This window comes from Capsicum annuum, chromosome 1 (assembly GCF_002878395.1).
Source record: "Capsicum annuum cultivar UCD-10X-F1 chromosome 1, UCD10Xv1.1, whole genome shotgun sequence".
Classification (NCBI taxonomy): domain Eukaryota; kingdom Viridiplantae; phylum Streptophyta; class Magnoliopsida; order Solanales; family Solanaceae; genus Capsicum; species Capsicum annuum.
In genome coordinates this window covers 157,983,939-158,056,027 of record NC_061111.1, presented here as the reverse complement: position 1 = coordinate 158,056,027, position 72,089 = coordinate 157,983,939, and the positions used below count along the sequence as shown (strand labels likewise).

The following is a 72,089-nucleotide window of genomic DNA, read 5'->3' as shown; positions in this document are numbered from 1 at the left end:
ATAAAAATAGAAAGCCCATTGGTGTTATGTGTCATCCATCTGATGGAGAAGCTTGGAAGCATTTTGATGCAACTTATCCAGATTTGGCAGCTGAGCCACGAAATATTTATTTGAAATTATGTACGGATGACTTCTCTCTTTTTTCAGTTGGTGCTGCGCCATATTCATATTGGCTTGTATTTATCACCCCTTCTTATCTTCCTCCTGAAATACTGATGACTATTCCCTATATATTTTTGAATTGTGTTGTTCCTAGCCCGCGTAATCCAAAAAGCGGAATAGATGTCTACTTGCAACCTTTGATCGATGAACTTCAAATTTTATGGCATGAGGGGGTTGAAACTTGAGACATCTCACTTAAACAGAATTTCAATCTGCGTGCATATCTAATGTGGATTGTTAATGATTTTTCTGCTTATGAAATGCTGTCTGGGTGGATAACAGCTGGAAAACTGGCTTGTCCATACTGCATGAAAAAAACAAAATCTTTCACATTGAAATATGGTAGAAAAATTCATGGTTTGATTGTCATCGTTGTTTCTTGCCACCTAATCATGAATTTAAGAGACTCAAGAATGCATTTAGAAGGAATAGAAGGGAACATGATGGTCCACCTCCTAGGCTGTCTGATCATGACGTCTGGGAAATAGTTCAGGATTTGCCTAAAGTCACTGAGGAACGATTGTACAGGTTTGATGGATATGATATTTTGCATAACTGGACTAAGCAAAGTATATTCTGGGAGTTAGAATATTGTCCAGATAATTTACTTAGAAATAATGTTGATGTCATGCATATTGAGAAGAACTATTTTGACAACTTGTTCAACACAGTTATGGATGTCACCGGCAAAACAAAGGATAATTCTAAGGCCAGACTTGACTTACCAGAATATTGCAACCGTAGAGAATTACACTTACAGTAGGGGCCCAACGACAATGTTCTTAAGCCCAAGGCTAGTTTTACATTTAAGTTGGACCAAAAGCGTCAAATATGTGAGTGGGTTCAAAGTTTGAAGATGCCCGATGGATATGCCCCAAATTTGAGAAAGAGGATTGATATGGCACAAGGAATCTTACATGGAATGAAAATCCATGATTGTCATATTTTCATGGAACAATTACTTCCAATTGCTTTTATTAGTTTACCTGAAAACATATGAAAATCAATAGCAGAGATCAGTTTGTTCTTCAAAGACTTATGTGCCACCACATTAAAAGAAGAAAATCTGGCGCGAATGGAAAGTAATATTGTTATCACCAACAAACTGGAGAAGTTTTTCCTGCCAGCGTTCTTCGATGTGATGGGACATCTTCCCATTCACCTTGTGCACGAAGCTCGGCTAGGCGGTCCAGTTCAAACTAGGTGGATGTATCCATTGGAGCGTTAAGCATTTGCAACATATTTAAATTCATACATATCTTTTTTAAATATAGTAAACATCTAACCTTAAGATTGTACTGGGCAATTGGAAAATTGAAAAGGGGTCCCAAAAACAAACATAAGGTGGAAGTCTCTACAGTTGAGGCATATCTTTCAAGAGAAACTTCTCAATTTTGTTCATACTACTTTCGTGATAAAGTTGCTTATTAAAGAAACTGATCGAATCGTCATCAGGACGATGTGAATGAGCTTCATTTGCAACCGATATTAATTTTCAATCAATCTGGTTGTAAACATAAAAAGACCATACCTCATCGGTTTACTCCCACAGAGTGTAAATCAGCAACTTTATATGTCTTGCTGAATTGCCTAAAAATTGAGTCTTTTCTGAAGTAAGAAGATTAAAATTTTAACATATCTTATTTGTTTACTCATTCCCTTAAAGAAACTAATTGTGTTTCGCATGTTGGATGTTCAGTTCATTTAAGACTCAATTCCACAAAAATCAAGTGTATGTATCCTTTGTAACATGGTTTAAAAGTGAGGTTCGTAAGTGTATTAGTATTTCTACAATGTTTAAACATTTATACATTCCTCAATTAAAATATATATATAAGTATAATATTTTTAGGTACATCATTCACCAAATGTAGCCGCATACGATCAGCTCTTGAGAGATATTTCTTTGGGTCCAGTTGAAGCACTGTCCCAATACAAAGTAAATGAGTTTAAATTTTCCACTGAACAACACTCCAGAACAAGGAAAACAAACAATAGTGGTGTTTGAGTTAAGGGTGATGATGATGTTGATTACTTTGGCATCATACACGAGATCTTAGAACTGGAGTATGCTGATTTTCCAATAAAAAAATTATCCTCTTTCGATGTAAGTGGTTTGATCCAAGCACAAGAGTACATAAGGAGCATAACATCATTAAAGTAAAGCACAATCGGTCGTATCCTATTTACGATCCATTTGTTCTAGCACAAAATGCTAAACAAGTGTATTATGCTCCTTATCCATTGCCCAATGACAAGTCTGATTAGTGGCTGTAATCAAAACAGAGCCTATAGGCCAGGTGGAAGTTGAGAATGTGCTGGAGACTGCGTATAAAAATGAAATGCAGATTGATCACCAGTCAGTGGATGTTGAATTAGTGGACGGTTTGAATCACCCGAAAAATATATTTGAAAAAGTTAATATTGCGGAAGAAGAGGCTGAGTGGGTAGGAGATGAGAAAACCTTCGAAGATGGTGAATGGTTTAGTGGAGAGTCTTCAGCAGAGGAGGATTAGTTGTGTAGTTTGTATTTATTATGTATTGATGTCTTTGTTCTTTGTACTATATATTTACCTTTATGTTTCTCGTTTAAGATTGATATGTAATATACTGTTTAAGATTGTTGTTTTCACTTTTTCATGATTTATATAGTAATAACAATATTTTTGTTTATATCTCGTGTTGTTGGAGCGATTTGAAATGTGAATTAGTAACTTGAAATTAGTTACTTAGAATGTTTTCTTATACATTCATTTTGAAGGAACTAACTACTTGATAACTTAGCATAATTTAGATGTCAGGCAGATGTGATAAGGGTAAGGAAAAAGTTGATACTACAAAACCAAAAAAGAAAAGACAACCTCCATCTTATAGACGACCGACTGGTATTCATATATCTGAGGGTCGGTTTGCTGACACAACAACACGACCCTCATATTCTAGGTCGTCCAAGGATTCGATACCTACTCCTACGCATGTGCGGCCACTTCATGTGTCTACACCGACTCATTCTGCTCCTATGATCGTGCCACCACCATAACAGTACTATCGGACGGCCACTGGCTCATCCAGACATCTACCATCATCAATACCCTCCTGCAACAGTCACACATCTTTGCACAGTGATTCTACTAGATCTATTGGGTTGTTGGATCTTCAACTTGGAGGAACTCCATCTGGTGCTTCAGATCCATCCACGCCAGTGCATCCACCATCACTTACTAGGCAGCCAGGAGACAGAGATGATTTTGGGATGATTTATCTTGTTCTATTTGCGAGAGGGTAAGATTTTTAAATATAATAACGTTATTTAATTTTTCATTACTATATTATTATGCTCTATGAAATTACTGTTTGATTTTGTGTTGTAGGTTTAGGCCGGATACTGGAGTTGAAAAAAATGGCGTGAATATGTATTTCTCAGCACTTCAATGGTTACTGGACCAGCTGGAAAAAGGTTTTAGAAATTGACAGGGAAAGAATGTTTAAAGAATTTAAGGTAAAGATTTAACTTATCGACTACTTATTAACACTTTGTTAGAACAAAAGATTGAATATTATATTTTTGTTGTAGAAATTTTACTGGTGGGATGATACAAATAAATTTCTTATAAAGAGGAACTTTTTCATAAGATGTAGAGCCAGATTTAACGGTCTCTTGGATTATGCCTGAACCAAATTGGTAAAACCTAAGTGGATTCCTGTAATACCCCGCATGTTTCTAAGCTAGGAAGTGAATAAGTATTCCTACGTGTGAAATCTCCTATCCTGTGATTCATACTTGAGTACTTGACTTACAATGAATATCCTAGTGATAGGATAGCTTATGATGAATTAAGCATGTTCATATGAGTCACTTAAGGTAATACAAGCTAAGAGTTTTTGAATCTATCAAGTTTTAGTGTTTGATTTTGCAAGTTTCATCTTTGAACGAGTATAACTCAATGTTAATATGGTATTTTGGTTGATTTATACCCATCAAATTTTAGAGAATCGAATTAGCTTTCCAACGATACCAATTTCGCCTTAATCAAATACCCGAGAGAAAAGTTATGCCCATTTTCGAGAGAGAAAGTAAGCATAGGTGATTGGTTAGGCGCCGCCCAACCCAAGCATAGGCGATTACTTGGGCGCCACCTAAGTCAATTCCAGGTGTCAAAAACACTCCGTTTTAAGTTATTTTAAAGGTAATTAAGTCTTTAAATACTCCTTACACGTCCCTAAACTCAACCCTACGAAATATATATCTTCTACACATATTGCAACCCTATTTTCATCTCAAAGCTCATCATCCAAGAGCACTAAAATAGAAAAATAACTAGGGTTGCATAATTAAGCTTGAAGATCCGATTTCAAGGAAATTCCTCCGTCAATCATCAAGAATCTTCCTTCTAAGGTATGCGTGAGTTGATTTATGGATCCCTTTCATCCATAAAGCTCAAAAACCCTCTTTTTCATTATAAAGTATGATTTCTATATTGTTGGGTTTTGATGATCATGTTGTTGATATTGGGTGATTCCTAAGATGAGATCTTTATATGTTTTTATGAATTATGATATCATATGAGTTGGAAACATGTAAATTTGGTTGTTCATGATGTATAATTTGATGATTTCACCTATGCTTAAGATGTGCATGTAAGGTGTTTGATAAAATGCCTAAGAAACTAGAAATCATGCAATATAGCTAAATTGTGACTAAGTGAAGGATTCATAATATGCCCTTACGTTCCAATGACTTCTATGTTGATAATGTGCCTTGTAGATGTTGTTGGAATACTCATGAACTATTCTTATGAGATTATGCTATGTTTACTTGCAAATCCTATTTATGAAAAAGATGTATGATAACCATGCAATCCACATGAACTTCCATGCTATTGGCATGTGTTGCCAATATGATTATGCAATGAACATGATATTAAGATTGTGCAAGTACTTCCATGTGATATGAAATCCTTTCCATGCAATACATTGTTGATAACCATGCTTAGTATGAGATCCCTACTTATGATATTATAAATTATGGACTCTACTCTTATGATCAAGTTAGTCATGTGTGTCAGTTTTCTTCCATCGAGTCCTGGGGGTACTTGTACCCGAAAACTATAGCTGTGTGCCTAGAGCCATGTCATGTTTCACGATATTCGAACTCAAGCTATGATTCGATAGACTTCAGTCAGTCATGTGACTCAGGAAAACCTCATGATCTTAGTCAGTTGTCAGATATCAGTAATATTTTGCCAGTCAACGGAATTCAGTAAGATTAAGTCATGTACAGTCAGTTATTCATGTCCAGTTCCTCCAGATGGGAATAGAGGTTAGCACCGAGTGAACCCAAGGATGGGAACTCATCCGCTAGTTCAGGGTATGATTCTTAGTAGTCATCCTTGTGTTTCAGAACTATGTAGCCAGCGTAGGTTGAGACATCTTAACCCATCAGATTAGGGTTGATGAGGTGGCTTAACCTGTTAGTTTAGGGTTCCCACCATTCTCATTGAGTACCTACCAGATAAGGGTCACTCACAGGCTGTCCTTACCCGTGGCACAATATTGACACCCCTCCAGTCAGGGCAGAGATTGGACCCCAGCTTAGCCATAACGGCATACATGGGGCATGTCGGTTAAACACTACTTCCCACAATTTCAGTATCAGTCTCAGTAAAAGAACTCAGGGCGTTCTTCAGATTTCAGTATATACAGGACTGTCAGATATAGTCTTTCATGTTATCAGTTTCAGTATCAGTCATGACAGTTATCAGTAAACCATGTATTAGCTTACAGCTCATGCTATCACGTATTCACGGTCCCAGTTTTTATATATATGTGTGTTTGCACTCCCACATTTATATTAGTCAGTCAGTGTTGTTCATACATGAAACCCTTTATGTTCAGCCTACCTTCCTCGTATACTCAGTACTCCAGTTGTACTGACGCATTTGCGCTATGGTGCTTTCTTTTCATGTTACACCATAGGTTTCGAGATACGAGCTCTAGGCCAGCAGTAGCGGTAGCATTCCAGTCGCAGAGACACAGTGAGTCCTCATTGATTCGAGGACAATATGATTTGATACATTTATTTATTTCTTCAGTTTAGTTTTATGGAGTTAGTTGGAGACATATTCCTTCAACTCCTTATTCAGACAGTTTAGAAGCTTTAAGATTTATGTTCAGATTGATTTGTTTTGGGTATTTTCATCCACAGGGTTTTATTCAGTTGAACCTTATGGCCTTACAGTTCTATGTATTCCGTATTTTTATATCATGATTTGCAGTATACAGGTACAAATATTAGTCATGGGTTAGCTTGTGGTTCCTCGGGGTTATGAGCACCGTGTAGCATTTCGGTTCAGCGAATCGGGGTGTTACAATTCCTGAAGTCGCATGACAACTGTATCTTCGCCATTGGAGTAGCCAAGAATACCAATTGTTGAGAGAAAAAGAAAAGAAAGCCCAGGCATCATCCAAGGGTGGCTCCTTACATACTGCGGGTGCCAAAGTACTCTTGCTGTGCTGGAAAGAATGGTATGTAACTTTTACAGTTTTAATTGTTTGTTTCTAGTTAAATGTTTTTATTATTTGAACATTGATAATTTTTTCATATGCAGGAAAAATAAAAGAGTAGGAAAAATACCAACTGATCAGCTATTTGAAGAAACTTATCTGAGAAAGAAAAAGAACCCGACTGATGAAGATGTCTGGGTTGAAACAAATTTTGAATTTATGAATCTTTTTCTCAAAGTTAATATTATTCAATTATAACTACGTTAATATTTTTTGACTTTTAGTATTTTTACTTTGAATATATGACGAATATACGCGTCTTTTTGGTGAGTATCGTAGTAGTCAGCCTCCTAAAAGTCAGAGTGACTCAATACCCCAACATGTAGAGGAGGAGTTATGGGAAAAAGTTGTGGGTCCTGCAAATAGAGGCCATTTCTACGGATACCACAAAATTTTTTTTGGCGATAATATTATGTATTCGTCCGGCGCTGCATACTCTAGCTCTTCAGTTGATAGAGAAACCATTAAAAGACTAGAAAATACGGTTTCTAAACTCACTGAAGAGCTTGCTGCACACACAGAGAGGTTTGTTGAACAGAGAGAGAGGCAGAAGAAGACGAAGGAGGCAACAACATCACAAATCAGGATGCTACAGCAACAGTTCAGCTCTTTCATTCAGACTGCGGGAGTTATTCCTCCGTGTCCTGGTGATGCAGTTCGGGCTATAAAAGATCTAGGCCCCCTGAATGATTTCAGTGCGGACGAGGATATGGAAGATGAGGATGAATTCGATGATGATGACTTTTAATTTTTTGATTTTTGTATGTTTTTTACTTTGAATTTAGACATTTTGTTGTTTGAAACTATTGTTGTAGTTTTTTGACACTCACTTTTGTTGGACATTTTGTATGTGTTGTACACTTTTGAAAGTATTTACATTTGATTTTTTGTTGTTGTTGCTGCTGTATTTACATTTGTTTACTACTTTATTGCATTGTTGTTGTTGCATGCTGTATTTGGCTTTTGATTATTTTTTAATTCCCAGAAAACCGACAACAAGTGGTCGGTTTTTGAATTTTTTTTTGCAGAAAACCGACCATAAGTGGTTGATTTTATATTAAATTTAATTAATTAATTTATTAGTAAACCGACTACTTGTGGTCGGTTTAATATTAAAATTTATTATTTAATTTAATAAAAAATCGACCACTTGTGGTCGTTTTTTTCCTTATTTTTTTATTTTTAATAAAATAATAATGAATTTTAAAAATATATAAATTTTTTTAAAAAAACCGACCATTTGTGGTCGGTTTTTAAAAAACTACCACTACTTTACCGACCACACACTTTGGTCGATTTTGTGGTCGAAAATTGGGGAAATCGATCAGTTGTGATCGATTTTCTCCTTTTTTTTTGTAGTGTTTGACACATACAAATATTAGGGTAGAATTATACAAACTTTTTAATTTCTTTAAATGCCACAAGTTTTAACATTAAACATAAAACAATGGCCATAACAAGGGGCTATTTTGTTTTTCATCAACATTAGATCCAATCCTCTACCATCTGTTTGTTTCCTTCTTCCTAATCGTATTGTTCATGGTAAAATCAAAGAAGAAGGCTAACAATTTTGTTTCCTTATTTCCTGTCGTCCATGGTAAAATCAAGGAAGAAAGTTCTGTAATTATTAGGGACTTTCTCTCTTGAGATCCCGTTGCCTCTCTCCATTCTAAAATTTGTTCTCTGATTGTAATTGTGCAAACTACAACTATTATTCATAATTATGGTCCAAATTATAATAATTTATGAAAAATTCTCTTTAATAGTTGCCCTTGATGGCTGATTCTATAATTTGTGCGCCAAAATATCCTTAATGACCTAATATTGCAAGGCAAACTTTTTTAGAATATATTTGCCCTAAGGCATATCATGTTCAATACAATCTAATTCACAAGACAAATTGTTTAGAAAACTTTGCCTAGGCATAAGTTTAATTAGAATAACTTGTGTGCTTTGGCCATAAACTTAGTAGGCATAACTTATGTCTTGGGACATAATTAATAAATCGGAAAAGGGACATAATTCATGGCTTTATTGGGTCGGTTGAGTCAGGTAGTGGTTTGAGTTAATTATTTGGGATAAAAAAAATTTAAAAAGGATAAATGTGTACGACTACAACACGTGTCCATTTGTTAGTATGAGGGACATATATGTACCATTTCATTAACGGTAGGGGCATATGTGTACACTATGTATGACGAAGGACATATATGTATCATTTATCATAATTTGGGGGTATATTTATCCCTTTTTCGTCCATATATATAGTAGTATGAACTTCTTAAGATATAAAGTTCTAAAGCTGAATTTATGTCTTGACAAACATAAATTGTCTCGGAGTATAAGTTCAGTAGTATGAACTTCAGTTCTTACGATAGTTCTAAAATTGAACTTATGACTTGTAAGACATAAGATCATCCGCGACCCAACCCCAAATTTTACACCATTTTGGAGTGTGAATAGTGTCACACCAAATTTGGTGTGAGACTATTCATCAACACCATTACTATTCATGAATATTTTTTTTATTATTATTTAAAACTTTTAACTTAAAATATTATAATTTTTTTTTTCATTTAAGTCCCTAATATACCTAATTAGTTTCGTATGTAATATCTTTATAATGTTAATTTTACATCTTGTATTATTTTTATAAACTAATATTTGTGTATATTATTTTTATAAAATGTTAGTTATTTTACCATAAGTGTTATAATTGTATAAAAAAAAAATATAATCAGCACTAAAATAAAAGGTGCAATTACAGTATATGATTAATAAATAACAACGTTCATTAAATAACATATGAATAACATTCAATAAAATAGTGTTTGATATTAAATGATCATATAAGAAAAGAATATGAATTATATGGGAGGAATCTGTAAAATAAAAAAGGACGAAAAAATTTGTTTTATAAAATAAAATATAAAATTGAAATAAAAATAATAATATAATATAGAAGAAAGATGGAAAAGGACACTTAGTGACCATTTTAAAAATGAATGACCAATATGTCTATTTTGTCAAATTATGATCAGTCGGTCAAATAATTTTCAATTAATAGCTAATTAGAGATAGGCGGCAAGAGAGGTGGATCGCCCACCTCAAATAGAAATAAATAAAAATAGTAATATTTGACAACTAAGGTTTTTTTTCTAAATTTTGCTACCTTCTTTCTTTTTCAATTCTTATTTATTCACTACATTACTGTAGATTTCTCTCTCTTCATTTCCTGAGTGTATTCACACACGCATGTTGCTGGATTTCTTATAATTGATTTGACAAATTTTCTTTTTTTTTTTTAGATTTACATTATTATGCAATTGGAGATCTGAATTTTGTCTTTTTGAATTCGTTTTTTTTAATAAAATATTTTTATTTTTTTTTGATTGATTTCTTTAGATTTACATGTTTATGCAATTGGAGATTTTAATTTTTCTTTCTGAACTTAGTTTTTTTTAAAAAATAAATTTTTAAAAAGGGTTTCTTCCCCATTCTATCAACTTTGATTTGCTATTGTATAGACAACCTGAATTTTTTTATTTTTCTGTTCTTTTAAACAATTAAATATCATTGTATAGAAATTGTATAGTTATTGCATAGAATATGTATCTGTACAAGATATATACAGAAATAGTATAAGATATGTATAGAGACTGTATAATTATTGTATAACATATATTTTTTTATATGATGTGTATAGATATCATAATATTTTTATATAAAATGTGTATATGTATAGGACATTTATAAAAATTATATAATTATAGTATAGAATGTGTATAGAAACTGTATACTGAATAGGATGTGAGTAGAAATTGCATAGTTGTTGTATAAAATATGAATCTATCTATCTATCTATCTATCTATATATATATATATATATATATATATATATAGAGAGAGAGAGAGAGAGAGAGAGACAGAGAGACAGAGAGACAGAGAGAGAGAGGGAGAGAAAGAGAGAGAGAGACAGAAGGAGAGAGAGAAATTGTATAGAATGTGTATAAAAAGTGTATAGTAATTATATAAAATATGTATTTGAACAATAATTGTAGCTAAAGGTTGTATAGAAACTGTATAATTATCGTATAGAAAGTGTATATTTATCGTGTTGAATATGTTTTTGTATATGATGTTTATAGAAACTGTATAAATATTGTATAGAATATGTACTTAAATATAGTATAGGATGCATATAAATATAGTAGAATTATTTTTTTGATATGTATATAAATTGTATCATTATTTGTATAGAATATATATATATATATATATATATATATATATATATATATATATGTATGTATGTATGTATGTATGTATGTATAGGATATCTATAATAACTGTATAACTATTTTATTATTAAAAATAATGCATCAGCTAAAAGAATAGATTTATTACTTTAAAAAAAAAAGAGTTGCAGAAAAGAACATAACACGAAACAGCAAAAAAAATTGAACAATGAGTTTTTATTTTTAGGAAAGTGTAGTAGTGCATTTAGGAAAAATAAAAATGTTAGTTCCAGTAATGCAACTTTCTTTGGTGCTGTATTTATTTTGTTGCAAGGGTTTTATTAGAAAAATCCTTGCAATATTGGGACTTCAATCAAATTACCTGCAAATTAGAAATAATTAATCTAGAATATACTATAAAAACAGTATCTATAGAAGCTACAAATGAAGACCTTAAAAACTTTGAAATACAAATAAAAATACTACTAGAATTAGGGATAATTAGAAGATCTAAATCAACAGCTTTCATAGTAAAAAATCATAGTGAAATAGTAAGAGGAAAAGCTAGAATGGTAATAAATTATAAAAGACTAAATGATAATACTGTAATGGATGAGTATAAGTTACCAGATAAAACAGAATTAATAAACAAAATACAAGGAAGAAAAATATTTAGTAAATTTGATTGTAAATTTGAATATTGGCAGATTAAGATGCATGAAGAGAGTATAGAATGGACAACCTTTACATGTTCAGAAGGACATTTTGAGTGGCTGATTATACCGTTCGGATCAAAGACAGCTCCTCCAATTTTTCAAAGAAAAATGGATAGTATTTTTGGAGACTATAAAAATTTTGTATTGGTATATGTAGATGATATTCTAGTCTTTAGTAATAACATGAGAGAACATTTAGGACATTTACAATAAGTTTTTAAATTATTTGTAGATAATGGAATAATAATAAGTAGAAAGAAAATGAAATTATGTAAAAATAGTATTAATTTTTTAGGAGTAGTTATTGGAGATGGACGAATAAAACTACAACCGCACATAGCTAAAAAAAGTCTTAGAAATGCCAGATAGATTAGACAAGACTAAAGATTTACAAAAAAATTTAGGACTATTAAATTATGCTAAAACTTTTATTAAAGACTTAGGAAAAGTAGTAGGACCGTTATATTCTAAAACAGGATCAACAGGCCAAAAAACCTTTAATACTGAAGACATAAAATTAGTCCAACAACTTAAGCTCATGATTCAAGATATCCCAGACTTAACGCTACCCTTAGAAATAAATTATCTAATAGTAGAGACAGATGAAATCCTTCGCGGATGGGGAGCAATATTAAAGGCAAAACTCGATAAATATAGAGACAAAAAGGATGAAAAAATTTGTGCTCATTCAAGTGAAAAATATAAAGAAAAGGGCAACTTAAATAGCATAGACGCAGAAACTCTAGCAGTAATTTACGGTTTAAATAGTTTTAAATTTTATATATTAAATAAGCCTGAAATATTAGTAAGAACAGACTGCGAGTTTATAGTAAAATTTTATCAAAAAATAAAAGAGAAGAATAGTAGTAAAAGGAGGTGGTTAAATTTTCTTGATGCCACTTCCAATCACAATATTGTTTTAGAACATATTAAAGGAAAAGATAATAATCTAGCAGATCAACTAAGTAGATTAATACAAGAGGACAACTAACAATTTTTGTTTCAGTAGTATACAGGCAAAGCCAAAGGAAAGGCAGAAGCCTCATCCTCTCAAGACTACTTAAAAAAACTACTAAACAACACTCATTACAGGCCACTAACAATGTTGGAACATCCGAAATTAGAAAGACTGATCTTCGAAGCGCACAATCTCATCAGTTATGAGCTATCCAATTTGACTTTTAAACTTAGATCAGATGTAAGGATGGACAACCCACAGATCTGCCTGATCGACAATTTATGAATTTTCTACAACAAGACACCTAGAGACCCTAGATATTTTATTTCAGTTCTAAATGCTTTAAGCTATTATTTTATTGAGAAAAACAACACTAACAAATTTAAATTTTATATTGTTCTTAGGGGAAATACTCAGGAAGTATTTCAGACATGGATAGAGGTAATGGATTCTGTAAAGAACTATACAACCCCTCTCTATAAAGGTTTTAATGATTTAACAGAGGCATTAGATTATGCCCACAAAAATTTAGGGCCAAATTATTACATTACTCCAGCTCTAAGACCAAACATAAAAGAAGTTTTCCAATATAATATTAAAAAAGACACAGACAAAATTATATTTTGTGATCATTGTTTCTCCATGACTGAAGCTTTTAAAAGACTAAATCACGCCAATGAAATTTTAAGATAAGACAATGAAAACCTTATAAATGAAAAAGGACAAATGTCGAAACATATAAGTATTTTACAAGATCGTATAAAAATTCTTCATTATGAACTATCACAACAGACTTAACAAATTTTTGAGACTCAACTAATCCCAAAAAGTTCTCTATCTTATTCAAAGATGGAAAGACCTACTGTATCGGGTAAACATACAGCTAGTCCAGCTCAAACGATAGTTGGTAAAGATTCCTCAAATCCATTAATGGGTGTACATTCCTCAATGAATATAGAAAGACCTATTGTTTTGGGTAATGATACAGTTAGTTCAGCTCAAACGGTAGCTGGTAAAGACTCATCAAATCCGTTGACGGCTGATACTTTGTCAAAAAGTGTAGGGAGAATACTCCCAGTCAATTTCAAGATCACAGGTACCCAGACAACAGACGAAGGAAGATCTTCCAAGACTAGGAAAGGTTTTTTCTTAGGGAAAAATAAAAATAAAAATAAAATATAGAGAAAATAGTAGTAGATTCAATAAAAAAATTGCTAGCAGAACAACTGCCCAAAGAAATAGCAATGAATCCAAAACCGCCGGAGCCAAGATCCAGAATTCCAAGAGAAGAAAAAGATCACCCAGAATGAAAATAAGACTGGGACTATCAGACGGAGACAGTGACGAGTATCATCGAGACTACAATTCGGCCATGGATCAATTTGCCCAAGGCCCAAATGCAGACGATGATTCAGGAATGAATTTCGACTCAGAAGTGTTACACAATTTGGATACGTAAGCAGTGATGATATCTAAAAAAGACAAAATAAGAGACTATGCAATGATGAATAAATGAGAAACAAATGGACGGAGGAGAGTTAAAGTGAAAACATAGCCATGTGACCGTGGGGCCCACTCAACTTGCCAAAGTTTTTATCAAGCACATTGAAGTAAAGATTTGAAGTCCACAAATGCCTATAATATCACCTTATGGATGACGTAAAGACATATACCTAGAGAGAAGTAAGAGAAAAAAAATCAGAAGTGAGAAAAATAGTCTTCTAAAGTTTTTTCATAAAGTTTCTTAGTTTGTTCAAAAAAAAAAAAAAAAAGAGTGTAGTGCATATTAGTCCTTTATTCCTTCATTCCGGTAGCTGTTAAGCTTCCAGGGGACTCCCGAAAGGAAAACCTCACTTCTTCCTTAAGACATGTAAGTAGTCGTTACATAAGATCATTGTATTTTTCTCTCTAGTTTGTAAATTATGTTGAATTATATCAAGTTCATATTTTCTTTCAGATGTGTTTTAAATATTATAAATCTGATAGCCATGTAGATTACCGCCTGCTTTTCGATCTTATAAAAGTAATGTGTTTTTTATTATAGATCTGGATAGCCGTGCGGATTACCGTCAATTTTCTGATCTTGTAAAAATGTGTAATTTATTTATTTAATTTTTTTACTCATTTTGTAAAGTTGTAATTTACTTATAAATATACCCCTAGTATATGGTTATTCTCTCAATGTTTAGCAAGAATGATGGATTAATCTGTAAATTCTTAGGGAATTAAAAAAGTTCGATAATGATTTGAAAGGACTGTTGTATCATCCCGAGGTGTGATTAAAGAAGCCATTGCTAAATACCTAAAACTAAAGAGAAAGACATGAATAGTGTATAAATTAAAAAAAAAACATATCAAAAAATGCAAAAAATAATTATTTATTTTGTTGGGAGAAAATATACTTTGATCTTTATAACTTGTCCACTTACACTAGACTAAGAACAACGAAGGAGGGAGTACTGAGTAGGATTTACACCATTCTATAAAACATCCGCTAAACCTACTTATCTGTGTTAATTACTTATTTCTTGTTTATTTGTCTACTCATTATTACTATCTGTTATCTATCTGTTTATTATTGATATCAAAGCCCTAAGATTCTAAGAGACATTAAAATATATAGTGTCCGATTATATCTCTAGAATTCAGAAAAGAAGGTCGAGACCCTATGAAAAAAAATAATATCAGATTTAGAGTATTATTGGGATACTCGTATATTATTTAAAGACTATAAAAACCTATATAAGATTTTGGTAGAAAAACGACAGTTATACCTTCAACTTCTTGAACACTCTCCGGAACTAAGCGAACAGATCCATCAAGAAATAGAAAGAATAGATACTAGATTACCAGAAATACAAGTGCAAATAGAATATTATAACCATGAGTTGAATACCAAAGAAAGTTGGAAGAGGATAAACGATATTTATCTAGCTTAATGAGAATACCTTATAGAAATATAAAATCGTTAGAAGAAATCGAGAATAGTTTGTATAGTTTATTCTTAGAATATAAAAGACTAAATAGTACAAAAAAAGATCTGAGAAGACTAGACAATTTAATCACCATAATATTCAGTCTAGAGTACTAATTGATAAAGCACCTTAAATCTAGAAATAATATTTAATAAAAAGACATCCTTTTGCTAACAATTTACGAATAAGATATTGATATTTAAATGAAGAAATAAAAAGCAGGGCAGGTAAAGTAGAACTAGAAATAGTCTTGAGTAACTATTTGAAATTATTAGCAACTCTAGAAACATCACAATCAAAATCATTCAAAGAATATTTAAGTGAAATAAGATGGGAATTACATGAAATTAGAAGCAACATAGAATATTATAATAGAAGGATAAGTTATCTAAAGAAACGGTGTAACATAGTAAATATTCCTTTAGGATAAAAATAAGTAAATGAAAACACATCTGATTGCTAGACAAGTTCAAACACCATACAATTACTTATATAAAAACTTAAAACATTTTAACAGAATTCTAAAAAAGGAACAAAATTTAATAGAAGAAATAAGAATAGTGGAATCAATAGATTTGGCAGAAGCAATAATATTTTCAGACCACGAATTTTTTTTTAGAACAGATTGAATATTGTATAAATTATTGGAATATTAGAATAAATTCAATTAGAGAAGAATGCAATAGAGAGACTTTTTGGCTAGGGTAAGAACATTACAATAGATTCCTTCGAGAAAATAGAATATCTAGATTTGCAATTAAAAGCAGAAAAGAGACACAGACGAATAAAAAATGATTCATTAATTAAATGTAATTTCAGTAAAGGAGAACATATTTTGCATGGAGAAGATTCTCAACTAAATACTATTACAGATCTCATAATAAATCTAGGAGAAGCAGTACAAAGAGAAGACAGTAAAATACTAAAGACTCTAGAAGTATTGAAAAACTTGCAAATTAAACAAAAGAAACCAGTGTTGTTTCTGGAAATGATTTCCAAGTAAAAATAAAAGGGCAAAATGTAGAAAATGCTACAAGGAAGGATGCATAAAATGTATAGAAAAAAACTCAGAAATTTCAAAATCAACAAATAATTTAAATAACTTTTACACGAAGGAACCAATAACCAGAACAACAGAAGACAAAATAATGGAATTAGAAGAAAGACTAAAAAGATTAGAGATAAGAGTATACAGTAAATAGATAATCAGAGAAGAAGATTTAGTAGAGGTAGAATTATTAAATACATCTATTGAAAATAATAAAGTTAAACAGAAAAAATTGGACTATTTTTCTTCTATCTTTCTTCCTAGAGCCCCTGGTAATTTTTTAAATAATCTAGCTACTAGAGTGTATATATATATATATATATATATATATATGTATGTATGTATATTGTATTGTATCAATATGACATGATTTAAAAATTAAACTTTTTTTTTAAAAAAAGATATATTATTTAAAGGTCGTAAAGAAAAGTTATAAGAAAATATTATAAAAGAAAGGGATAATACTCACGAAAATACCTGAACTTTGAGCGAATTTCCAGTTGAACATACTAAATTTTGTGGGGGTCCTATTACCCCCTTAGACTTTTTTAAAGTAGAATTAACTCCCCCCAAAATGCTATTTTCAGTTTTGGAGTAGAAAATATAATACACGCGCCAATCTCGCATTGACACGTATATTTTTATTTAAAATTAATTTTTATTTATTTTCTTCTCCATTTTGGTCCACAACAGTAGTATCTCCATTAAGAATTTTAAAATTCTCCATTCTTCTCCATTCACGATGGTTTGTAAACCCATGTTTTTAATATATTCATATTTGGGTTTGTAAACATGGTTTGTAAACCCATGTTTTTAATACATTTCGTCCTTGCATTTTTTAAAGAAAGCAAAGTTTGAAATTTATTGCCGGAAAAGCTCAAAATTTCGGCGACTTGCAAAGTTTCGATGAAATTGTAAATTCTCAACGCAAATTAATAGCTAGGGATGCAGGGAATAATTCTATGGCAAAATCTTCAATTATTACAACTCCCACTGATTTCAATTTCAAAATTCTAATTTGGCGAATTCAAAGGAAATTGATAATTTGCAGGCTTTGATTCAAAATTTCCAACATATTTTAATCCAAAATGATGTTGGAAATGTTGGTAAGTCAAAAGCCCCTTCAGAAAATGATCATAATTCATCCAATTGCGATTTTTTTATTACTACTTCGGTTAATTTGGTTGGAGATGGTTCTCGGGTGATCGTAAATCAAATTGGTCGAAGGAATTCGATTGAAAATGAGATGGGGAAATTGAGGACCATCCCGTTTTCCTCTATTGTTTTCTCTCAATTTCTCACTGTCTCTCTTGATTCTCTCTCCCTCTCTCGATTCTTCCCGCTATTGATTCTCTCCGATAGTGTGTGTATCACTGTGTATGTAGTGTTCTTCGATATGTGAGTGTGTGCATTCATTTTTCGATGGTAGTGTGTGTATGATCAGTGTTTTTTGATGGCAGTGTGTGTATGACAGTGTGTGTATATATATGATTATGTGAGTATTTTAATGAAAATAAAATAAAATAAAGGTTTATAATAAAAATTGAGGGGCTATTTGACAAAAAAAAAGGTTTATAACATTTTTTTTAACACTTTCACGTGCCCAATGCGCGTGACTTACATGCAATGGTCCAAGTGGGCAGCTATATGCCACTAAAATACAAAAAGAAAAATCTAGAGGGGTAATAGGACCCCCGCAAAGTTCAGTATGCTCAACTAAAAATTTGGTCAAAGTTCAGATATTTTCGTGGGTATTATCCCTAAAAGAAAAACTCTAGTGAAGAAAATGAATAGTTATTTTAAATTTTAAATATAGGAAAGAGAAATTTTAAAAAAATAAAAAGCAAAATAGATAAAAGAAGATGAGTAAAAGTATTTTGTTTAGACCATCTTAAGTCTTTTCATTTTGCTGGTAAGTGGTCCTTTCCAAAATATTGTCTGCTGACCTTTTATTTTTTTAAAGAAAAAAAAATTCAAATAACATTTTTTGGATTAAAAATTACAACTTATAGCAATCTTTTTAACTTTGCAAGTTATAGCAAAAAAGATTTAAAAAAAGTTATTTTTTTAATTATTATAAAGAAGAAAATTTCATTTTTATGTATGGGAAAAATATTTCATACCCATTAAGGGGATGGCAATTATTATAAAGATATCAATCATCCCCCTTTTCTCTCTAAAACTGTTTTACTGTTTCAGTAACATCTATATGACTTTCTTCTGCAATTACTCATTATCAAATATCAATTGTTTAATCTACTTAAATATCATCAACACAGGTGTTCTTTCTTCTTCTTCCTCCCCCTCCTCTTCTTCTTCACCGATTGTGTATTTTTTTTATCTTCGTCCATAAATAAAAATTAAACTTTGAGTAAAATTCAATAATATTTAAAGTATTTACTTTTTAATTATCGACTTTTTTTTATTAACCTACAGATTTATACATTTTGATTCACAGAGATGGATGAATTACAATATATGATTTTTGTTTGGTATAGATGAACAAACCTTTTATTTTAAAATCAAAAAACAGGTTCGGTGTATGAAAAAGATGTAATGTATGAAATTAATGTGTTAATGTATGAAACTAATATGTAAAATACTATATATGTTGTAAATAAATATTCTGAAATATACTAAAACAAAAGGGGAGGGAAGAGAAACCTATAGATATAAGAGAAGATTTTATTTTCTTCTACTTTGGTGTGTTTATACAATGTAGCATACCATGCCTTTAATCGGCAAGAGTATGTGTAAAATATGAACTATGTGATTATAGATTCACAAACTTCATGCTACACTAGTATGTGTAGAATGTGTAGTATGTGAATCTACAATGTGTAGTATATGAACATCCACCAAATACATTATTTACAATACTCCCCCTTGGATGTTCATGTGAAGAGAAATTCTAAAGGAAATAAGATGTACATAGTAGTTTGTAATACGCCTTGTTTGTTGCCTCATTAAAAACCTTACCAAGAAAATTCAGTGAAACAAAACCTTGGTTAAGGAAAAAAGAGTGCAGCACATATGTACTCCTCCTAATAAAAACATCACTTAATATCTTGGAGACGACACATTCTAATCTTGTATCTCAACTTCTCAAAGGTTGATGTTGGCAATGCTTTAGTGAACATATCTGCTAGATTATCGCTTGAACGAATTTTTTGAACATTTATTTCACCTTTCTTCTCAAAATCATGAGTGAAAAAGAATTTTGGTGAAATGTGTTTTGCTCTATCTCCTTTAATGTAACCTCCCTTCAACTGAGCTATATATGCAATATTATCTTCATACAATATAGTTAGAATATCCTTATTCAAAGGAAATCCACACATTTCCTGAATATGTTGAGTCATTGATTTCAACCAAACACACTCCCGACTCGCTTCATGAATGACAATGATTTCTGCATGATTTGAAGAAATTGTAGCTAATGTTTACTTCATTGAACGCCATGATATAGCTGTGCCACCAAATGTAAATAAATAACCCGTCTGAGATCGAGTCTTATGTGGATCAGATAAGTATCCTGCATCTGCGTAACCAATCATTTCTGACTTGGATTCATTTGAATAAAATAATTCCAAGTTAATATTTCCCCGAAGATATCTAATATATGCTTGACACCATTCCAATGTCGTTTAGTTGGGGAAGAGCTGAATCTTGCCAATAAACTTACCGCAAAATAAATATCTGGTCGAGTATTATTGGTAAAATACATTAGTGCTTTGATTGCACTAAGATATGGAATTTCATCACCAAGAAGCTTTTCATCATTTTCTTAAAGTCGAAATATATCTTTGTTTATATCAAGCGATCTCACAACTAGTGATTTATCCATGTAAAATTGCTTTAAAATCTTTTCAGTATATGTTGATTGATGGACAAAAATTTTATTTGTCAAATGTTCAATCTGTAGGCTAAGACAAAATTTTGTCTTTCCTAGATCTTTCATTTCAAATTCTTTCTTCAAACACTCAACGACTTTTGAAAGCTCTTTTGGAGTGTCAATGATATTCAAGTCATCAACATAATCAACTATTATACCAAATTCAGATTTAGACCTTCTTATAAAAACACAAGGGCAAATAGGATCATTTTTGTACCTTCTTTTAATAAATATTTGCTAAGACGATTATACCACATCTGTCCTGATTGTTTAAATCCATATAAGAATTTCTGAAGCTTTATTGAGCAATTTTCTTGTGAATTTTTATATGCTTTAGGTACTTTGAAGGCCGCTGAAATTTTTATAAAAATATCGCTGTCCAATGAGCCATACAAATAAGTCGTGACAACATCCATTAGGTTCATATCAAGCTTTTCATGAACTGCCAGATTTATTATATATCTGAAGGTAATTTCATCCACCACAGGAGAATATGTCTCCGCATAGTCAATGTCAGGCCTTTGCGAAAAACCTTATGTCACAAGTCGTACTTTATATCTTACGACTTCACCTTTTTTATTTTGCTTTCATAAAAAAAAATTATTTGTACTCCACTAGCTTGACACCTTCAGGTGTTCGAACTGTTGATCTAAAACTTTACATTAATAAAAACTATTATCTCATGTATAGAATAGCAGTATACATAGGTGCAATAATTGCACTAATACATGGCATTTTCTAATCAGTTTCATGAGATGAAAATTGATCTTTCTTTATGGTAAGCGATCTCACAACCATTGGGATATTCAATGGATCGAATCTCTTTTAAATCCTGTAAGGATTTTCATATAACATTTGTCATCTACCTAGATATGACAGTTATTCGTTATACGCATTCAAAATTTTTATACATTGCCAGATTTAAAGAAACCTTATTGCATCCATCATAGGAGAACACATCTTCAAACAATAATGCCAGGACTTTGCGAATAACCTTTATGCCTTGAGGCACAAGTCGTATTTTATATCTTGCGATTTTACTTTTCGCACAATCACCAATTTTACCCCCCTGGCATTATACCTTAGTCTATGGACTAATTTCAAAACATCACTTTTCAAGTGAAAAATAATATACTTAAATTGCGTATTTCATCTGTCCACATTATTTAATAGATTTAAATTCAAAATCCTCGATACCATTTATAATAGTGATCTTTACATTATACCAAAGATACCGTCGATGGTTATTTGATATCGATTCCACTTTGACATAACATATCAAGATCGATCTCTTCTTTTTCATCATTTTTAGGTACTTGAACCTTTGCCAAGGTTTTATGAAGAGTTATGTCATAGTGCTTTTTAAAGCACTTGCCTCATTATCATTGATCATATTTATCTTTTGCTCCTCTCCTTCTTCAAGAAATTTTATGTTTGAAATCGATTTGTCTGTCACGCTTCAGGCATGCCATAGACTCTGTCCTCCAAGGACTTCTCATTGGAGCATTTATAGCTAAATTATAGCATAGGATCAGTCTAGCAATGAACTTACAATATTTTACAAATCATGAATTATCAATTGAACTTCAAGTTCACTATTTTTTTTTATGAGGATCTCGATAATTCATTTCATACATTTCAGCAATAATCATATCTCCCCCTAATGTTAGGAAATCTAAAATTCACCCCAACTTTATTTGGGGATCCATCTTTGTGCGTGGTGGATATTGCACATTCTTTTTAGATGGATTTTAATTGGTTCCTGACCCTAAACCAACAATATAGGGGAACCTTGTTGCCGTGATGCATACAAATGTTGCTATATTTAATAAACTCGTCTATAATTGGAGGCACATAATTTTCTGCTAAATCAATCAGTATATCAACTTGTATAGTTTGGAACCATGCTCTCTATTTTAACAATTTGAGTAAACAACCTTGTAAAAATCAAATTGCAAGTTGATAGCAACGCATGTGACCAACCATAGATGCATCTCATTTAATAGTAAATGATCCATATGGCAGGTGAATGGGCTCATATTCACCTTGCTGCACGTTCAAAAATTTTAAATGACACAATCATAACTTTAGCTGCTATGATATTTTATCGTGAGAACAAGCAACATAAGAGAATTCTTGAAGAATATTTTATTTTTTCAATATAAAATCGCATGAATTCTCAATTATTTTAGCATCACACTTGAATCGGGATGGTCAACCGATCATGCCAACTTATACATTTTCTGTAAACTTTTAATTTACTGCAGCATGTGATTCCGTCACCATGCCCATATATTATATCAATAAACAGGTGAAAAATGGATAGCCTTTTCCATAAATATTTATAACCCGTTTTGATTGTAGTAATATGAAGATACAAATTTTTTCATAATTTACAGTTTCAATATAAAAAAAATATTCAATTCCCTTGAAACTTAAAAGTTTCTTTTGAAAACTTACTGCAATTTCAATGACCTGAATAATTTCATTCCTTCGAGTAGTAACACATTAGCTTTTCGAGGCTATCAAATACTTGTGTACTATCTCATATTTCAAAACACCATTCGTATGGTGACCATCTCCTTTTAGGGAGAAAATTATAGTCATTGTAGTCAAATTATTATATGCAAGACCTCCTTCTTGCTTTACTTTTGCCTTTAATAATTTATTTTTTATAACATTTGGCAAAGTCCTTTTGGCGTATCATATTTATGGGATCGGTGAAAAATTCATTTGACCACATCATGATATTCATATTTGGTCATGATCAAAACTTTTATAGGCAAGAATCATTTCTTGCTTTTATCCTTTGATAGGTCATGATAAAACGTACTATAACATCAATGACCTTTTTATACCAAATTAAAAGTCTTTTTTTTCTCAAACCTCCCATAGAGGTGAGTTTTGGTATTTATCCAACCATATATAATCACAATTTTATCCATATTTTTTTCCACATTTTGACACATTCACTTTCAAGAAGCGCCAAACATTCACAATTCTTACACGAGCCACATTCTTTTCAAGAATTGGAATCATATGTGCTTCATAAGTTATTTCATAAGTTCATTGTCATGTTTTGACATTTATCATATTTATAGGTCCATCTCAACATCACTTTGAAAGGTCAAGTGTATCTTCACTTTTATCCTTTTCTCTTTTAATGGTGGATTTGTAAAACCTATCAAATTAGGTTGCATAACAACCGTGTGAAACCTATCAAATTATGTTGCACAACAATCGTGTGCCCACTTCCATTTATACCAAATTGATGGTGAACAAAAATTACCTTCACCTTTTAAAGGACAATTTGGAGAACCCATAGTGTTCTTCCTTTTATTATTATCAAGGTCATGACAATTATGACTTTGTTCCTTCACGTCCACATGCACTTTTAATCACTTGTCTTCTTTTAGACTTATATGCACGGCTACCACATTGATATCAAAGAATAACGAAAATCAATGTGACAGGTTTTATTATTTTTCACCAAAAGTACATTTACATCGGGCATCATTATCATTAAATAGTGCATTAGGACTCAAGACCCAACGTCTTACCAAGATAAAGACGTTTAAGCCATAATTCAGCTTTATTGTAAAATATAAAGACAATTCTTTCTAAATTTATTAACGCAAAAAAAAGAAGAAGCAATTTCATAGTTTAAAGCTCATACGAAGCAGATCAGATACATACCAAATTACTAGTTACCATTTGATAATATTAACAAAATCAATAAATATAACTTCCTTGTTCAGATGAAAAAGGAGAAATTTGGCTAGAACTTCGTGTTGATAACATGTTGTAATAAATATTCTGAAATATACTAAAACAAAAGGGGAGGGGAAAGAGACCTATAGATATAAGAGAAGGTTTTATTTTCTTCTACTTTGGTGTGTTTAAACAATGTAGCATACCATGCCTTTTATAGGCAAGAGTATGTGTGAAATGTGAACTATGTGATTATAGATTCACAAACTTCATGCTACACTAGTATGTGTAGAATGTGTAGTATGTGAATCTACAATGTGTAGCATATGAAGATCCACCAAATACATGTAAAATGTGTAGTATGTGAATCTACAATGTGTAGTATATGAACATCCACCAAATACATTATTTACAATAATATACAAATAATGTATTCTTATTAATGAATTTTAATGTATGAAAAAGGTGTAAAGTCTGCTTAGTGTCATTTAATTTAACAAATCATGTTCAAGTCACTTTATTAATATATCTCATTCACTAAATAATATATTTTATTGAAATCTCATTGTATGTAATTCACATTAAAACTAGTTAATATTGTGGAAATTTATATGTAAAATGGTGATCACTTAATTTATAGATATTACATATAGTAACTATTCACTACATTTTACATTTACAAAATTTATTTACAATATAACGTCTTTACATTGTTTTAACTAATCAAAGTTCAAATCTATCAGTATAACAATGCCATGTACCACCACCAACAATAAATCTACTATATTTCCACATAGTGGAGTTTGGGGAGGGTAAAATGTATCCAGTCTATACCACTACCCCGAAAAAGTAGAGAGGATGTTTCTGATAGACCCCCGGCTCAGTATAAAATAACAGTAATCAAAGTCGCCATAAATCATGAAATAAGGAGAAATAATAGCGATACAACACTCGCAAAGCAATACTATACACTAACAACAATGTCATATATCAAATAATTTTAATTTTTGAAATTTCAATCTATGGAATTGATATGTGAAATGGTAAATATAGATGATTTATTCTTATTAATATTTTTACTGTATGAAAATGGTACAAAATTTGATATCCATGATTTAGTTTAACCAATGCTATCAACGCATATGATTCATACAAAATTCGGTTCTTCTTAACATGATTCATACAACTGTGTAATAAATTCATATGTAGTACATATAATGAAATTCAAGCAAAAAAACTTGATAAAAAATGAAATTCAATCCCCTACAACAGTGAAATCAACGAATAATAAGAACATATAATGAAATTCAAGAAAAAAAAATCATAAATGAAAGAAAATCGAACTCCCAAAGATATAAACGTTTGATAGATAACAAAGTTGATACTGAAATAATACTCAAAATGAAAAAAATTATTTATGAAAATGAATCTGAAAAAAAAAAGTTTAGTTAAGATGAAACATGTGAATTGACAAATAAATATATTTTCAATAAAGTTGTTCTAAAAAAACATGAGAGTTTTTTTAAGAAAGGTAAAACTATAATAAATCTAGATATAATGTTTACCATATTTTTACTCCTTCCATAATTATCAACACATCTATTTACGAGAGATGAATACAAACTCCTAAAAAAAGGAGTTAAATATTCTTTTAAAAATTAATTACCGATTTTTTTCAAATAAAGCAAATTAATTAATTTCTTAAAAAGTTACTACAACTTGCAATTAAAAAGTTATTAAAACAATTATCTAAAAGTGTTATTATAGCTTGCAATTTTCATTCTAATAAATATATAGCGGATAATTTTTACTTTTTTAAAAGGCTATAAAATGATAATAAAATTCCTTAGCTATTCAAATGAGAATTGTTTCCACCAAGTAGCCATTTTTATCCTTTTCCCATAAAATGATATAATGGATTGGAGTTAATTTACATCATTTTGATGTAAAATTTAGTGTAATCGGTTGCAGATGTCTCTAAGTGGTACCTCGGGACATAAGTTTAGTAGTATAAACTTTTAAGAGATAATATTCTAAAACTAAACTTATGCTTTGAGGCATAACTTATGTATTGGAACATAAATTAACTTGAAATCATGCATTGCGAGGCATAATCTGTGCCTAGAATCTTTTTTGTCTTGTGATTTATTTTAGAAATATTAGGAGTACTTTTGTCCGCATTTTTATTGCTTGAAGTGAGCAAGAATTAAAGGACAAATTATGTAATTCTACATCCTAAGTTATCATCAATATCTAAAATTTCATTCCTTTAAATAATTACAAAAAATTTAAATTTTATTTTATTTCTCTAAATCTCAGGGTATATCACATCTACCCACATGGACCCCCAAATTCATCATTACGAATTTTTTTGCGATAAATAAAGAGAAAAAGATGTCCTACGGTACAATACTAGTCGAACTTACTCCCAAAAAAATAAAGCTTTTGTAGATCCTGATATCATCAGAGATGATATAGAAGATGCCGATGTGGAAGAGGAAGATAGAGAGGACATTTTCAATGAAAATTATTCGATTGCTTTACTATCTTCGGCCACTTTACTCTGTCTTCTGTGCGTGTTAATGGTGAATGAAAGGTGCTGATGAAGGAGATGCAAAATGAAGCGATGAAGGGCATGAAGATATATCATGGAATCGAAAAGATACATCATATAAAATAATATAAATGCTATGTATCTCGATTTTGTGAGATACATAAGAATGATGTATCTGATTGAGAATATGACAAACAATATTTATCATAATTTTTTTGTGTGTTCTTGATACATAAAACTTATGTATCGGAATGAGATATGTATTACTGATACATAAAAATTGATTGATTAGTTATATATGGAAAAGTAATGTATTCGAATGGTGATGTATTGTGACCCTAGGTAATGTATTCGGCAATTCAAAATGTGAAATTTTATGTAATTTTGAAAAAACAGAAATAAGATTTAATTAAATACTAAACAATTAAGACAATTAAATACCATGAATTTGAGGAATAAAAATTAAATATCACCCCAAAACAAATACATTTCTGCAAATGACCTAAATTTAGCTCATTAAATTTAAATCTTAATCCAAATTTAAGGTAAGTGAAGGATTTGTTGTGTAGTGCAATTGTTGATGTGGCCAGTGGCCATGCCATTATCCTTGGCCCTGCCACACTGCAAGAGTAGCCCACTACGTCCAAATGACTTGTTTTTATATGAATTCTATTTTATACGGTCACACAGTCTTGGATTCTCTATCAACCCCCAGTAAATAGCAGGCAAGAAACCACAGAGTCTTGCCAGTGTTTCCACTAATAATAGTCCTAGCCACATCAGTGTTCTGCTGCCTTTGTCTTAGCTAAGTAATGGGAATTGTGGAACTCCTTAAAATAAAGACATAAAGGCGTTCCGTGCATCGAGAAACCAATAAGATATTCTGATTAAAAAAAGAAGGTTGTGGGAGGTTGACCGTTAAAATCTAAAAATGATCATAGGTTGTGGGAGGTTGACCGTTAAAATCTAAAAATGATCATAAAATAAATAACCTCGATATATATCTTTCTTAGAGTCTTCAAAAATGTTGGTCCGCCGGTATTAGATTCTCCAAAATTGACTTGTTCTGATGTATGATTACCTTATCAAATTCTTTTTTTTTTCTTTTCTCTCTCTTTACATGTGTACATAAATGTGATGAAAACCTTGTTCACCATTAGGCATCTACCAAACATACTGCGAGTTACTCCGCCTACCTAGCGACAAGAACCAACATATTGCACATAATTAATATAAGCATTTATCCACTTAACATCCAAGTTCCTTGTTTATCTCATACTTTGAGCAATGAAAACTGGAACGAGAGTGAGAAAATCCATAACAGTAGCAGTTCTTCCAGTGGCGTTCCTATTCCTGCTTTCTTTTGTAGCTTGTACAGGTTAGCTCCATTCTCCACTCAGACCTTATGCTTTGTTATGCACACTTGATTCATGATAAATCTTAACTGAGGTTTGCTCTTTTTTTGGTTTTGGAATAGGACCATTAAGGTGGATTCTTCTATCAAGCTATCTCATCTACTACCTATCTTTGTGTCTCTGGATTTTGGCTGCATTGCATACTACATGACATTCGATCTGTATACCATCATGAAGGGACCAAAATGAGTGATTTCCATCATTCACCGACTCTATTTTCTTGGTCTTGTTCTCGAGCTATCTATTACTTTTTGCTTTCCAGCAACCTCTTTGAAAGAATCAACAATCTCGTTGTGTAATGAAGCATGAAGAGGATAACGTATAATATTCATTTTCAGCACGTTAATTTAAACAACCCATGTCTTCAATGTTCTGGGCATCTCCATATCACACCTGCTCTTTTATTGGGGTTTTCATGTAGTATTGAGCAAGTTCGAAAGGTGCCAAATTTTGTCTCAGGTAACTCGCAAATGTAACTAAACTTTGATTCAGAATATACGACAGCATAATCTCTGAGATGTTTAAAGATGTTACTATCTTGGGATAAATAAGCAATCAAGTTATAAAGAAAACGATGGATGCTGTGACCCATTGACATTCGAAGTTTTTGCTTGAAATCACTACTCGCATGTTGTAGGGATACTTGAGGACAATGGATGCTTATCTTAGCAGAATTCAGAGGCAACAAAGTGCACGATTACTTCTCTCAATTCATAGAGTCAAAATAGTTTTAAGAAGTTTTTACTTAACTGCATACGCTCTTCTAGTTTAATCAAAGAATAAAAACTTAGAAGTGCAGTCACTTGTCAAAAACATTACACAAATACTAGATTCAGCTGAAAAACTACGTTAAATCCCACATGTCAGTTCAACGATGGAACAGATAACCAATAGAACGAAATAAAAAATTCTAAGAATATCCGCATTATGATAGCATCCAACAAGAACAGAAATATTTTACACTGGTAACATCAAAATAATTGGATGCGCATAAACAAGAAAAGCATTATATGACGAGCAGAAGAAATTAACTGATAAAACAAATAAATATATTAAGATAAAACGAACAGCAGTACGACCATTACAATGCTATGGTGAAAGATACATCAAAAGTTTCACCATCTAAACTCCCGGGGATATTATACAATTCTCATTTCTTGGTAGTTAGTGTTTTCTTGGCCTTCAAAAGCTATCTACTAACTAAAACATACAAGATTATTTCCTTGCAACAACTATTGCACTAATTGTTGGTACGTCATATAATTCACCTTCTGAATGTCTCAGAAAGTATCAAATATAAATGATACGTTTATAGAAATAAGAATATGCTCATCTGTAATAACATGTACAGTATTTCACACTTCATACTCAAAACGGAGAAACCTCACCCACATAGCATTCCTCAAAATGTGTTGTCCAATAGTGAAAAACTTAATTTCCACCCTTCATGTCATCAGGTGCGACGAAATCAAACATTTGCATCCCCCTCCCAGCGACTGCAATCTGATAACGGTTCCTGAATAAGAAAGCAGACGATCTTATTTAAAGAATATTTTAAGGCAAGGGGAAAGATAGGTAGAGGTAGGTTTTCAGAAAGTGAATGAAAGATTAAAATAAGAAAACCAACAGTAAAGCATGAAAGAAACGATTACCCACCTTCCACGGGCGCTAGCATCCAATGCCTCAGGCTCCGGTACACTAACAACCATATGTTCGTGCTCAATTAGTTTGCCTTGCTGTTCGAGATGCCAACACCTGATGCGTTGGTCAAGACCAGTAGAAAATACCCAACGACCATCTGTCCAAATACCTGCAGACGACACACTAACATCACGTCCAGGTCCATCCTTACATGCAAATGATGATTTTATCATTGGCATTTGACAAGAAAAACTCTGATGGTTATCAATGGGTTTCCAAAAGTCTTAATGGTCTTCTCCGCTTGTCCATCCGTTTGAGGGTGAACAGCTTTTAGGACCCGTTATAGTCATTATGAGTTCTTAGTTATGTCATTTGGGTTGACTGTGAGCATATAATTGGAGAATCTGGTACTATGGCAACACCCAGAGAAAAAGTGAGACACAGTTCAAACTGAATATTCCCAGTGATAATTGGTATCTTATGTGTGGCAATGCATAAAAGAAGAGGAGAGAGATACTATAGACAGGGTTTAGAAGTACATGATTTTACACAAAACACTGCTAACACACATAAAAATAAAACTACTTCCAATTTTTTTAGTCAGTTCGGGTTGTATTGGCTTTATTTGGAGGAGGCTCAATAGTTTGTTATATCAGCTCCAAAAGGATAAGTTACATCAGAATTTATATAGGATTGAACTACGGCAGGGGAAAGGTAAAGAGAAGGGGCCGTTTTGAGTGACTGATTTTCCTGGAAATAATCTTTCTTGGTGCATAAACTAGGGTTAGCCTTCAAAGGCGAGGGTACCCGTTTTTGCTTGTCAGACAGTAACCCATCTTGGTACAGCTTCCAATAGAATCAGAATGACCATGAATATGTAGGCTGATCTAGTAAGGATGAACTCACTGAAATTCCTTCACCCCTTTTTGGTAGCTATGTTTATCACCATTACAATACAACTGCAAATTCAGAACTTTCACTCAACCATCTTCCCATGTCCAGGAAAAAAAAAATCCAAGCACCAACTTCATAAATTTTAGCTCTCTCCAATCTCAAGCCATATCATGTACAACCAGCTCGAAATGAGAGTTCAAAATATTGATTACTAACTACCAATCCAAATCTTTAGCCATAGTTATCAGGGGCTAGCCAACAAGTTCCAGATGATAGTGCCTGTTTACTCTGGGTTTTATTCTTTAATGCTAGGAGAGCGAAAGATGCCGGTGTAGTTTCAGAAGCCTCAAAAAGATAGACACTTGATGGATCAGAAAGAATAAGTTATGGTATTACAATGGTTCAAAATGAGGTTGATTTGAAAAAGCAAAGTAGCTCGAACATTTGGATGGATACAGGGAATGATCCTAATGGAAGTAGCTAGTAGAAATGTACATTAGTTGGATAAGGGCAGAAAGAGCTTCAAGTATTTCCCAATTACTTCTCTTTTCCAAACCTCTGCTTTCTTGTTCCACAGCATTGACGTTAGTAAAAAATGAAAGATAAGGGTGTGGAGAATCCAGAAACATAAAACTCTTTAAGAGTACTCATTTTGTTACGGAAAATATTGAAATAAATCTATGAGTACTCATTTGGATAGGTATTAACAGAAATATAGATTTCTACTGGCATAAAGGACCAAATGAACTTACAAAACTTCTTTTTTACCTTCTTTTTTTTTGAAGAAAAAATTTAATAAAAGCTTACAACATTATCTAATTCGAAATGGCTGGATGAAGCCAATTGAGGATCACATTTGAATGGTTTAAAAACAACATGACACAAGAATCAATTCAAAAGGAAGGGCTGGTAGAAACTTGACACCCAGGGCAGCAGGATGTGAAATGAGAATAGACTGAGCTACACAAAGATCAAATTTGACATACACGGGGCAAACTTTATTTTGTAAACATCGAAAAATAAACTCTGGCTTGTGTACAAGTCACCCAAACATTAAAGCAAGAATTCATGTGATGATTCTTTTTGAGAACCTTCAGAGTAAAGGCCAAATTTTGGGTTTACCCTATCCCTCTTCTATAGTTATTATAATTTTTCTGGACCATAGCACCTGAAAATTCTATCGTGAAAGGTGAACAGCTAGAGCTTTCTGTTGCAGCTAAATGACGCAATGCAAAAACACAACCCAAAACAATAGAAAGAAAATGAAAGACAAGTATGCATATTTTAATGAAAAACTAAATCAGATACCTTTGACCGCAGAGCTGTGAGCTGAGATGATTTTATCACACAGCATAAATTTAATATCATGACTTCCCACTTGAAAATAATGAACACCACCACCTACATTCTGTGATGTGTCACTGCTCTTTTTCTCCGAAGTTGAGCTTTCAAAACTCTGCCTCATAGATGTTGGAAAGAAATCTAATCTCAGACAGTTAAGTGACTGGTCGTCGCCCCCACTCAAAACATAAAATGTAAACCTTGGATCAGATACTTCAGGACCATTTATGTCTGAAACATAAAGGCAGTTGACCCCTGATTGGTGAACATCTTTGAAGACATGCAAGGGACATGCTTTCTCTAATTCTTCCTTAATGCCAGTGGAGGTGTCTGGAGAAGATACATGTGTGTTTTCCACCGAATGAGAAATCCCTCGCAAAGCAAGATGTTGCACATTTTTGTCAGTTCCTGGATCAGTTGTTGCACAAAAACCATTACCTGGCTTTCCCTTTGCAACGGGAACTTCCGACAATTGTTCATCACCTGTTATTTTATTGGAAACCTGACAGCCCAACAATCTCCTCTGTCGTCCACCTTGGCTTCCTCTACCTGTTCGTGGTCTTTTCTGACTGTCTAGACCTTTTGCTATTTGAAGTGCTGATAATTGCCGCATAAAATTTTCAACATGATCAGTAAGATCCCAAAAGGCAATACTACCATCAGTAGATCCACTAATAATAATATACCGACTTCCAAACTGAATATTGCCTGCAAAATCAAGATTTCAATCAGATCAAAAGGACAAGAAACTATACAAGACAGGATTTATCACCAACCTCTGATCACGTGAAGAGGGAAAAATACAGTATATGACCTCTATACAAGAATGTAAATGCAAGTAAAAACCTGTAATTCTTTAGCAGTTGCAACATAAGGATCAGAACCTGAGAAAAACTAACTAGAGGCTTGTTTTGTACCGCCAAAAAGCCATCTGTACAGCGCAGGAGTGCTCACATTTTTTTGCTTACCCTTTCACTTCCCTTTCGAAATTTGGCTTGCTCCCGGCAATTGTTTCAAAAATACCAGTAGACATCTTTTCAAAATCCCGGAAGGCTGACAATTTCTTGGTGCCAATACCACTAAGTCATAAGCACAAACAATCAACATAAAAACTTACTGATCTCTTGGAAAATTTCCTCATTTTGTTAATCATATTTGGCAAGATCCATACTGAAAGATCTTTTTATGCTTTACCAGAATATCTAATTCAATATTGCAAGTGTAATTCCTCGCATATTTTTTTCATAAGTTTATCGGCATTAGTATTTCAGGATAATATTTTTGTTTTGAATTACATTGAATTGCATGATTTTCTCGTAGACATAAATCACACAGTAACATTGTTCTTTATTTATCTACTCCTACTTCTAGCTAGGAAACTTCCCCATTCCACATTCTGCTCCTTTTAACAAAATATATCAAAAATACTCCCTGTATAGATATTAACATGCACAAGTGTAATATGTTTCCATGTTTCTATATAATCTGAGCTCATGATCGCTCTAAAGGAAACTAATATTGCTTGTCCTGGTGCCTTTAATCACTACTTGCAGGGGGTCTGCTAGACACTCTCTATCTCTCTTTTTTATTTTATGAAAAGTTAGAAAAGCTCATCACTCTTATCATGTGCTCGAGGAGAAAATGTCATAATGCCTAAGCATGTCTTCTATATAGTCATGTAGTACTGAGGTTGTCTCTTTCTTACTTGGTACCCCTGGCAAGTGCTTAGGTCTCAAATGTGGATCCACGTCCTCACATGTCTTTACTCCCATCTACACTAATTCTGCAAGATACTCCTTATTTGTCTAATCTTTTTTTAGCTCTATTATCTTGTCTATCACAAACAAATGCACATATGGACCTCACACACAAAGAGGTATGTATCTCTCATTTACACCAAATAAAGCCTCCCCCCTCTCTCAGGTCCTACACATAAGCTGTTTCATCACCTCCCTCAAATCTTCAATTTGTAAAGTGTCAAAGATCAAAAATAGTTAAAAGAAAGTTGTTCTATGAGTTGAAGCTTTGAACAATAAACCAAAATCAAACATCACAAAAACATAAAATAAACACACTTTGTGAAGCATGATATGACAAGTAGCTATGTCAATAATACCAGAACCCATCCTATATCTTTGCTCCCTCTGTGCCATTTTATGTGACGCTCTTTTCTGTTTAGTCTATTCCAAAATGACATTTTCCTATATTTAGTAATAATTTAACTTTCAACTTCCCCTTTTACACTTGACATGATTTTATCACCAAAAAAATGTCAGGGCATGTTTAAGACCGAAAGTTTATAATCTCTCTTTCTTGAACCTTGTGCCTAGCCAAACACCTCACATAGAATTAAAGGGTTGGGGGGGGCTTAAAAGTACCCCCTTCAACGAGTGGAATTCTTGTTACTTCAGAAAGGCAGGTATACACTACTTCCGCAAACTCTAATACAAGAATGTAGACAAGCCCTGATCTCTCATCACTCAAAAGGTGAAGAACAAGGTTGCTAGCAGTGAGGACAGTGTTTCTTAATCAGCATGATCTTAGGTTTGACCAATAAACCAAAATCAAACATCACAAAAACATAAAAATAAACAAACACTTTGTGAAGCATGATATGATAAGTAGCCAAGTCAAAAATACCAGAATCCATCTCATATCTTACTCCCTCTGTGCCATTTTATGTAACACTCTTTTCTTCTTAGTTTATTCCAAAATGACACTTTTCTATATTTAGTAATAATTTAACTTTTAACTTCCCCTTTTACACTTGACATGATTTTATCACCATAAAAATGTAGGGGCATGCTTAAGACCACAAGTTTGTCACTCTATTTCTTGGACCTCATGCCTAGCCAAACACTTCACATAGAATTAAAGGGAGGGGGCCCTTAAAACTTAAAAGTACCCCCTTTGACGAGTGGAATTTGGGTTACTTCAGAAAGGCAAGTATACACTACTTCTGCAAGCTCTAATACAAGAATGTAGACAAGCCCTCATCTCTCATCCCTCAAAAGGTGAAGGACAAGGCTGCTAGCAGTGAGGAAAGTGTTTCTTAATCAGCATTAACCAGTACAGTTACTTCAATGGATCTTGGGTTTGGGTGTTTGCCACTGTCCCAGCCTGTGGTGGTGCAGGCCAAGCCTATCTAAAAGACGCTGAGAAGAAGATCAAGAAGGCTGGTGGTGCCATTGTGCTCACATTTAGCTTTGTTTATGTAAGTTTCAAGATTTTTGTTTATATTCCTGGTTAGAATCAATTAATGGAGAATCAGAATGTAATTACTGGATCTTTGTTGAAATACATTTGGGAACATTACTATGCTCAAAAGGCGATCTTAATACTTGTTAAATATTCCCTCCATCCCATTTTACTAGTCTCAAATTACCTAATTTGATTTCTCCTTTTACTTGTCATTTTTCATCAATCAAGAAAAGACAAAAAAAAATTTCTTTTTTACCCTTAGTATTAATTGTTTTTTCTCCAAATTAAAATGTAAACATCATTTAATAGGGATACTATGATAAAGTAGCCATGTTATTAATTGTTTTTCTTAATCATTGTGCAATGTCAAATTGGGACGAGTAAAATGGGACGGAGGGAGTACATTTGAAAAGAGTTGTTAATCAACTAAACCTTGAACTGAGGGACATGAAGGAACAACGACATGTTGCAAAGCAAGTACTGGAGATGACAAAGGTGTCAGCAAAGCAACATCAAACCTGAAATAGTTATTGGAAAATAAGCAACCAGGTCAGAAACAAGAGAACGTGTTCTCTGCAGAAGGGAATATAAGGTATTGTTACTAGGACATGTTGAGATAATGGACTACATACCAGAGTCGGTAGGGTAACAAAAGAGCTCGTAGTGTAACTGTAGCATCTGAACATGCAACAACTACAAAACAAACTGAACACCTGCAGATGAAATAAACAGGAGGCAATTTGATCATATTCACCTAATTTGATTGAAAATTATGGTGATCACCGTTGATTTACTGACCTGGTGCCTGCAGTTTGAACAAGAAAAGCAGTAACTGCGAGATATCTCCAATCATTTTCACATATATCTGGAATGCATGGTTCTGAATAGCTTCTCTCGTCTTCCGAGGCAAATGATCCGCCCTTTTTGACTGTACCACTAACTTTTTGATTATTTTGTTGTTTTCCATGATTTCTTTCTCTGGTTGGCATATCAGTAGAAAGCCACTGAAATGATGCAGATGATAATGAACCATGAAAACGTAAATCATTTTTAATGTTACACTCTGAGTCAAGGGTTCCTTCCCTTATTCTCATCTTACGTTTTTGTTTCCACGCAGTTACCACCCTTTTTGCACCCACTGATATTAGTAAAGAACAATCCTCTGGGTCCTCTACAAACCATTTTTCACCGTAACCGTTCTCAGGCATGTCATTTGCATCCAGCACCATTCGATGTAACCTTGACACAAAGAATATAGATCTCACAGCTGATCCACCAACATGTTCACCAAGCAGCTTGGAAGTTGACCAATTTTCAATTTCTGAAGCATACCTGAGACATCAGCAAAATAAATAATTTGCCGGAGAACTTCTGAAGTCAAAAGAAAAGCAAATTTGCAGATATCAAGATCTATACGGGGAACTCAATTAGGTAGGAAAATGGTTTAAACAAAATAAAAAATAGTTAAATTTGTTACCCAGGATTAAATAAATGTATCAAAATCAGAAATGGCATCATACCTTGTCAATCGCACAGTTCCATCTTCGCAACCAGTTGCAACCCAAATCGTCTCAGAAAAAGTATCCTGTTTTTCATTTAGGCTGCACGATGGATCTAGAGAGACAAAACATAAGGTATGTATCTCCCTGCCATGGAATTGCAAATGAAAATTTTTGGGATACATCATCCTCTCACTGGTGGTCACCCATTGTCTATGAACATAAATGATTCCATCCTGCAAAGAAAGAGCTATGGTGTGGTCAGAATATTAATCCAGCTATTAGAAGAATTGTTATTCTGGGTAACTATCTAAATATACAAGTCGTGCAATTCTACTTCCCTAAGCATTATGGACTAAACCTACTTTTGCCAGTATGATCACTTCCTATACTCCAAATCCCTTGTGAAACAGGAAAATGATACATTTGGAAAAGAATATACCTTGACATAAGCAAAGCAATTTTTCATCTCTGGTAAATCACCAAGAAAATAAGAATGAGGACGCCTCCATCCACCACAAGTAACTTGCAAAACCTATTCCAGCGTATGTAAGATCTTTATGATGCACAGAAGAGAAGGAGAAAAGGAGGGACATTATATTGACCAATTAGGCAAGAGAGACAACACCTTTGTCTCGGAAATTAAATTCCATATGATAAAGTCTGCTGAAGAAAATCCTATCGCACAGCTGCTGCTAGATAAATCATCATGTTGGTCAGCATTAGTGAAGACTGATTGTATTGTACTTAGCTCTTTCACTTGTTTGATCCCTATGAATTCCAAGTTATAACGACTTCTATCATGTTCAAAGTAGCATATGCACCCATCTCCTCCAGTCTGAAGAAAATAGCAAACAAAGGATAAAAGCTACTGCATTAGACAACACAATCACATGTTCTTGGCACAAGTACTTTCAAGCCATGAATCCAAGAAATCTCTAATATTAATGGCATATGTATATGTAATAATTTGAATGCATGTCGTCGTACATAATCGAAACTGAAAAAAGAGTCATCTTTCTTTCTTCCTCGTCTTTCGGTACACAAAAGATACGCCACGAACAAATATTGAATTATAATATCACAAGAAACAGAAAATGTGTTTTTCTCGACATACTTAGTGTATTTATTTTCTGTTTGAACCTACACCCATTCAACTTAACTTTCTTACTTTATGTTGAAGTAGATTTTTATGCTCTAGTGTAGACTTATATGATGGCAATTCTGAACATTTATAATGGACAAAAAGATAATAAGGCAATCGGGAGGTAGGATTTTCGTCAAAGGGGTTCGAAAAAGAAAAAGTAAGCATGCCAATAGTGCTGGCAAATGTGTGGGTTGGATTAGGTACGAACGATCGAATAAAATATGAAAGATCTTATACACACCAACCAAACCAACAACCAAACGACCCCTTATGAACTCACAACCAATATTTATATTTGCCCATGAGCCAAGGCAAAGGACTTGACATAAATAGAAGAAATATCATTGTGTCACCATAAAGTCAGAAATTTAAATCATGGTTACACGCAAAACAAAACATACAAATAAAATTGATTTATTTAAACTCTTTTTCAAATAGTGCATAGCGAGATTAACGATTTGAAATATTAAACTACTCATGAATTCAATAATTTTTATCTAAATTAAATATTTATATCGGAAAGTTTGTTAAATATATAATAATATTTGGATTGAAATCAATTTACTGATTGAGTTATCACTACATATTTATTTCAAATTTAAATAAAAGGCCATAAATTTAAATTTTCGAATAAATTTATAATAATAAGCAGCAACAACAACAACAAAAAAACCCAGTATATTCCCACATAGTGGGGTCTGGGGAAGGTGGAATGTATGCAGTCCATACCACTACCTCCGAAGAAGTAGAGAGGTTGTTTCCGATAGACCCCCGGCTCAGGACATTGACAGAAAAAAAATCGTCATAGAACAAGAAACGAGATATAATAACAGAGATACAACACCCACAAGGAAATACTATATACTAACAAATCAAAGGCACACACCTCCCCCAAACCCACCTAACTAGAAGCTCCAACCTATGTACAAAGCCCTACGACTACTAGCCAAGCTACCCAAAGTACTCCTAACTACTGACTACGACTCATCCACACACACCAGCCCTCTATCTGAATATGCGTCCTCCATACCTTCTTATCTAGGGTCATGTCCTCAGTAAGTTATAACTGCTCCATGTCACTTCTAATCACCTCTCTCCAGTATTTCTTTGGCCTACCCGTACCTCGCCTAAAACCATCCAAGGCCAACCTCTCACACCTACGAAATGGGGCATCAGTGCCCCTCCCATGACATGCCCAAACCATCTCAACCTCACTTCCCGCATTTTGTCCTCCACCGAAGCCACCCCCACCTTCTCCCGAATAATCTCATTCCTAACCTTGTCATCCCTAGTAAGACCACACATCCACCGCAACATCCTCATCTCCGCCACCTTCAACTTTTGAATGTGAGAGTTCTTGACTGGCCAACACTCTGCTCCATACAGCATGACTGCAACATTGTAGAATTCACCTTTCAGCTTGGGAGGCACCTTCTTGTCACACAGAACCCCTAAGGCGAGCCTCCATTTCACCCATCCTGCCCCAATACGATGAGAGATATCCTCATCAATCTCTCCATTCCCTTGAATCATAGCTCCAGGATACTTAAAACTATCCCTCTTACAAACCACCTGAGAATCCAACTTCACTACCACCTCGTCCTCCTGCCTTAAGTCATTAAATTTGCATTCCAAGTACTCCGTCTTGGTCCTACTCAACCTGAATCCTTTGGACTCCAAGGTTTGTCTCCAAACTTCCAATTTATCATTAACACCTCCCCCCATCTCATTAATCAAAACTATATCATCCGCAAAAGCATACACCAAGGCACTTCTCCTCGAATATGTCGCGTTAACACATCCATCACCAAGACGAATAAAAACGGGCTAAGAGTTGATCCCTGATGCAACCCTGTCAAAACAGGGAAATGCTCTGAATCTCCCCTTACTGTCTTCACAGGAGTTTTTGCCCTATGATACATGTCCTTAATCAATCTGATATACGCCACTGGGACCCCTCTCACCTCCAAGCATCTCCACAGAACCTCTCTAGGAACTTTGTCATACGTCTTTTCCAGGTTAATGAACACCATGTGCAAGTCCTTCTTCCTCTCCTTATATTGCTCCACCAGTCTCCGCACCAGGTGAATTACCTCTATCGTCAAGTGACCAGGCATAAAACCAAATTGATTCTCAGAAATAGACACGATCCTCCTCAACCTCCGCTCAACCACGCTCTCCAAATCTTCTTCATGTGACTCAACAACTTAATACCCCGGTAGTTGTTGCAACTCTGAATGTCACCCTTATTCTTATATAAAGGAATCATCGTACTCCATCTCCACGCCTCGGGCATCTTTGCCATCTTGAAAATCCCGTTAAATAATTCGGTTAGCCACCTTAAACCAGCCCCACCAGTAAACTTCCAAAAACCTACTGGAATCTCATCAGGCCCCGTCGCCCTACCTTTTTGCATCTTGCGAATAACCTCTCTGACCTCCTCCACCTTAAAATGCTGACAATAGCCAAAATCACAACACTTCTCTGAGTGTTCCAACTTCCCTAACGCAATGTCTCTGTCCCCCTCATCGTTCAAGAGTCTATGAAACTACGATTGTAATTTTTTCTTAATGTGAACATCCTCCACCAATACTCTGTCGTCCTCCCCCTTGATGCACTTCACTTGATCAAGATCACAACCCTTACGCTCTCTAGTCTTAGCAAGCCTACACAACCTTTTTTCCCCGCCTCTCTTCTCTAATCCTGCATACAAGCTCTCAAACGCAGCTGAAATAATTGATATGTGAATAACAATGAGAGGAATGTTAAAATATATATAAAGATTGAGAAATAAGGAATTTAGGGGTCGTTTGGTAGGAAGGATAAGGATAACTAATCCTGGGACTAATTTAGAAGAGGAGCTTATTCCATGTTTGGTTGGGACAAAATACATGGAATAACTCATTAAGAAATTTAGGGGTCGTTTGGTAGGAGGGATAAGGATGACTAATCCTGGGATTAATTTAGAAGAGGAGCTTATCCCATGTTTGGTTGGGACAAAATGCATGGGATAACTCATCCCGGAATTGTAGTGGTTTTCTTATCCTTCCTTAGGGGTGGGATAATTAATCCCGAGATAGCCCAGATTAGTAATCCTGGGATAACTTGTTTTCCTACCACAAGACCCCTTATAGTTGGTATACTGTTGTAAGAGTTGTTTGTCTAATTATAGTTGGCATACCAGTAGGACACCCACACGACTGAAGGCTCAAAATCCAAGAAAATCTGTATCCATCAAGAATGAAACTCAAACAAAATAGGAAAATTTGAACCCCTTTACCGCTGAACATAAGTCTATAATCTTATTCTAACAATGAATTCTACTTTAATTTAAAAATTAAAATACCAACAAAATTATGCTAAATGAAAAAAAAACATAAAATAATTAGAAAATAGATAATACGAAGAAGGAAAAGTTGGGAAATGAAATATAAATAATATAAAAGATATATTTTTAAAAAATATTAGAATAATAAAAATAAAAATATTAGAAATAAAAAAAATGTAAAAATAAAAATAGAAATAAAAAAGCAACCAGCTTGTAATTACACCATGTAATTTTTACCAGCAATTCACAGCCCCCCACCCCCCCGGTTAAATTAGATAATTACCCCCTGTGAATTACACCCAATTACCTGTTGACCAAGTAACTACCTGCAAAGTTGTTCGGACTCGGGTGCGGATCCGAGAATTGAATTCATCAAAATTTAAATTTTAAGATACGAGGGTGTGAATTCGAGTATGGATACGAGGGCAGGGATTCTACTTTTTCAATTTCAATTAGGAATACTATTAAGAATTTTGTTATTATACGTACTATTAAGACTACTTTTCAATTAGTAGTACTATATAAATATATATTATTATAATATATATTGATTCTTTTTAAATTCTAAAGAATAAAAAGTATAAAACGACTGACATCATATTTTATTATATTGATTCTTTTTATATTCTAAAGAATAAAAAATATAATACCCCGACATTGTCTCTTTCTTCCCCAAGACGTCGAAATCGTTGTTTCTTTCCCCTAGCTACGACGGCGGCGGCAAGTTGTAAAATACACGTACGAGTGTCTCTTACAGTGGTCGACCTGGAAAAAGTATGGCCGATGACTTCATCGGCGACTGTAAAGTTGACAAACAAATCCAATTTTCAATTGTCTGGTTCGGCTGGGAAGAAAGAGACAGTCGTACTTCTAGTTCGGGTAGGAAGAAAGAGACGGTGTCGGTATAGAAGTACTAAAATATAAAAAGTTTTAATATAATAAAATATGATGTCGGCTGTTTTACATTTTTTATTCGTTAGAATATAAAAAGAATCAATATATATGGTAAAATAATATATGTTTATATAGCACTCCTAATTGAAAAAGTACTCCTAATAGTATGTATAATGACGAAATTCTTAATAGTACTCCTAATTGAAATTGAGAAAGAAAAATTTTTAGTTGAATCCCCGCACATGTATTCATACTTGGATTCGCACCGCCGAATCTTAAAATTTAAATTTTGACGAAGTCGACTCTTGGATCCGCACCCGTCTCAGATACCCGCACCCGAGTACGAGCAACTTAGATTTTCCCCCAAAATTTTTCTTGATTTTGGTCAACGTTTTCGGATTCATTTGACTGAATCCGAGACACACCCCCACCAATGTTGGTGCGCGTCAAGACGGGTTCGACGGCAAAATCGAAGAGTCCGCGCAACATAGATTACCTGACCAACCAAACATGTCAAACTGTGTAATTACACCCAATTACACTAAATCCAATTCCCAAGGAGGTTTTCCAAATAGGCCTTTAATACAGATTTTTGTCATTGCTTTACACTAAGTTCTGATTTAGTTTTTGAAAGCTTTATCATATAAAACAACACAAAAGGCCTAAAAATGAAATATCAACAGATCCTTAAACTCAACAAAATCTCAAAGAGAGAACAAAAATATCACCTTAAACCCAAGCATGAATTCGTTTAGGGGTTGTTTGGAAACCAACTTGGTAATTGAAATTGGTGTAATTACCAGGGTAGCAATTACACAATCTAATTACACAGTATAGTAATTACAATGACATGTTTATTTGTCATAATGTAATTACATGCACACTATTTTGGTTACACAAGTGCAATTACACAGTTAGATTATTTTTTAGAAATTATATTCAAATGATGTGTCTTTTAAATGATATTAAATTAGGCATTTGAAATACATATTGCCTCTTGAAAATATATTAATTAATAAACATATATTTTTAACTAATATTATAAAAAATAATTGATATATATTTTTCAAACTAATAATATTCTGATTTATTCAATTATAAATAATAAAAAGTACAATTTTTTAAGAACATCATGGAATGCATGTTTAACAAAAACATTATTATTATAAATATAATAACATAAAATTATTCAAATATTTGACCCAAAAAAATCAATTAATGAATGGCATGCATGTGCAATAACGAATCAATACTACCAAAGCGAATAAATTGAAATAAAAAATATAAAATAAATTCAAAATTCAAAAAGGAAAGTTTATACTCGCAACGATGAAATTCTACTTTAATTTAAAAACTAGAATAATTATGTGGTTATGCTAAATGAAGAAAAAAATGTGCGCAATAACATGAAATCAAAGCAAGTAAATGTTGGAATTGGAGAAGAAAGAAAATGAAAGATAAATAATGAATTATGAAAAATATATTTTTAAAAGAGAATAAAAATAAAAAAAATAAAAAAGATACAAAATAAATTAAAAAGAAAAGATTAAAATAAAAACAAAAAGAAGAAAAAAAAAAATTAACCTTGTAATTACCGGCAACTCTCACCTCCCCTGAGAATTGGAGAGTGTAATCACACCCTCCCAATTACACCCACTTTCCTGCTAACCAAGTAATTATTTGGCCAAACAAACAGGTCAAACTATGTAATTACACTCAAATCCAATTCATAGTAGCTTTCTAAATAGGCCCTTAATGTCATAACTAGTAGAAACGAATAATCATTGCAAGACGAACTAGTAGAACCGAATAAGCATCCAACTAAGGTCTTACCGAATGAATTTCAAGTTGTGTAGGACTAAAACTAGCAATGGAGATGCTACACACAGTTGATATTCCATGAGCTCCTCTGAAATAGCTGAGGGGACTTATATTTATTTCGGAAGCTGTCGACATGCTAAATAGAATGTCTCTTTGCAATGGAAATAGCAAAAGATTACCATGAACGTCACCGCACACTAGTACCTACAAAAAGGAAATAGATTTAGAATCTTGTAACTTACCTTAAGTGATATTTCATCGTAATGGGTTGTTCAAACTTGAAACAGACAAAGTCGAGGTATATTATTGTCTTGCAGAGCTATAAAAGGAGACATAACATATTTGAAGCAACTCCCTCTTTTAGGAACATATGGGATGCCTGGGACACTCAATTTGTATGGAGGAACTTCATCTTGAGAATCAAATAGCATAGTAATTCAAGAATTATTTGGGACAACATAATTTGTTCAGAGTAGTACAAATACTACTTATAGTAGAAGACACGCACAATGCAGTAAAGAAGCCATATGCACGGTTCTTTTAGCTTACTCTGTCCCAATTTGCTAGTCTTTTCTTGACTAGGCACGAATATTAAGATCAAAGTTGATAATATGATTTCTTTAATATTTGTTGAGAATCCCGGGAGCTGGGCCAAACTTTGACCTTCATGTCAGAGAATATAGGAGAAGGACAACTTTGTATTAAGGATAGAAGAAGTCCGGAAAAAATTTGGCGGTATTTAAAATGCATTAAAGCTTTTCATTTTTCATTTTAGGAAAATGAGCGCTTTGGAAAAATCTACAAAGGAAGTAACATAGGCATTCGCAAAAGAGGGAGTAATACTAAGAAAATGTTTGAAGCCATAGAGGACAAGTTTGAAGCAATAGAGAGAGAGAACAAATTTGAAGCCATAGAGAGAGAGAGAGAAGGAACAATTGGCTAATAAATTTCACAATACATGAACTGTAAAGGATATTGACCTCATTCTCTGCTGATGCATCCAAGCACATTATCCGCATTCCAAAGCATGAGCGAAATTCTGCTATTAAAGATACACAACACCTTCTCATGACATTGTAAGAAACAGAGGGCAAAGGATTGAACAGCCTCCATAATTTCAATGTGCCTCTAGGATCCGAAGTGAAGAGGAACCTACGAGATAAGCTCATCAGCATATATGGCTTTTACCAGATCAGACACGTAAATGATAAAATTATCCCTGATATTTTTCAACCAATAGATACAGATTTTATCAAATATATGTGTTCGTAGGCGTGTGTTTGTAAGTCCACGCCAATAGCATACTAATGGTACTGAAAGACAAGATCTTGTTTGTCAAAAGTCAACAAGAAGTAGACAACATAGACTTATAAAATTTTCATCAATTTTCTATTTAAATGTCACGAACATTCTTCTGGCATCATCATAACTTACATTGGTCCCAAAGATTTGCACCAATAAGTTCCAAGTAGTTGCCTCTCTGGTTCAGCTGACCATGTAGACGTGAGTTCAACTCTAGGATTCAAGACATCACCAACAACTTTGGCGATCATCATAGTGCCTTTACCATTGCCAACAGCAACCCAATTTACAACATCTTTAGTAACATTAGAGCAGCGCGACAACAAATCCATGCAAATTATTGGTCCTTCCTCTCCAATATGGAGAAGTTCAGTCCATTTCACATCACCAGCATCATCTAATTTAGAATGGTACACATATCCATTGTTTGTGGCAACATAAAGAGAATCTTCTCGAGAAAAATGCAAGCATCTTACATATTCGCTTTTGCTGCATGAAATTTGATAAAGCCAACTGATCAGTCAATAAGCACTTAGAAATCATGTGCACAAGTGAGAACAAGTAAGTTGTCCAGAACTAAGATAGGACGCGTTGCATGAGCAATATAAGAGAATTTTCCTGAAAATTGAAAAATACAACTTGCTTTTTGAAAAGTATCCCTGCAAAAAATATAATACATCAGGACGAAAGTTTTTTTTAAAAAAACAGTGGTTTCCGATCAGCTTGCACTCACCTCGACCATTTCACTGGATACCTGCATCCTTCCACTAGGACAAGAATCAGGTATCCTGCCAACCAAGTTTTAAGCAGATTGGAAGAAATCTCCTAACTTTTTTGTCTCTAAAAGATTTGAAACTTACAGCCGCAACTAATTTAACATAATCTTTAACTTCCCCCTCACACAAGATACACACTCTAGGGATAAACAAGATGAGCTTCAGTGGCTTATTGCTACAAGTACAGGAAGAAAAATGAACTTTGAAAATCATCACAGAGAAATTGCAACATTAGCTATACCTGTTCATGAGGCCATTATGCTCTCTAAAATTTGGAATATAAAGAATAAAATCCGCCTTTTGAACAGTTGAATCTTTTACTTCCACAGTACCTCCTGCTGACCCATTAGAAAACGATGCTTGCAGACGGTGTACTTTTATTGAAGAATCAAACCCCGCAGTCACAAGGAGTGCTGCATCAGCATCATAGAGACATCTCCAGATCCCTCTCCCACTGTACCAATAAAATGTGAAATGGTATTTATATCATAAAGCCAGTATATTCTAAGCTGTAGACCGCAAGAAAATCAACTACACAATAAATCATGAAGTCACTTTAATGAAATAAAAAATGAAAAATAATGATTTAATTGGTACTGTAATGTAATTAAAAAGTCACTTTCATTATGAACCTTTCCTTTCACTTACACGTGCTCTTTGATTCTTGTAAGTTGTATGCCATCCATTCCCCATACACGACATGTGCAATCCTCGCCAGCAGTTACGATTAACTAAGCAGAGTCCCATATAGACAGACAAAGCCAAATACTTAGAAGTGATCCTCACATGTCCGCATTTGAAGGAAAGGAATGCATAAATTCTTGATTAACCATCACAAGTACAGTTATACAATAAAAGTTACCACATAGAATCATCAAATAGAAAATATCCCCCTTATGAAGAGCCCAGAACTGTCTGATAGAGGAACACTACATCTGGCATTGAATTCACAAACAACAACAACAACAACAATTTACCCAGTGTATTCCCACCTAGTGGGGTGGGGTCTGGGGAGGGTAAAATGTACGCAGTCCATACCACTACCTCCAAAGAAGTAGAGAGATTGTTTCCGATAGAATTCACACACAAGAAAAAAAAAAAAAGCATCACTGGTTGGGCTCTCTTGACTTGCCAAAATACCGTATCAGTTGCATTGTCTTCATTATCAATATGAAAATAGAAGATTTTGGCTTGCAATGATAGGGTGCTACACTTGATTACAGATAGGCTTTTTGGTTATTTCATGCTTGTTAGATTGTTCCCCAAGTATTAAAGTAAAGTCGATTGGAAAGATAGAAGTATCCATATTCATATCGATATTCTTGTGAGATCCCAAAAAGGAGCAGCTCTAAACAATTACATCATTGTGGAGTGTCAGCCTACATAAAATGTGACTTCATTGTGGAGAACAAGTTTAACCAAAACACAATCTTCTCCTCCACTTTTTACAAGCTATTCCATCTATCCACATATAAATTCCCTATTTTGAGAATAAAACTCCATCAGTTCTGAAGGGTCTATCAGACAAGTTTTTTGAGCTGACTAGCTATATTCGCCTGTCAACCCTAGCCATAACAGTGCTTCAGGCAATTTTTATGGCTTTATAATAAGGTTGCAGAGTTACTTTTAATATCTGCAGATGCAGACAGTGCAGTACTTTAGCATGCTCAAAAGCATATTCCCCTACGCTGTGAAAGTGAATTAAAAAGTACTGTCATGAACAGGAACTTACAGAGTCAAATATACAGCAGTCCCATATTCTAGCACTGTGACCAAATAAGACTGAGTCGTCAACCACGTGGTTGGGACCATCAGCACCAAGCGTCCAGATACGAGCGCTGCACTAACAAAAAAGAAGAATACAACACCTAAATCGCTGACAACATGGTTCAATGGCTCAATATATACATAGGTGTCAATAACAAAAATCTGAACCTGCGATCATCAGAGACAGATACTAGTTTAAATCCATCAGCCGACCATGCAAGGCGGAAAATTGAACCTTCGTGTCCAGTTAGTTTACATATATTTATGGCTTCATATTGCTGATAAGGAAGCTGGAGATCCTCATAATTGGCCAAAACTAAAGGGTCTTCAGTAGGACTTCCAATAACATCAGGACCAGCTTTGCGACCCACTTTCCAAACAAGAACCTGCCAAACTCAGGTCAAGAAAAATAAGTGCCTCTTGTAACACATGCAGATATCAACGAGCACAAAAAAGGCGTAACAACATTGAACAGTGCCATTTTTACAAAAGATTAGGTGATAATTTTGTTCTGATAGAAACTGTAGTCACAAGAGAGACTCATACAGGCTATAGAGCATATCTTCAGTCACTAAACCAAATTTAGCGAAAACTGCAGGAAAAAAAACCATATTATCTGCTTATAGTATGCAAAAATATCCAAAAGGAAGTTTTTCAGGAACACAGTCTACAAAGTGCAACAGAAACTTTTAAATAGCGGCCCAAGGCTTAGTCCAAGTGGCAGAAGTTGAGGGACTTATGACTTAAGTCACAGACTCTAAACCTGGTATTAAGTGGAGAAGAGTAGAGGGGCGGCCAACTATTCCCGAGTCTTGAGGGTGGTTGTTGGTTTTAAAGGTTACCCCAGACGGATTTCTCGATCATTAAAAAAATAAAAATCGAAACAGTGTATTTAGCTTTTCTGAAAGCAGAACAATTTTAACCATGTGTTTTATGAGTGAGGGAGTAAGTCAAAAAATTGGAAGCGTGGAAAAGTAATAAGCAAAGGTTATAGGATTAAAACATGTCGACACAAAATATACATTCTAGTGAAGTCTATAAGTAGAGACAAGAATGGTGGTGCCTAAATGCAACCAATTAAAATATCTAGGCTTATTCTTCAAGGAAGATGGCATGGTACATGAAAATGTGATACATAGAATTAGAACAAAGTTGTTGAAATAGAGGAGTGTCATGGAAATGACATGGCATAGAATGATACCTAAGAAAGTAAAGGCAAATTCATGGTATAGGTGAGAAACAACAACAATGTTGTATAAAATAGAATGTTTAATTGGTACAACCAATATATCCACGAGATTAGTGTCATAAAATTAAAAATGTAAAGGTGGAAGCATGGTCATACAACATTAGCAGATGATCAGAACAAATTGAGGGTGCAAATAGCACTATGGCCATTTCTATGTAAACTTCCATATGCACTGACCCAAAAGTATGATATCAAGATTATTGTAGGTGATAAAAATAGAAGGGGGTGCAACAGCACACATAAGGATTGAATGAGAGGTGGTCGCCTGAAATTATTTAGACATATCCCACATAGGGCCTTCATATGCATTGGTCTGTAGGTGCAGTTGTCAGATGAGTTACAAAAAGAGAGGAGATAAACCTCAAATCACTTCTATTTTTTAATAACGGCAGACCGGCTTGCATGCACCTTGATTATTCCACCAAGTACTTGCAACCTCTCACCAACAAGGATATCGAGTAACTTTGTCCACCAAGGCTCGGAAAACGAAAAAACAAAGGAATGTTGTTTGTCTCTAATGAAATTCAATCAGTCTCCAGGTCGGCACCCATTTCATTTACCAGAACCTCAAAATAGGGTTTGAAATACAAATCACTTGGGCGAAATTGTCTCAAGAGACCTATAATCTCCTGAATTTGCATATTTTAAAAAATATATATAATACAATAGAAGTAAAGGATCTGTGTAAATGATGTCAGCTAGTTCAGAATAAGAATTTGTTGCAGTTGTAATGCAAACATTACGTTGGGTATTTTTCAAGAGTTCTTCTATTCTTGTATGTCTGTGTGGGAGTACATTTGATTTAAAGAAAATCTAGCTTTAGAGAATCCCTTACTTGCCATAAAAAACAAATATTTGAAGTTGGAACAAATTAAGCCTAAATGGAACAGAATGGACTAATAATTCATCTGGCCCACCCCAACTATTTTAGCATTTGACACTATATCAATTGATTATATAATTTATCTAGAGATAAAATTGCGGTCAAAAATTATCAGAAGGTGATGGCAAAAATATCTTTGACACAAATGAACATATATGCAATGTATCAAGATACTCCTAAGTTTGGACAAAAGTACTGGAAGAAGGGGAATATGATAAGATAGAGAGTGGGGAAAAGGATAACCAAATATTGGTACCTCATTAAAGATAGTTCCAGATGCCACCTGGAGAGATCCAACATCTTCGCCCCAAATCCTCATGGAGTACAATAAACACCTCTCTAAAAATGAGATGAAGAGGAAAAGTCAAAAGCATGAACCCTGGCATCTATGGTTGAATTAAGTCTCCTAATTAACAATAGAACAGCTAGCATTGTCACTGGTATGCATTGCTTTTATCTGCAACAACCACTTAGCGCTCAAAAAATAAACAAAATGAAACTGAAAAGATGATAATTAACAAACCAACCTGAGCATCTTACTCTGGAAAGCAGAGAACATCTCAACATATCCCAGATATTCACAGAATTGTCACTGCATCCTATAGCAAGACAATCACCACCATCGTTTGAAGAAGTAGCACCATCCCACTGCCACCACATGTTAAATATCATAATAAGCATGAATCCCTCAAAACATTTAAGGAGACATCACAGGAGGCACCTACTTCATAACTTAGGAAAAAGTTTACCTTCAAAAAGCTAACATCCAAAACCCAATGAGTAAACTTAGGCAGCAGGAGCACGAGACTTAAAGTCAAATGGAAACATGTTTGTTGCTCAGTTTGAGAATTAGAAACCCTTTGGATTTGCAAGCTGAAAAGTTTAACTCTCCTTTCACCATAGACTGCAATCTTGAAAGTAACAGGTGAATCCGAGAAGTGTTCATTAAATGCCTGCAAAGAAACTCCATGCACACGAATTCCGTCAAAGACATCAAATGATCTTATCAATTTCCCAATCGTCAAATCATAGACGAGGATTTGTGAACCAGTTCCTGCAGAGACATTAATTTGTACGCTTACAACCAATTCACTTGAAATATAGTATCGAAGAATAACAAAGTGCTGCATTTTGCAGGGCATTTACGACATGACCCAAATAAGCCTCACTCACGGGTATTTGAGCAATTCTTCCAGTTGATTTTACATAACTTCCTTCTTGTATCAACAAAACATCGCCCATTAATATAACACCAACATTATTTGATTCCAAATTCTGAGCAATGCCTATTGTATTCTCTTCAAATTATAGTAATTCACCTGCCCATTACTTCATCAAGATGTAAAAATATGAGCAATGCCATCGCCTACATGAACTATGTACCGGTGTTTAAACTCTTTACTTCTCTATCTACAATCTTGTTCTTCGATTTCTATAACTATCTATTGTTTCATGTAATTTGGGTGGAGTAATATTTTGTCGTGGTACTTTCTACTACTATTTGTTGTTAGCTATTATCTATTGTCTCTTGTACTTTCATTACTTCCTTTTCTAAGGCTTTTTTTTTTGTCTTGAACCGGGGGTCTACCAGACAGCACACTCTACCCTTCCAAACCCCACTTTGTAGGACTACACAGGATATGTGGTTGTTGTTGTAATACGTTCGCCGATAATATTACTAATTTCGTCAGCTCGAATAGTTACCCTGATTCTTTCTTCATTCCTTTTTGAACCAAAAAAATAATATTTCTGATAACATTTCAAATCGTGTACCGCCTAATCTGAAAGTGGAAACAAATTACAATATCTTAAATTAATATGTTCTGACGTCATCGCCACCTATTAACAAAAAAAAGGGATTATTTTCATGTGCTCAGGCCCGAAGAATAAGAACCAAACTAACAAGTGAGGAGCATGTTGCGTAACTAAAACATCACATATGTTCAACAAACTGAACATGTGTTTGATTTCAGAAGAAAGAAAAAAAATTAACGAACTTCGTGTGGGAAGGAAAGAGAACGAACCAGCTAGAAGAAAAGGAAGTGAAGACAAGTCGGGAGGAAGGTGTAGAAAGCAGAGTGCAGAGATTTCACCAAGGTACTGCCCCCTCTGCAGGCGGCTACGGCTTTGCCCCGCCATGGTTGGAGGACGGCGGTGGCAGCTCCGATTCACTACTACTGGCAGTCGGCAATGCAACTGGAGATGTTCCTTTTGCGGCAATGTTCAAAATCAAATGCTAATGGTCAATGGGCTAGCATTGTTAATTCGTTTTTCGAAAAGTGGCACATACAGCCACGTTTGGGCAACTGGACCAAAATAAATCAAAAAATTAAAAAATTGATCAAAATAAGCCACTTATTTAAAAAGTTATCAAAATAAGCTAAATTTAATAATTTATTACATTTTTTACTTTTTTTCTTAAAGATCAACTAATAGAATTGACTTTTTAAAAAACATAAAAAATTATTATGTTTTACATATTTATTTGTAAAACGTAATAATTTCTTACATTTTGTCAGAAAAATATATAAAATGTAAGAAATTCTTACGTTTTACACGAAATTCAAAATAAGAGAAGGACAGTGATTTGTCACATCATTAATAAAGGTCACTTTTCTAAAAATTTTCCTATAACATAAAAAACTTATATTTTTAATTTTTCCAGCAACTTAAGGTGATCCCCCACACTTTTTCCACTTATTTACTTTTTACTTCTTTTTTAAAAAAAAATTATGAGTCTTATTAACCCCTAAACAAAGCTTACTTTATTACTTCCTTTTTGCCCCCATTTTTCATAAGAGTTGGTTAATTGTTCTACCTGTCATCAAGTAAACACTCATGACAACGCTTGCATGAATAGAAATTTGTTTCATGGTTGATATTTTATGTAACATGTGATTCCCTCTATTCCTAGACCCCACTTTGTGAAAACACAATGGTTTGTTGTTGTTGCTGCATGTGATTCTCTCTTTCTTACATTTACATTCTAAAACTTTGTTGATAACTGAGGATCGACCAAAAAAAAAAATTACTACTTTAAGTGGAAAAAGTAAGGATGGGGGACCACCTTAAGTTGCTGCAAAAAGTAAAAAACGTAAATTTTTCTTATGTTGTAGGATAATTTAAAAAAAAATGACATTTATTAGTGATGTGACAAATCATTGTCCTTCTCTTACTTCGAATTTCATGCAAAACGTAAGAGTTTCTTACGTTTTACCTATTTTATTAATAAAACGTAAGAAATTCTTACATTTTACAAATAAATAAGTAAAACATAACAATTTCTTACGTTTTTAAAATAGTCAACTCCGTTAGTTGATCGCTAAGAGAAAGGTGAAAAACGTAATAAATTATTACGTTTAGCCTATTTTGGTAACATTTTAAATAGGTTGCCTATTTTGGTCACTTTTATTATTTCTTGGCTTATTTTGATTCCGAGTTTTGTTTGTGGAGTCCTATTTAGTATTTAGGTTATGACCAATAATTTTTCTACTTTTTTTTTTTTGGTTAAATAATTTTCAACTCAAACATACATAATTTAAACTACAAAATTTATGTTTGAAATAACTTCTTTTTTTTTTTTTGGAAAAAGGATCAAACTTATCTCTTTACTTTGAAAATTTTAATTAGATATATACCTTTTGTCATACTTTGAGATCAAATTTATCATTGTTGTCATATTTTCAGAAAAATTTAGCCCTCTATTTTAAAAATTGGCTAAATATACCTTCGTCGTGCTTTGGAGTCGAATTTATCCTCGATGTCATACTTTGTGGTCAAATTTATTCTCGCTGTTAAGAAATTTTTCACAGATACTATTACTTTAAAGAAAAACCTAAATCAACCTTAAATGACTCATTTTTTAAAATAAAACACATCATAATCTAATTGACCGATGCGATCCAAAAGAATACACAAATAATATATCTTTCCCTCAATTCTGTTGGTCAAATTTTTTCAATAAATAAATATACTTTTCTTTCAACGTACAACACTGGTAGGTTGTTTACAAATTAATAAAACATAAAATTAAATGGGATAACGCAAAAGTATAGAACTAAAGCAAATGTCTATTACAAACTCTACTCCTGTTCCAGTTACGTTCAAATTTTAAAATTTGGTATGCAATTCTATGTGCATCTAGATTCTAAATGGCATGATGAAAAATTTGTGTAGATTCAAATTGTATATAAAGATATAAGAATGAAGATATGTCATGACTGGTACATAAAGGGACATCTTAACTCAATCATCCAAAGAAATATCTAGTGAGCCTAATTAGTTGCATTTGACCGCTAAGTGTCAATTTTCATGATCTCTACACTGATGCAGATCTATGAACTGAGGGAGGTATATTTGTTTGTGTTTGCACTGATGCAGCTCCATTTTTCATGAGTTATGCACTGATAAATATCTAGTGGCTTAATCTCATTGAAAAGAATTGATCAAGAGAACTGAGAGAGATTTATTTGCTTGTGTCTTTTTTGTGGTTTGAGTCGCGTAGACTAGATTAGATTAGAGTGTGTTTGTAACACCCCAGCCTTTTTTATGCTTAAAAAGTACATGAAACGAGTCTTTAAGACCCCAATATTGAAGATAGACCTCCTAGGATTGGGTTTGAGTGGGTTGAGGGCATTTTTAGGCTTAGAAAAGATCTTTGCATCGCGAAATAGGCAATCTGCAGCAGCCTCGCGATAGGCTACTGCCTCGAGTTTGCATTGGGGTCCGTGCCACGAACCTCATTGTCGCAAATCTCCTGGTTCGTGATGTGGGTCACATCGCAACCCCCTTCCCATGCGTCAAAATTATTCTGTTTTTAGTATATTTTAAGGGCATGGGGTCTTTTTACACCCTTAGTCATTTCAAAACCCTTATTTACGAGTTTAGGACCTTAAAAATATTTTTACACCTCAGTAATTCCCTAATCATCATCCAATAGCAAGAGAGGATAAAACTACCTAGGGTTTGAGAATTCTAAGCTTTAAGAGTCAAATTACGTTATGTTCTCTCCATTTCAAGGCATGTAGAACTATCCTAATCTCCATGGGCATAAGTATGTTGATTTTAATAATCCCAATATCATATATGTATGAATTAAAGCTTTGAAATTAATTGAAAAGCATGACTTACGAAGCCACTTCATATGATGGATTGTGTATTTACTATGGGGTTTTGATAAACTTGAGATTGATTTATGTACATACGTTATGGTTTTTGAAGTGGTTGAGTTGTGTTTTATAATAAGAATTATGTGTTTTACAGTCGTTGTGGGTTCTTAAATGAATATGGAAAGATTGATATTTCAAATGCTCTTTTATTAAATTATTGTTTGATTCCTTATATGATTTTCCATAGAGCACTTAATGTATTTTGAACAAATGCCTTTGTTTCTTATGAAACTTATGTAAATTATGAAAGAGATGACCACCTAAGATTTATGTTTTGAAAGGAATGTGTTTTGCCTAAACTTGTATGCTTATTCCAAAAGAGAACATTTTTATGCTATTGAAATCATTTTGGTGGTCAATAATTAGTTTTTTTTTTATTAATAAGAAGGGCTATGAATACGATATGATATGATATGACTAGCAAGTCAGGGTATAATGATACCCTGTTATGATATGCCCTTAACAAAATAAGAAATAAACCTTAATAGGCATGAAGTATGTTTTTAAGTGGCTAAAAATAGGCTCTAAGAGAGCTAGATGGTTATCCAAAGAAGACATGAGTTTAGATAACTGATAACACTCAAATTACACTTTTTAGTGGGTGTAAGCGATCGTTGTCAATACAATAATCCACTTAGGTTGGGGTCGAATCCACAAGGAGTGAAAGCACGAAATTCAAAACTCAAGAGTGTTGATAGTCTACTAAAAGGTGATCCGTAATGTGAATGAAACAAACATAAATGTAAAATGGGGGAATTAGTTTGCACATCTTTATAATGGCAATTACTTTGCGTTTAGAGTACTATCTTAACGTTGAAAAATATTTAGACTGAAATCATTTGGGAATAGGCCTTGGGGTTATGCAATTCTAGTTGTGGGTTCATGGATGGGTACTTGCCAATTTATCCAAATTCAGCTAAGAGTCATGGGTAGGCTAGACTTAAAGGTATTGATTCCAATCTTTCAATTACGGCACCAAATTACACAAATGGGTTCTTTTGAACACCTCACAAGTGTGATAATTTTACACATCTATTGCCTCAATTAACATCATTATGTCTAAGAGATTTCATTAAATAAAATGATTTAATTTATTGGTTACATTTATTCCTCGTTTATATCTCCTCCTTCAAGGATGACATGGGTTCAAGGGTGATTAGGTATTGCAACCCCCAACTCTTAATCAAATCATGAAATAAATGCAGCACCCATCACAAATAACTAATTAAGAGAATAAATAGCTAATACCTATACACTAACCACAACCTATTCAAACATAACCCCAAGATTTAGAATTAGCTACTCATAGACAAAAAGGGTAGAGATATACCCAAACTATCATTGATTTCATCCATGAGAAATAAAGAGAATGTAGTTCCAAACTTGAGTTTCAATAAATCTTTATTGAAAAATTACTAATTCTTCTTTGGGAATCACTCACATATATTCTTCACTCAAGACTAGTACAATATTATTCTAAGATGAAAGATAGATGATAAAACTTGAAAATGAGCTAAAAACTCTCTCTAAGCTCCAATTCTACATTTGCCAAATATTATAAAAATGTCACCTTAATCTGAATCTGCTTGAGCAGATTCATAGTTGATAGGGAGCAGATAGATAACAGATGGAAAGTAGATTTAAAGCAAATGCAAAGAAGATGACTCTTTTCTTTCATATTTGACCTTTTGTTGACTTGAAAGACTTGCTCATCTTCCTTTTTCAACTTTTACCTACACAAATGAGCATTAAGTAAGAGATTAATATCAAATCAATGAAAAATCATGATAATTTAGGCTTAAAAAGTGTTGGCAAGTCGTCAAATTGATGACTTATCAATAACGTATTGCCCAAAATCATGTTTTGTGCGAGATTATTATGTCCTAAATATGGATTGTATGTTTGCTATGTGCTTTTGGCGTATTAGATTATAGCACTCTACCCCTTGCGGCAAACTTGGGTAGGGGGTTTGGCTGATGAGCTAATTGAGAAATCCATATGGCCCGTGGGATTGTAGAACTGCAAGGTGTACCTTTTAGCTTAAAAGTAATGCAAAGAGTGTTGTCTATGTTTTTACATGAATGGTTTGAATCTTTCTTTTAAAATGCTCATGTGTTTTTATCTCTATTATGTTAAATTGTTTTCACAATTCTCTCAATCAATTTATATGAAATATATATCGGTTTTAATTAGTTCTGCATACTAATACATTCCAAGTATTGACCATCCTCAAACGACTGCATTGTCTCATAATGTAGGTTCTGAGGTACAGTCCCGTGGTCCAGCTCAACAGTAAATTACTTTCAGAAATTCAGAGTTGGTAAGCCTTCCTTACTTTGGAAGGCGTATTATCCATGTGTTGGTTTCATTTATTTTCATGGTTCGGTTGGGGGCTTTATCCCAGTTTAGACAGACTAGTATTTCCATCGAGGCTTCGTAGACTGGTTAGACTAGATTTGGGTTATATTTTGATGACATGATGTATTTAAATTTGATTATGAGACTTCCCATGATTTAGTTTATCTTCCATACTTCTATTTTGTATGAATAATGCTTATGGTAGTATGCTAAGGGATATCTCAGGCCTTCATGGTTTGGGATGCCTGTCGTAGCCTGGCCCCCAGCTTGGGTCATAATAAGCTTGATATCAGAGCATGGTTCAGGATCCTAGGGTGTTTATGAATCCGTGTCGATTAGAGTCTTTTTTACGGGTGTGTAGTATGCCACACTTATAAGGAGGAAGCTACGAGGCTTTCAGGAATATATCCTTTTCCTTCATGTTATAGGGTCTGGATATTTCCTAACTCATGACTTCTCACGTTTTAGATCATGCCTCCTGTAGATCCAATGAGCAGAATACCTCAGTCAGGGTTGTCGTTCCTGTTGAGACAAGTGTTAAAGAGGTTTACCTTACTCATGGGATGCGGACCCATTATATATCCCGTACTCTGAAATTCACTACTCTTTCAAGGGTCCCACTAGTGCCAACTAGACCTCCTCGATTCGGTATCAATCATACTCAGTATCCACAGAGAGAGGTCTCGAATGTTGAGTTCCGTCAGTCTATCCATATGCTTTCTCAACTTGTGGCTTCTCAGTCTCGTCAGTTGGAAATATGAGTTTTGTGTCTGGTTTTTCCGAAATCACTCAGGTTGGCCAGTTCATGAGGTTGAACCACCCACCTTTACGGGTACCAAGGTTAAAAAGGATCCTTACGGGTTTGTAGATGAGATGGAGAAGATATTTAGAGTCATGCATACCAGTGATACTGAGGGGTACGACTTATCAGCTGAAAGATGTGGCTTACCAGTGGTATGATGACTGGGAAGAATAAGGGGTGAGGATGTTGAACCTGCAGTATGGGGAGAGTTTTCGAGTGCTTTTCTAGATCACTTCTTTCCCCAGAAGATAAGGGAAGCTAAGGCTGAGGAATTTGTCAATCTAAAGCAGGGAAAGATGTACTTCTAAGAGTATGCATTGAAGTTCACTCAGCTATCCTGTATGCTCCATAGTTGGTGCATAATATAAGAGCTCATATGAGAAAATTCACATTCGGTCTTTCAAATGATTTAGTATTGGAATATAAAGGGGTGATGCTGAATAATGACATAGATATATCCTAGTTGGTGGTGTATATGTAATAAATGGAGGGGAAAAAGAAGAGGCAAGTAAAGAAGAGGCTAGTTAAGATATCTAAGTCTGCAGACCAGGATGCTAACTATCAACAGGGTGGCAAATGAGGAAAGAAATGGTCCAAGAAGAAATTTTGGAGCAATATTCAGTCATCAGCTAATGCGCTTGCACCTAGGAGCTCAAGTGAGTAGCGGTTTCATTCAGTAAATGGGACCAGAACTCAGAACACACAGTCTCAAGGTAGTGTGGCTTAGTCTTTCAAGCCATACCCTCACTGTGGCACTTGAGAGAAGTATCACCCGGGGAGATGCCAACATAGGAGTGGTCTATTTATTAGATGTGGTCTGCTCGACCGCTTAGGGACTATCCCTCCTCTAAGGGGATATTTGAGGGTAGTAAGGCCCCAACTACTACACCTTTGGCCCCTTATGCTAAGGGGAATTTTACCAGAGAAGGTGTGGGTTGTAATTAGTTGTAAGCCTTATCTACTCGACAGGATTTAGAGGCTTTGCTAGACGTTGTTATGGGTATGTTATAGATTTTATCCAGTGATGTGTATGTGTTGCTTGATCCCAGGTCTACCTCTCTTATGTGACCCCGTTTGTGGCAATAAGTTTTGGTTTTGATTCAGAAAATATTTCAAAACCTTTCTCAGTCTCCATTTCTATTGGTGACTCTATTCTTGCTAGACGGGTTTATAAAAATTATGTGGTGTCTGTTTTACATCGAGATACTATAACAGACCTCTTAGAACTTTATATGGTGGATTTTGACATTATTCTAGGAATAGAATGGCTCCACTAGTGTTGTGCTACTTTAGATTGTAGAACTAGAGGTTACCTTCTGTTTCCATTATGATCCAGTTATAGAATGGGAGGGATATTTTCTTGCACCTAGAGGGAAGTTCATATCTTATCTTAGGGCCCGTAAGCTCATATCCAAAGGTTGTTTGTACCATCTTATTCGGCTCAAAGATTCTAGAACTAAAAATCTTTCCCTCTAGTTGGTTCCAGTATTTAAAGAATTCTAAGAAGTTTTTCTTGATAACCTCTTTGGGATACCCCAAATACGGAGATAGATTTTGGTATTGACATATTGCCAGACACTCAGCCTATCTTTTTTCCTCCATATAGGATGGATCCTACAGAATTAAAAGATTTGAAAGAGCAGTTAAATGATCTTTTTTATAAGGGCTTCATTTGTCCTAGTGTCTCTCCCTGGGGTGCCCCAGTGCTTTTTGTGCGTAAGAAAGATGGCTCCCTCCATATGTGTATAGATTACCGTCAGTTGAATAAAGTCATAGTCAAGATTAAGTACCCTCTTACTAAAATTGACTATCTTTTTGACCAAATTTAGGATGCTAGATGTTTTTCTAAGATAGACCTTCATTCGGGTTATCATCAGTTAAAGGTTAGGGAGGCCGCCATTCCCAAAATAGTTTTTCAGACCCGGTATGGTCATTATAAATTCTTAGTCATGTCTTTTCGACTGACCAATGCTTCTGTAGTGTTTACGGATCTCATGAATAAGGTGTTCCGACTGTTTTTGGAACTTTGTGTCATAGTTTTCATTGATAATATTTTGATCTACTCTAAGAGTGAGGAGGATCATACCAAGCATCTCCAAATAATCCTTCACTCTTAAGGGTCACGAGTTGTATGCCAAATTCTCTAAGTGTAAGTTCTAGCTCCATGTAATAGCTTTTCTTGGGCATATTATTTCTGGTGAGGGAATTAAGGTTGATCCCTAAAATATTGAGCAGTAAGGAAATGGCCTAGACCTACGACTCCAACCGATATTTAAAGCTTCTTGGGTTTGGCAGGATACTAGAAGAGGTTTGTAGGGAATTTTTCATCTATAACTGCTCCACTTATCAGGTTGACTTAGAAGAAGGTCAAGTTTTTGTGGGTTGAAGCTTGTGAGAATAGTTTTGAGAGATTGAAAGACAAGTTGACTACTGCGCTGGTTTTGACCCTTCTTGAGGGTACATGGGGCTTTGTGGTATATTTTGACGTGTCTCGAGTGGGAGTTGGGTGTATACTTATGCAACATAGTAAGGTGGTGGCTTATGCATCTGACATAACCCGAACCAGGGCCTAGTCGTTTCGGGTGTCTCAAGCCCGACCGGGATCGGAGAGCACCCCCAAGACCCAACCATAACTGCCTTATACCCAAGTTAGATGAATTTTGAATACATATATATATAACATAACAATGTGGAACAATCATAAATCAAATACAGTCCAACAGTGTCAGCCCCAATACCAATACCAATACTAATACCAATGCCAAGGCTTACACCCATACCGACACCGGCCATACCAACCCATAGTAGTCACATAAAGCCTCTATCCGAAAGTAAAACAATATTCGGTCAGGACATGCCCCCGACCATAGCCAAAACCAAAGTCTACTAAATAAAAAAAGTATGTAGAGAAATCCATAACATGAAATGGAGCCTTCCGGAGTATGGAAGCTCACCACTTTAATCCAACACAAGTTCTCCCCGAATCCGATCACTGAGCAGGAGGAGTATGACTGGTTCCCGCATCGCATGGGGATATAGTACCCACAGACAGGTTAGCGGGTGAATGCTAGCATGCACTCAGGATAAGGATAAAATAATGTCAACATTTAAAAACCAAGCAACCATATGCATCCACGTCATTACATATACCTACATTAATCTATGCCGAGAAAGGGAACCAGGTTTAGCATGCGTTTAAAACCATTAACTTGGTTTTGTGTAGCTTAACTGTCCTTGAACCACCCACGGGCTATATGGGTCCAGTGTTACCCCCTAAACGTGCCCCAATATATTTAGTCGCACGAACCAGAGATATCATAGGGGTAAGGGATTCCCATGTACTCTTCATCCTCCATGATACATATATACAAGTATAACTTAGGGGATTCCCGTGTACCTCACAAGTATATGGTCGCCATGACCAATCCTCACGTCGGGAAACATGAGTTTTCAGTGTCCGTGCATTGGACTCACACCTTCACAATTAGCTATCCCAACCCACTATTATTTGCCAATCAAAACTATTTTCACACAACTAAACCACCAATTTCATGTATTATTAACCAAGGTTTTATGAAGTGGTATTGTTATACCGACTATAGCTTCCAAACAATGTCATTAGCCAACTTCTTAAGGGATTCCCATGAACCCCGTAGATTCCGTTACTAAATTTGCTTGGGGGATTCCTCTATACCCCGCAAGTATTTCAATTAAACCAAACCATAGCCACTAAGTCCTTACCATTTAACCATTTAAAACTATTTAAACTAATTTAGGTTCCATTACCATATTATACCATGCAAAGTTTATCAATGGAAGTCTAACTATGTATAAAAGCATTCTCATAGGCATTTTAACAAACATGTTGAGGGCATATAACTTCCAACACCAAAACCAAGTACCAATTGACCATTCCCATATAACCACATGTTCAAACCACCATTACGACATGAAAACTATAAGTAAAAACATGGGAAAACATTATCCAACCATTAATAGCCAAAACCCCCAACATATATTTCAAAACCCAAAACATTATCATAATTATGCCATTAAAACCATTCATAAAACATGCCTTTAGTTGGAACTAACAATGAGGGAGGAGTAACATGTCTAATTTATGAAGATTCACGAAAAGAACTTGAGCCTCTAGATGAACACCTTGTAGAAACCCTAGCCCAATCTTCAAGAGAGTGTTTAGAGAGAGTATTTAGAGTGTTTTGATCTTTCAAAGTATGTTATGAAAGGACACAATGTGTTTTAAGACGTGGGAAATTTCCAAAATATCCTTACCTTAAAATCTGAAAATTGTGTATAGGAGTGTACGACTCCCCCTGTCTTGTACCCATAACATACGAGTGGCAACCACCACTCATACCCTATACAGAATGTTGGACTCCAATCTATCCATCATACGAGTTCATAGCCTAACTCATATCCTATCGTACGATTGGTACCCATAAATCGTACCCAAGGCAGCTTACTAAGGGCTTGACACACTGAGAATCATACGAGTCTATAACCCATCTCGTACCATCATCATACGACCAGTATGATGTCCACTCATACCTTGTACAAATGTAGCCCAGATCACACTGATCATCATATGACCAAGACCCCCCAAACCGTACCCTCATCATACAACAAGCACCCTCAAGTTGTATGATGTCCAGAAGCTCAAACTCAAGAAATTTTTCTAAAGGTCAAAATCCAGGGTGTTTTAATTCTCCCCCACTTGGATCATTCGTCCCTGAATGATGGAACAAGGCAGAAAAAGCACGATTTACACCCTAATACCCCCATTTCAACCTTGAACTAAGTTAGAAAACAAAGATGCAAGGAAATTAATCTTTTGTTTAACAAAATTAGAAAACAAAGAGGTTATAAAGAACACATACCTTCCGCACGAATTTTCGAAGTAGAAAATAGGAATAGATACTTGGACTTCATGTCCACTTCCGCTTCCCAAGTAGCCTCTTTCACCTTGTGGTTCCTCAATAGAACCTTTACCGAGGTGACATTCTTGGTCCACAACCGATGAACCAGATGATCCAAGATCTCAATCGGGATTTCCTCATAAGATAGAGAGTCTGAAGTACCAATATCCATGATAGACATAACTTGAGAAAGGATCATCCATACATTTCTTCAACATAGAAACATAGAACACCGGGTGAAAGGAGCTCAACCTAGAAGGCAACTCCAACTCATAAGCAATAATATCGACCCTCCTCAAAATCATGTATGGACCAATATATCGGGGACTAAGCTTCCCCTTCTTCCCAAACCACATCACTCCCTTCATAGGAGACACCTTTAGGAACACCCTATCCCCAACGTCAAACTCCAATTCTCTTTGCCTTATGTCTGCATAGGACTTTTGGTGACTTTGGGAAACCGTAAGCCTATCCCAAATTACCTTCACCTTCTTCATAGCCTGGTAAACCAAATTCGGGCCAAGCATATCTGCCTCACCAAGCTTAAACCACCCACCAGGAGTTCTACACCTCCTACCATACAAGGCTTCAAATAGAGCCACCTCAGTGCTAGAGTGTAACTATTGTTGTAAGCAAATTCTACCAGAGGCAAATGATCAACCCAACTACCACCACAGTCGATCATGCAAGCACGAAGCATATCCTTCAATATCTGAATAGTCCTTTCTGCTTGCCCATCTGGCTGCGGGTGAAAAGCATTACTCAGACTAATCTTTGTTCCCAACCCTTTCTGAAATGACCGCCAAAAGTGAGATAAAAACTGCGTACCATAATCAGAGATGATAAAGATAGATACCTCATAAAATTTCACAATTTCTTGGAGGTACAACTTCATATAAGCCTCAGTCGAAAAGTCGATCCTCACTGGCAAAAAGTGAATCGACTTTGTCATCCTATCCACGATGACCCAAACCAAATTAAGTTAATTCTGAGATCGAGGAAGACCAGTAACAAAATCCATGTTGATTACTTCCCACTTCTATTCAGGCAGCTTAATCTCTTGTTACAAACCTTTGGGCCTCATGTGCTCAACTTTCACTTTTGACAGACCATGCACTTGGCCACAAAAATAGCCACATCCCTCTTCATGCCATTCCACCAATACATCTTCTTCAGGTCATGATACATTTTTGTCGAACCAGGATAAACAACATTGCACAACTCATGTGCCTCAACCAAGATCCTTTTTTCGTAAACCATCTACATTAAGAACACACAACCTCTCTTGATACTGCAAAGTACTATCACCACTAATTTCACCCTTGATCCTCATCAAAATAGGATCTAACATTTGTTTCTCCTTGATTTCAACACCAAGAGACGACTGCGCCACTTCCTACACAAAGACACTACCATTCTCTAAGTCTAAAAGATGAACTCTAACGTTAACTAAATGGTGAATATCCTTCACCAACTCCCATTTTTCCTTTTCCAGATGAGCTAGACTCCCCATAGACAACCTGCTAAGATCATCAACAACCACATTAGCTTTACCTGGGTGGTAGTGAAGACTTATGTCATAGTCCTTGAGAAGCTCAAGCCATCTTCTTTGCCTGAGGTTAAGCTCTTTCTAAGTAAGCACATACTGCAACTCTTATGGTCCATAAAGATATCCACATGCACTCCATACAAATAGTACCACCAGATTTTCAATGGAAACACCACGGCTAATAGTTCCAAGTCATGAGTAGGATAGTTCCTCTCATACACCTTCATCTGCCTAGAGGCATAAGCTATCACCTTTTTATGTTGTACAAGACACATCCAAGTCCTACACGAGATGCATCATAGTAAACCACAAAACCCTTAATACCTTCTGACAAAGATAGAACCAGAGCCGAAGTTAGCTTATTCTTTAGCTTTTTGAAACTACCCTCACAAGCATCAGACTAAGAGAACTTTACCCTTTTTTGAGTCAATTTAGTCTATAGGGCAACTATACTAAAAAATCTTTCCATAAACCTCCTATGGTAGCAAACCAAACCTAAGAAACTCCGAATATCGGTTGGAGTCATGGGTCTTGGCCACTTCTTAACCACTGCAACCTTTTGTGGATCCACCATGATCCCTTCACTAGAAATAATATGACCCAGAAAGGTGACAACATTCAACCAAAATTCACATTTCAAAAACTTGGCATACAACTACTACTCCTTCAAGGTTTGCAACATAATGCGGAGGTGATCGACATGATCTACCTCACTCTTAGAGTACACTAGGATGTAATCTATGAAGATAATGACAAACAAATCCAGGAGCTGATGGAAGACCCTATTCATCAAATTTATAAATGTCGTCAGGGGATTGGTCAACCCAAAAGATATCACAAAGAATTTAAAGTGCTCGTACCAGGTATGGAAAGCAATCTTAGGGATATCCACCTCCCTAATCTTTAGTTGATGATACACGAATCAAAGATCAATCTTAGAAAAAAATTTGGCACCTTGAAAGTGATCAAACAAGTCATCTATTCTTGGAAGAGGACACTTTTTCTTAACCGTCACCTTATTCAACTGTCGGTAGTCAATACACATCCTAAGGGAACCTTTCTTCTTATGCATAAACAATACCGGTGCGCCCCACGGGGATACACTAAAATGGATGAAACCCTTATCCAGAAGATCCTTGAGTTACTTCTTAAGCTCTTTTAACTCAGCAGAAGTCATTCTATATGGGGGAATAGAAATTAGATGAGTGTTCAAAATAAGATTAATCCCAAACTCAATTTCCTCATTAAGAGGAACACCAGGGAGGTCATCAGGAAAGAAATTAGGAAATTCATTCAACGTTAGGATGAAATGCAAAAAAAGACCTTCCGAGTTAGAATCTTTAACCCAGACTAAATGGTAGAGATACTTTTTGGAAATTAATCTCCAAGCTCTAAGATATGATATAAACTTCCCTTTAGGAGCTAGGAAACCACTCTCCCACTCAATAACTAGCTCATTAGGAAATTTAAAGACAACCTTCCGGGTCCGATAATCTAAGGACGTATAGCACGAGTGCAACTAATACATCCCCAGAATAATATTGAAATCCACCATATCTAGTCCAAGCAAATCCACTAAAGTTTATTTACTACCAATAGATACCACACACCCCCTATAGGCTCTTTTAGCAATCACAGAGTCACCTACTGGGGTAGAAATAGAAAAGGGTCTGAATAACCTCGGGACCAAAACCAAAATACACAGCCATAAATTGGGTCACAGAAAAAAGAGTAGACCCCAAATCAATTAAATAGTACACATTACAGGAAAAGAGTTTTAATGTACCAGTCACGACGTCAGGCGATACCTCAGACTTCTGCTGAGAAGGAAGAGATAAAGATGGTTTTGACCAGTGCCAGAATCAGATGGTGCACCATTTGGTGCTGGAGCTGAAGATGAAGAAACTGGAACCTTGTTCGCCCCAACCTTACCAATAGGATAGTTTCTAAGCATATGCCTAGCTGGCCACATCTAAAGCACCTGTCCCTTCACTCATTATAAGAACCTCAATGCAAACAACCTTATAACCTATAGGAAGGACATGATGGAGCTAACTGAGCCCGACTAGCCTGAGATTGGGCATCCTGTGCTCTAAAATTATCCCCACCCTACAGTCGTTTGTCACCCAAGGGCTTTAGGTAGGGATCACTAGCCGTCAAGTAAAACCCAGAGTTGCCCCACTTCTTCTTGGGACACTTACCACCATACCTACCACTCTATTATTGACCACCACCCTGCCTAGATAACCTAAACGTCTTACCCTGCCTTTCACCTATGTTAACCTAATTTTTCTTCTCCTCCTCCATCTATTGTATGTAAATAACCAACCTAGAGATATCCATGTTCTTGATTAGTAAGGCAACCTTATTTTCAAGGATCAACTCACGAGATAGTTCTAAAGCAAACTTTCTCATCTGGGCTCTTATATCAAATATCATTTTCAGAGCATACCGAGACAACTGGTGAAACTTTAAGGCATACTCCGTGATCAATATCTTCCCTTATTTCAGATTAACAAACTTCTCCGCGTTCGCTTCCTTCAACTCCCGAGGAAAAAAGTAGTCTAGAAATGCATTAGAGAAATCCTCTCATAAAGAGGATTCATCATAATCACCCATCGTTTAATCCCACTCCTCGTACCATTGGTACACCACATCATTCAGCTGATAGGCAGCAAACTTTATCCTTTATACATTCATGGCTTGCATAACCCTAAAAATCTTTTCTATCTTATCCAAAAAACTCTGAGGATTCTCCTCTACCTTAACACCAGTAAAAGTCAAAGGGATTAACCTTATTAACTAGCCAACCCTTGTGGCCTCAGAAAAGAGAGTAACAGATGCACCATGCTCAACCTGAGAAGCTACCAACTAAAAAATCATATGAATTGACTGACGAAACTCAACATTTGTCACGTCATCCTGAGAAGCTTGATGAGGACTAGAGAGAACCAGTGAAATTCCAGGACAATAAGGAACTAAATCTCTTGACCAGGTTTGGACTCCATAAGTAGAGCGTGTCCTATCAATATCATCCCCACTTTGGACAGAGGAGTTTTTGTGTGTATCAGATTATGGCGGCTTGATCTAAAAAGTGAACAAACAAAAATTAGAGGAGAATTTTGGACCTTAGGCTTTACAGCTTGATAACAAAACACAAAAACAAGAAATACTCCTAAATGTCTTATAGCCTCTCTCTTATGAGTGTAGTACGCTATATACCCTTAAAAAAGACTCCACTCGACACGACTTTGTGGACTCCTAAGTGACCATGAACCTAGGGCTCTGATACCAATCTAACATGACCGGAACCTAGGCCTAGTTATGTTGAGTATCTTAAGACCGATCAAGATCGGAGACCATCCCTAAGACCCAACCATAACCCCCCCTTTACCCAAGCCAGATGAATTCTAAATATATATAACATAATAAAATAGAATAATGATAAAGAAAATACAGTCCAATAATGTCATCCCCAATACCAATACCAATGCCAAGGTTGACACCCATACCGACACCGCTCATACCAACCCATAGTAGTCATACAAAGCCTCTATCTGAAAGTAAAATAATATTCGGTTGGGACGTGCCACTGGTCATAGCCAAAACCAAAGTCTACAAAATAACAAAGTATGTAGAGAAATCCATAACATAAAATGGAGCCTTCCAGAGTATGAAAGCTCATCACTTCAATCCAACACAAACTGTCCCGAAATTTAATCACTAAGTAGGAGGAGTATGGTCGGTTCCTGCATCACGTGAGAATACAATGCTCGAAGATGGGTTAGCAGGTGAACACTAGCATGCACTCAGGATAAAGATAAATAATGCCAATATTTAAAAACCAAGCAACCATATGCATTTACGTCATTACATATACTTGCATAAAATCCATACCGAGAAAAAAATTGGGTTTAACATGAATTTAAAACCATTAACTTGGGTTTATGTAGCTCAACTATCCTAAAACCACCCACAAGCTATATGGGTCCAGTGTTACCCTCTAAATGGGCCCTGATGTGTGTAGCCACACAAACCGGAGATATCATAGGGGCAGGGGATTCCCATGTTCCCGTCACCCTCCATGATACATATATACAAGTATAATTTAGGGGATTTCCATGTACCCCACAAGTATATGGTCGCCATGACCAATCCTCACATCGGGAAACATGAGTTTCCAGTGTCCATCCATTGTAATCACACCTTCATAGTTAGCTATCACAACTTGCCATTATTACCCAATTAAAACTATTTACACACAACCAAACCACCAATTTCATGTATTATTAACCAAGGCTTTATAAAGTGATATCATAATACCGACTATAGCTTCCAACCAATGTCATTAGCAAACCTTTTAAGGGATTTCCACGTACCCCATAGATTTCATTATTAAATTCGCTTAGGGGATTCCCATGTACCCCGCAAGTATTTTAATTAAACCAAACCATAGCCACTAAGGACTTATTTTAACCATTTAAAATCATTTAAATCAATTTAGGTTCCATTACCATATTATACCATGCAAAGTTTATCAATGAAAGTCCAGCTATGTACAAAGGCATTTTTATAGGCATTTTAATAAATATGTTGAGGGCATATAGTTTTCAAAACCAAAACAAGTACCAATTGACCATTCCTCTGCAACTACATGTTCAAACCACCATTATGACATGAAAACCATAAGTAAAAACATGGGAAATATTATCCAACAATTAACAACCAAAACCCCCAACACATATTTCAAAACCCAAGACATTATCACAATTATGCCATGAAAACTATTCATAAAACATGCCTTTAGTTGGAACTAACAATGAGGGAGGAGTAACATACCTTATTTATGAAGATTCACGGAAAGAACTTGACCCTCGAGCCTCTAGATGAACACCTTGTAGAAACCCTAGCCCAATCTTCAAGAAAGTTTTTGGAGAGAGTTTTTGGATGTTTTGATCTTTCTAAGTATGTTATAAAAGGACATAATATATTTTAAGATGTGGGAAATTAAGGGTTTTGGGGTGGGAAATATTCGGAATATCTTCTACTTAAAAGTTGAAAATTATGTGTAGGAGGGTACGACTACCCCTATCTCGTACCCACAATATACGAGTGGTACCCACCAATCCTACCCTAGACATAATATTAGACTCCAATCTATCCAACATATGAGTTCATAGCCTAATTCATATCCTATCATACGATTGGTACCCATAAATCGTACCTTAGGTAGCTTACCAAGGGCTCGATACACTGAGAATCATACCAGTCCATAACCTATCTTGTACCATCATCAGACGACTAGTATTATGTCCACTCATACCTTGGACAGAATGCAACCTATATCACACTGATTATCATACGACCAAGACCCTCTAAATCGAACCACATCACACAACAAGTACCGTCGAGTCGTATGATGTCCAGAAGATCAAACTCAAGAAATTTTTCTAAGGGTCAAAACCCCAGGGTCTTTTAGCATCCAGGCAATTGAAAGTCTATGAGAAAAATTATCCCACCCATGACTTGGTATTGGTGGTTGTGGTTTTTACACTAAAAATTAGCGTCATTATCATTATAGGGGTATGTCGATATTTTCATTGATCATAAGAGTTTGCAATATGTGTTTACCCATAAGGAGTTGAATCTTAGGCAAAGACAGTGGCTTGAGATGTTAAAGGACTATGAGATGAGCTTGCACTATCATCCAAGTAAAATTAATATGGTTGGTGCTACTCTTATTAGGCTGTCAATGTGGTTGTTGATGCTCTTATTAGGTTGTCCATGAGTAGTCTTTCTCATGTTGATGAAGAGAAAAGGGATCTGGTAAAGGATATTCATCCACTTGCCTAATTTGGGAGTTTGACTTCTAGATTATGATAAGGGAGGGTTATTTGTCCAAGAAGTAGCTAAATCATCCCTATGTGTTGAAGTTAAGACGAAGCACGCCAGAAATCCCATATTGATGCATATAAAAGAAGATGTTGGTCAGCAAAAGGTTATGGCATTTAAAATTAGAGAGGATGGTATTTTGAGATATTAGGGTAGGTTGTGTGTCGCTAATATGAATGGTTTGCGAGAAAGGATTCTTAATAAAGCGCATACTTCTAGGTATGTTGTCTACCCTGGCTCCACTAAAATGTATCATGATTTAAAGGAGATTTACTGATGGAATAATATGAAAAGAGATGTTACTGACTTTGTAGCTAAGCATTTGAATTGCCAACAAATTAATGTGGAATATTTGAGACCAGGTAGTATCTCCCAGGGCATACCTTTACCTCTATCAAAATGGGAGATGATCAACATGGACTTTGTTACCGGTCTTCCGTGATTCCAAACTAGTACAATTCTATTTGGGTTATTATTAATAGGATGGCCAAGTCTGCACTTTTTGCCCATGAGGACTAACTATTCGGGAAATGACTATGCGAAGTTATACATTTATGAGATAGTTCGATTGCGTAGGGATCCGGTATCCATTATATTCGATCGAGGTACATAATTTTTTTCTTAGTTTTGGTGGTCTTTCCAGAAAGGTTTGGGTGTCCAGGTGAACCTTAGCATTATTTTTTACCCTCAAACAAATGGGCAAGTGGAACGCTGGAACGTACCATACAAACTTTAGAGAATATCCTAAGGGCTTACGTGATTTATTTTAAAGGCAGTTGGGTAGATCACTTGCCTTTAATAGAATTTGCTATAATAATTGCTATCTCTCTAGTATTTAAATAACTCATTTTGATGTTATCTATGGGAGGAGATGTAGGTCACCCAATTGGTTGGTATAAGGTAGGTGAAACCCATTTATTTGGACCTAATCTTGTTCATCATTGTGAGAAGGTAAAAGTCATTAGAGAGAGACTTAAAACTACCTAAAGTCACTAGAAGTTCTATGTCGACGTAATAAGAAGGGAGATAGAATTTGAGGTCGATGATTGGGTATTTCTGAAAGTTTACCTTTTGAAAGGAGTCATGAGATTTGGGAGGAAAGGAAAACTGAATCCTCATTACATAAGTCCTTACCAGAATACGAGGAAGATTGGTTGAGTAGCGTATGAGTTAGATTTACCCACAAGTTTAGCTTCAGCTCATCTCGTATTTCATTTCTCAATACTTACAAGGTATATTGGAGATCATTCACTTGTGTTGCTAGTTTAGGAGATTGGTGTAAAGGATTTCTTGTCCTACGAAGAAATACCGATGGCGATATAGGATCGGCAAGTTCAAAAATTGAGGAGCAAAGATATAGGTTCGGTTAAAGTGTCATAAAGGAATCAAAAGATAGAGGAAGAT

At 34.7% G+C, this 72,089-nt stretch overlaps 1 protein-coding gene and 1 long non-coding RNA gene across 4 annotated transcripts; one reads left to right on the top strand and one right to left on the bottom strand.

The window, feature by feature from the left end:
- Positions 1–26,607: 26,607 nt before the first annotated feature.
- LOC124888092 lies at positions 26,608–29,436 on the top strand. Its single transcript, XR_007046051.1, has 2 exons — positions 26,608–28,199; positions 28,299–29,436. It is a non-coding gene; the product is annotated as an uncharacterized LOC124888092 (long non-coding RNA).
- LOC107840490 lies at positions 29,268–52,270 on the bottom strand. Of its 3 annotated transcripts, none has more exons than XM_047398404.1 (20): positions 52,004–52,270; positions 50,729–51,033; positions 50,507–50,627; positions 50,236–50,318; positions 48,016–48,233; positions 47,813–47,918; positions 46,729–46,811; positions 46,322–46,534; positions 45,437–45,793; positions 44,983–45,154; positions 44,015–44,206; positions 37,441–37,650; positions 37,255–37,347; positions 36,834–37,048; positions 36,112–36,645; positions 35,946–36,026; positions 35,746–35,831; positions 32,080–32,820; positions 29,893–30,046; positions 29,268–29,752 (listed from the first exon to the last, which is right to left on the bottom strand). In XM_047398404.1, the coding sequence occupies exons 1-20, from the start codon at positions 52,116–52,118 to the stop codon at positions 29,668–29,670; spliced, it is 4,164 nt and encodes a 1,387-aa protein (XP_047254360.1). In that variant the 5' UTR covers positions 52,119–52,270; the 3' UTR covers positions 29,268–29,667. The 3 variants fall into 3 exon arrangements, with proteins under 3 accessions (XP_047254360.1, XP_047254363.1, XP_047254365.1); XM_047398407.1 differs by having other exon boundaries at positions 50,729–50,932; positions 52,004–52,141; XM_047398409.1 differs by lacking the exons at positions 50,729–51,033; positions 52,004–52,270 and having other exon boundaries at positions 50,236–50,436; positions 50,520–50,627.
- Positions 52,271–72,089: the final 19,819 nt, after the last annotated feature.

Excerpts from the sequence above, each read along its gene's own strand:
- LOC107840490 (XM_047398404.1), bottom strand. The coding sequence starts at position 52,118 with ATGGCGGGGCAAAGCCGTAGCCGCCTGCAGAGGGGGCAGTACCTTGGT. Across the intron at positions 47,919-48,015 it reads TCTGTCTCTGATGATCGCAG|CGCTCGTATCTGGACGCTTG; the intron begins GTTCAGATTTTT and ends TTGTTAGTGCAG. Across the intron at positions 37,651-44,014 it reads CACAACTTGAAATTCATTCG|ACTGGAGGAGATGGGTGCAT; the intron begins GTAAGACCTTAG and ends TATTTTCTTCAG.